The following is a 72,089-nucleotide window of genomic DNA, read 5'->3' on the forward strand; positions in this document are numbered from 1 at the left end:
GACCACTAGCCAGATTGATTAAAAAGAAAAGAGAGAACAACCAAATAGATGCAATAAAAAATGATAAAGGGGAAATCACCACAGATTCCACAGAAATTCAAACCATCATCAGAGAATATTACAAACAACTCTATGCACATAAACTAGTAAACCTGGAAGAAATGGATAAATTCCTGGACTCCTGTGTCCTCCCAAGCCTAAACCAGGAGGAAGCTGAAACTATGAATAGACCAATAACAAGGTCTGAAATCGAGGCAGCAATTAAGAGCCTACCTCACAAAAAAAGCCCAGGTCCAGATGGGTTCACAGCCGAATTCTACCAGACACACAAGGAGGAGCTGGTACCATTCCTTCTAAAACTATTTCAAACAATCCAAAAAGAGGGAATCCTTCCCAAATCATTTTATGAGACCAACATCATCCTGATACCAAAACCCGGCAGAGACCCAACGAGAAAAGAAAACTTCAGGCCAATATCCATGATGAACATAGATGCAAAAATCTTCAATAAAATATTGGCAAGCCGATTGCAACAGCAAATCAAAAAACTTATTCATCATGATCAAGTAGGATTCATCCCGGGGATGCAAGGCTGGTTCAACATACGCAAGTCTATCAACGTAATTCACCACATAAACAGAACCAAAAACAAAAACCACATGATTATCTCAATTGACGCAGAGAAGGCATTTGACAAAATTCAACAGCCCTTTATGCTAAAAACCCTCAATAAACTCGGTATCGATGGAACGTATCTCAAAGTAATAAAAGCTATTTATGACAAACCAACAGCCAATATCATACTGAATGGGCAAAAACTGGAAGCATTCCCTTTAAAATCTGGTACTAGACAAGGATGCCCTCTCTCACCACTCCTATTCAATATAGTACTCGAAGTTCTAGCCAGAGCAATCAGGCAAGAAAAAGAAATAAAGGGTATTCAAATAGGAAAGGTGGAAGCCAAATTGTCTCTATTTGCAGACGACATGATAGTATACCTAGAAGACCCCATTGCCTCAGCCCAAAAACTCCTGAAACTGATAAACAACTTCAGCAAAGTCTCAGGATATAAAATCAATGTGCAAAAATCACAAGCATTCGTCTACACCAATAACAGACTTAAAGAAAGCCAAATCAAGAGCAAACTGCCATTCGCAATTGCTACAAAAAGAATAAAATACCTTGGATTACAACTCACAAGGAACGTAAGGGACCTCTTCAAGGAGAACTACAAACCACTGCTCAACGAAATCAGAGAGGACACAAACAGATGGAGAAACATTCCATGTTCATGGTTAGGAAGAATTAATATCGTGAAAATGGCTATACTGCCCAAAGTAATTTACAGAATCAACGCTATCCCCATCAAGCTACCATTGACTTTCTTCACAGAACTGGAAAAAACCACCATGAACTTCATATGGAACCAAAAGAGAGCCCGCATAGCCAAGTCAATTCTAAGCAAAAAGAACACAGCGGGGGGCATCACACTACCGGATTTCAAACTATACTACAAGGCTACAGTAATCAAAACAGCATGGTACTGGTACCAAAACAGAGATATAGACCAATGGAACAAAACAGAGGCACCGGAGGCAACACAACATACATACAACTATACAATCTTTGATAAACCTGACAAAAACAAGCAATGGGGCAAGGATTCCATGTTTAACAAATGGTGTTGGGAAAACTGGCTAGCCATGTGCAGAAAGCAGAAACTGGACCCCTTCCTGACACCTTACACTAAAATTAACTCCAGATGGATTAAAGACTTAAACATAAGACCTGGCACCATAAAAACCCTAGAAGGAAATCTAGGCAAAACTATCCAGGACATAGGAGTAGGCAAGGACTTCATGAACAAAACACCAAGAGCATTGGCAACAAAAGCCAAAATAGACAAATGGGACCTAATGAAACTCCACAGCTTCTGCACGGCAAAAGAAACAGTCACTAGAGTGGATCGGCAACCAACAGAATGGGAAAAAATTTTCGCAGTCTACCCATCTGACAAAGGGCTGATATCCAGAATTTACAAACAACTCAAGCAGATTTACAGGAAAAAAACAAACAAGCCCATTCAAAAGTGGGCAAAGGATATGAACAGATACTTTACGAAAGAAGACATATATGAGGCCAACAATCATATGAAAAAATGCTCATCGTCACTGGTCATCAGAGAGATGCAAATCAAAACCACATTGAGATACCATCTCACGCCAGTTAGAATGGCGATCATTAAAAAATCTGGAGACAACAGATGCTGGAGAGGATGTGGAGAAAAAGGAACACTTTTACACTGTTGGTGGGAGTGTAAATTAGTTCAACCATTGTGGAAGACAGTGTGGCGATTCCTCAAGGCCTTAGAAATAGAAATTCCATTTGACCCAGCAATCCCATTACTGGGTATATATCCAAAAGACTATAAATCGTTCTACTATAAGGACACACGTACACGAATGTTCATTGCAGCACTGTTTACAATAGCAAAGACCTGGAATCAACCCAAATGCCCATTGATAATAGACTGGATTGGAAAAATGTGGCACATATACACCATGGAATATTATGCAGCAATCAGAAATGATGAGTTCGTGTCGTTTGTAGGGACATGGATGAATCTGGAAAACGTCATCCTCAGCAAACTGACACAAGAACAGAAAATGAAACACCGCATATTCTCACTCATAGGTGGGTGATGAAAAATGAGAACACATGGACACAGAAAGGGGAGTACTAAACACTGGGGTCTATTGGGGGGAAAAGGGGAGGGCCAGTGGGAGGGGGAGGTGGGGAGGGATAGCCTGGGGAGAAATGCCAAATGTGGGTGAAGGGGAGAAGAAAAGCAAAGCACACTGCCATGTGTGTACCTACGCAACTGTCTTGCATGCTCTGCTCATGTACCCCAAAACCTATAATCCAATAAAAAATTAAAAAAAAAAAAAAAAAAAAAAAAAAAAAAAAAAAAGAAAAGGAATGCTGGGTCATCGGGTCCTAGGCCCTCATTTTAGACAGCAGGAACTGAGGCCCAGAGAAGATAAGTGGTTTTCTCCAAATGTCACAGCTGGTCAGTGGCACAGTCCAGACCTGGGCTTGGGTCTTGTGATGCTTGCACTACTCACCATGGAAGCACAGGAATACCAGCAGCCCAGAAGACAGCCTGCTGATCCACAGGACCCTGGACAGGTCCCCATCATCCTAGCCATCCACTAACTTAGTTGACCCACATATATTTCCCTTTTACTTCTCGCAGTGGTGCAACATGATTACTTAATTGCATAAGCTGAATTCAGTGAGATTTAATCAAAATAGAAATTTATTTTCCTTTTACCACTGTCCTTCAACTGTGCTGGACTGGATCTCCCATGCAGTCACAGCTCAGGTAGATCACCAAGGTTTTCTGGGTGCTCTCAGGTGCTAGAACGATCAGGGCTGCCCCATAGCATATATGATGCTTTCCTTTTTTTTTTTTTTTTTTTTTTGAGACGGAGTTTTGCTCTTGTTACCCAGGCTAGAGTGCAATGGTGCGATCTCGGCTCACTGCAACGTCCGCCTCCCGGGTTCAGGCAATTCTCCTGCTTCAGCCTCCCTAGTAGCTGGGACTACAGGCGCGTGCCACCATGCCCAGCTAATTTTTTGTATTTTTAGTAGAGACAGGGTTTCACCATGTTGACCAGGATGGCCTTGATCTCTTGACCTTGTGATCCACCCGCCTCAGCCTCCCAAAGTGCTGGGACTACAGGCTTGAGCCACCGCACCCAGCCATATATGATGCTTTTCTACAAATTTCTAAGAGGTGACCTCTGGACAGATGAATTGGACAAAAGGTGTCTCTCCCTATGGACCAATCCAGCCCCCTTATTGGGGATGCAAGTCTTGGCACACGAGCTCAGAATGGGTTTTAGTATCTACTTACCCACTTGGCCAGACACACTTGTGCAGGGCACAGCCGGTGCGACTGTACTTGGGGTCCCTAAGAGCAACCTCACTGTCTTAGAGCAGGTAGTTAAAAGTCCAGCCCAATCTAAATCAAAACTTCCATTTTTCTCTCCCAGTTTGACACTTCTCCTCCCACTTGAGTTCAGTCGAGTCAACGAATTCAACAACCAGAAAATAAGTGGAAGTCTGTAATTTCTTAATGCCCACTGCCCTGGCTCCACCAGGGCTGGGCAGGGGACTGTTGCCTATGGACCAATGCAGTCCCCTTACTGGGGATGCAACTCTTGGCACACGAGCTCAGAATGGGTTTTAACATCTACTCACCCATTTGGCCACACTTGTGCAGGGCACAGCCTTACAGGATGAAGTCTTATCTGTTGGGGTTGCTGGGACATGACCACAAAGCTCTCTGCTGACTAATGCCCAACACTGGCTCTTTCTCTTGGGAGGTACTTTTTGTTTGGGGTTTTTTAACATCCCCTCCCCATGATGATGAGCCTGACTTGAGAGATGTCCTCTCTGTGGTATTACTGGGCATCGGCGGTGGTGGCAGTGATGATAGTGATGGTGATAAAATAGTGATGATGATTTTAATGATGGTGAGTATGATGGTGGTAATGGTGATGGTGGTCAAAGAAGCCGGTAACACGGCATGGACTATGCTGACCAGCATGGTTCTCTTCTACTGCACTTCCCTGGCCCCCTTGAACTTCTGCATGGCCAAATGACTCACCTTGACCCATACACTGGGGCATGTAAACAGCGATTATCTGTTCCTCACTGCCCTTCCTTTGCCGTGCACTCGTGGAAACATGAGGATAAAGAGTCAACACGAAGTTGAAACAGCCAGGAAAGGGGGTCACAGAATGCAGCCACTCTGGAGTTGCTGAGCATCTGCAAGAAGTAGCCTTTCGTGGAGCTGTTGCATCGAGGTCTGGAAAGTGCTTGTTACTGGAGCAGAACAAGACTCGGCGTGACTAATTCACAGCCACTGTCTGCTGGGACTGGCTTGCTCGTGCCAGCAGCTTTTTCGGACTGGGTATTCTAAAGACACGCTGAGCCTACCTATTTTCCAGAATAACTGCCAAGCCCATGGGAACACTGGGTGACTTCATCCCCACCCTCAAACTCTGGAAATAAAAGCCACTCCCACCACTGACCTCTCCCTTCTCTTTGCCGGCCATCCAGCCGGCCCTCACCTAGATGCTTTGGCAGGGGAGAGTCAGGCTACAGTCCCGGGCTCTGCAAAGTGAGGCCTGGATCAAAGACTCCCAAGCACTCTGTCACCACGAACTGCCAAAATACCTGACAGCTTGGGGCAGCTGGTTGCAACTCTCAAAATCGAAGAGAGATGTTTTATGGCCCATTCACACAAAGCAGCCTTCTTCCATTTCCCCGCCTTCCCCGAGACAGAGTTTCACTCTTGTTACCCAGGCTGGAGTGCAATGGCACGATCTCGGCTCACTGCAACCTCCGCCTCCTGGGTTCAGGCAATTTTGCTGCCTCACCCTGCCCAGCCAATTGTTTGTATTTTTAGTAGAGACGGGGTATCACCATGTTGACCAGGATGGTCTCGATCTCTTGACCTCGTGATCCACCCTCCTCGGCCTCCCAAAGTGCTGGGATTACAGGCGTGAGCCACTGTGCCCGGACTTCTTGAAGACTCACTTGAATCAGGCAAAAAAACTTACTCTGAGGCCTCGCCCAGGGAGAGAACAGAACTAGGTGGACCCTCTTCCCTGATTAGTCTCTTTTTAGTTTCTTACCTTCTCTTATGTGTGCTGAAGGCAGGTGACAGGGTCAGAGAATCAGTCTCACACTCTCTTAGCAAGTTGTGCATGTGCCATCATCGAGCCTTCTTCTTGAACCTGCAGACATGCGTTATCTATTGATCTCAGCTCGGGGGTTTCACAGCAGCGGGGAAAGTCCCACCAACAGCAATGTCCTAATCCACATTGCACTGTTGCTTCTAGACTCTGTTTTGGAATTACTAATATGTTTAACGGGGAGAACCAAGGCTTTTCACCAATTTAATTCAGCCTGAAAGATAAGCGGTGATGCCACCTCCACTTAACTGGTAATCACCTTGATGTTTATTTATAATGTGAACATGACAGTGTCTCCAAAAGTCCAGAGCTGCTATTTGTTAAAAATAAAAGGGTGGGGGGACGTGAGACAAAGGCTGCAACTTCAATCTCAGTCAGGGTCAGTAACCTCACTGCACCTCAGCATGCTAATGTCTCTTTGCCTCTGTTTCTGACTCATTTTCCAAACGTATCATGTTTCCACCAAGACTCAGAGACACACATGTGCAATGTATCTCCTGTGTTTCCTTCTTTTTTTGATAACCTTATCCCCCTCTTATGTGCATGTGTGTATGTAGGTATGTCTGTTTCTTTCTCGACATGTGGGGAGAAAATATTTGTAAGGGCACCTGAAGCCTCTAACCTGGACCATGAAGAGATTGGACTGGATAACTGATCATGAGGATGGTGATGCTGTCGATAGTGACTGTGATGGTGATGATGATGGTGACGGTGGTGGCAGTGATGATGATGATGGTGATAACAAAAGTGATTTTGATGATGATCGTGAGTATGATGGTGGTAATGGTTATGACAGTGATGGTAGTGGTAATAATGGTGATGGTGATGGTGATGATGGCAGTGGTGGTGGTGGTGACAGTGATAATGGTTGTGATGATGGTAACGTTGATGATGATGGTGATCATGGTGACAACAGTGATGATGACGGTGGTGATGGTAGCCAGTATCTGTTCAGGAGTTTCAGGACTTTCTGTTTGTCACGTGGTGCTTCACACTTTCTGTGCATAATTTCATCCACCCCATGAGACAGACACCACGTCCAGCCACCTTTAATAGCTAAGGCACTTAGTGGTTAGACCATATCTCAAGATCATGCAGCCAAACTGAGATCCCATCTAGCTCTAAAATGTTTTCGCTCTATGGATGAGAAGAAAACCTTGAATGCCCTTCTAAGAATTCTTGGGACTTAGATAAAAACACCTGCTGCTGGCAGTATCCACAGGAAGTTCCATGAGAGGTCACAGGAAGGAAGGGAAGAGCAAGATGACAGGGGCTGGAGGGATGATGGGGACAAGTGAGGTAAAGACTCCAGTAAGCAGGTGCAAAGGGAAAGAGACAGAGACCAAACCAGATGCCAGAAGAGACAGAGGGCCTCCCCTGCCTCCCCAGGGAGGATTCGACCTTTGTCAAACATTGCTCTGGCAGCATCCAGCTGGTAGTGTGTGCTGCTAACAAGTGTGGAAGCCTCAAAGAGGGGTCCTCTGAGGAGCTGCTGTGTGAACAGGTCATTTCATTTTGTGCCATTAGCTACTGTACTTCGCTGGAATAAGTGCAAAACTAAGAACCTCACACTCTAGCTGAGAAACGTGCACAAACTTGGAGACAAAACTTAATGACATTCCACTGCTCTGAGCTGGCTTCCACAGCCCTAATCAACGGAGCCCCAGTCCCTAGCTCCCCTAAGTGGCTTTAAGCACCTGACGATAGACTGCTGGCCCTATTGCTCAAAAATAATACCCGATGCACTTGGGAGACAGACGGCAATCCAATAAACCAACAGCCCCAGAGTCAGCAAGATCATAATTTGGAAATTGTTCTCCCCCGCCCCAGTCTATTTCACAGACTTCAAATTGATCTGTCTAATCTCTTATCTGTAGCTATGAAATTGTATTTTCCTCTTAATAGGCCTACAAATGTTATAGATGAATAGTTCAATAGCAGGCAGAGGGAAGCAGCAGGCATGCTAAAAAGGGACATTAGCTCCTCGCACCCGCAGCCGGAGCTGGAGCCACCAGAACCCTCCGTGCTGGGAATCCTAATCAGCTCCAGCATCTGTCTGGCCTCCCTCTGGGGAAGGAGGTACTGGAGGAGCCCAGCACAGAGTTTCACTCCCCCTCCCCCGCCCCGGGGAAAATGTGTATATCTGGGGGAGAAGAATGATGAAGACAGGGCAAGAGGTGGGAGGGATGGGAGTGCTCCCTCTCTGATTCCCTCCTCCAGGGTACCCCTAGATGGCCAGATCCCTTTTCTCTTTCTGCTCTTACAAACTTGAGCTCTTGTCTCTCTCAGGATTAAATCTGCCATGGCTCCCCAGTGATGTGAGGACATTGCCTGGAATTCTGCAGTGTTTCCAAGGCCTCTTGTTATTTTCATCCCATGCCCAACCCCTAACCCCTCACCCCCGTGCTCTCACTCAGCCTCGTTCACTGTGACTCCTGCCTCAGCCCCTGGCTCCTGCTTTGCTCTGCTTTCCTCACCTGGATGACCCTACTGGCCTTAAAAGCCAGCGGAAGAGACAGGCCTCCCAGGAAGCCATCTCAAGCCCCAGCTCCCACTCCTCTGGAGCGGTTGAAGTATGCTCCGCAAATATACATGCCCAAGTCCTGATACCCAGGACCTATGCATACAGTTGTCTTTGCAAATGTGATGAAGCTAAGGGCCAGATGAGATCGTCTTGGATTCTAGTGGGTCCTAAACCAATGACAAGCGTTCTTCTAGGAGAAAGCCCGGAGATCTGGCACCTCACTCGGAGGAGAAGGTGTTGTGAAGACGGAGACGGAGACTGTAGCAACTCAGCCACGAGTGAGCAACACCCGGAGCCACCGGATCTGGAGGGGAGGAGGAGGGACCCCCTCTAGGCCCTTCAGCGCAAACACAGCCCAGAGACACCTTTGTTTCAAACTTCCGGCCTCCAGAGCTATGAGAGATACATTCTCAGTGTTTTTAGCCACTCCGTTTGTAGTCCTTTCTTATGGCAACCCCAGAAAACTCTCACACCCTCCCCACAGGGTTAAGTCCCCACACACACTGCATGCCCGAGAGCCCAGCCTCACCTGCATTATGTCCATGTCATTTCCTCCAGCATATTGACATCACTTCCTCCACCATATTGATGTCACTTCCTCCACCATGTTGATGTCACTTCCTCCACCACGTTGGCATCACTTCCTCCACCATGTTGATGTCACTTCCGTCCTTACTGTGCTGTGAGCTCCTGGGCAGGAGGTCTGCTTGCCATCTTCATTGGACCTGCCCCACCCAGAACCTGGGACACATCAGGGACACATCTACCCCTGTCATGTGGATCGAATAAAATGGAACAGACTGGAATTGCTGGGGCTGCTGGAAGGACCTCTCATTCTCAGGTGCCAGAAGGAAACCTCTGTCCTCCGTGGTCCCTCCTCTCATGGGTCAAGAGCCCAAGCCTCCCTCCCGAGGCCGGCAGTGTGAACCCCCACCCCTTCTGACAAGCTCTCAGCTTTCAGCCCCCGCCACTGGCAGCAACTTCACACATTTATTCCTGAACAACAAATCTGTTTCCCTGGCAGCATCTTCTGTCATCATTACCTCCTCCCACTCCCCGGGCCTCTGAGGACATTCTCAGGCTCCATTCAGGAAGCTCACAGACTCCACGGCACCAGCCACAGGTGGAAAGTATGACAGTGGTCACACAGACAGGGACAACAAATGCTCAGCAAGCATCTATCACATGCAAGAGGCGGGATGAGGGGCCAGGGAAGGGAAGTCCAGAGCATGGAAGGCCAGGCCATCCTCGCTGGCAGTCCCCAGGCTAGGAGAGAGCCCCAGTTGTTTACCGACTGCACTGCTTATTGCTGCCATCTCTGCCTCATTATGGAGGGCCCAGCTGGTACCAAAGTCACTGGAGCCCCAGAGTGCCGCCTGTCAAAGTGTCATCTCATTTGCTGGCTGGTCGCTTTTTATTATATTCTGCTCTGGTCTGATCCGCACCAAAGCCCCTGAAGCTGGGAAGACATAGTATGCAAACAAAGACCCACCATCCCCAGAAAAAGCACTTCTAGGCACACTCGCCCCCATCTCGGACCATGAAATCTGGGCCTGAAATCCTGGCTATTCCCTGAGCTACTGTCCTGAATGTCCTCCTGTCTTCTGGTATATTGCATGGGCCCTGTCTGTTTCTACCTCTATCAACCAGGGTCCAGGGGTGCTGTAGGCTGCAGGTATCACTATTGACTATTGCAGGTATCACTTTGCAGCCCCAGAGGTCCCTGAGATGCTGGCAGTGCTCTCAGGAGCTTGCACACTGGAGAACAGTAAGGAAGGGGCCAGAGCCCAACTCCCTTGTCTGTGGTTCTCAGGGGTCAGTGGAAGGGCCAGTCCTTCTAGAGACAGCTCAAGGAAAGTTTTGGGAAAAAAGTAGAAATTTGAATTCCCTATTGAAGATTGAATGAGATCTGAGCACACAGGCCAAGGGAGGAGGGCATCTCACATGGGAAAGAATGAAACCTGAAGAGCTAGAGAGGTGGGTAAGACTGGGAGCAGGGCAGAGAGGGATATGTGTGGATGGAGGAGATGCCATGGGGCTAAGAGCTAGAGATTTGGCTTTGGATGCCTGGGTCACAGCCCAGCCCTGCCACCTGTCCAGTTGTCCAGGTTGCCTAAGATTTCTGCAACTCAATTTCTCATCTGTGCAAATGCAGAGAACACAGTTGATGAAGGGCCTGGTACAAAGCCAAAGACTTATGAACATCAGATCCTGTTATTTGAAGGAGAAGATGTAAGAGGAGGGGCCGCTTAAAGGTCAGATTTGAGATTTGTGGCTTTTTCCTGTAGAAAAGAGTCTGTTTATGCCATTGTAGCCTGAGATGGTTTGGCTGTGTCCCCATCCAAGCAAGTCTCTTCTTGAATTGTAACTCACACAATTCCCATGCATTGTGGTTTGTGGGAGGAACCCCATGAGAGGTAATTGAATCATGGAGACAGGTCTTTCCTGTGCTAGTCTCATGATAGTAATTAAGTCTCATGGGATCTGATGGTTTTATAAGGGAGAATTTCCCTGCACAAGCTTTCTCTCATTGCCTGTTGCCATCCATGTAAGACATGACTTGCTCCTCCTTGCCTTCTGCCATGATTGTGAGGCCTCCCAAGCCACGTGAAAGCATAAGTCCATTAAACCTCTTTCTTTTGTGAATTGCCCAGTCTCTGGTATGTCTTTATCAGAAGCAGCAGCATGAAAACAGACTAATACACAGCCGATGCAGTTAATGTCATGAGATTAGAGCTATGATTCAAAATAATAGATCTGAGGGGTTAAAACGGAGAGAGGCTGCAGGTGGGGAGACCACTGCATGATCCAAGGAGAGGTCACAAGAGGTCATCCCATGTGCCAGGGACATAAACAGAGGACATGTTAAGAGGAGAGGGAAATTGTCAGAATCTACAGAACTCAAAATGAATGTGTTAGCTTACAGGATGGGGGATACACAGGGATGTCCAGCTTTTGTTCCTGACTGATGGGAGATGAAGATACTATCAAAAAGGAGAAAAAAATAAGGAAGAGAATAAGGAAATAAATGAGAAAGAGAAGGGTTTGCACATAGAGATGAGAAGTTCAGTTGCTAACACATTGGCACCTTGGCGGGACATGCACTGAGGATGCTCTCTGGAAGACAGGAGGACATTCAGGATAGGAGCTCAGCCAAAAGCTAGCATGTAAAACCCAGATTTGAGGTCACCCTCATCTGGCAAAGAGAGGAAGACATGTGAGCAGATGGAGGAGACATGCACTAGAATGGGCCTTGGAATCCCTTCTTCTTTAAAACACACAGAAGGGAGTCTGTTGATGAGGAATGCTTTTGGCTGCAAGTAATGAAAAAAATATCAGTGTAAAAATTAGGTGGCCAGGCAGGATGGCTCACACCTGCAATCCCAGAACTTCGGGAGGCCAAGGCAGGTGGTCACTTGAGGTCAGGAGTTTGAGACCAGCCTGGCCAACATGATAAAACTCTGTCTCTACTAAAAATACAAAAATTAGCTGGGCATGGTGGCAGAAACCTGTAATCCCAGCTATTCAGGAGACTGAGACATGAGAATTGCTCAAACCTGGGAGGCAGAGGTTGGAGTGAGCTGCCACTATACTCCAGCCTAGGTGACAGAGCAAGACTCCATCCCAATATATATATATATTGGGTACTTTTATTGAATCTGGAGTTTGAGAGTTGCTGGTCTACGTTCAACATCTCAGTGAGGTCAGGCCTGATAGTTCTGTGATGTCTTGTGATATTTCTGTAGCCCCAAGGTGATCAAACCCACACCCAAGGAAGAAATGAGGGGATGGGGTGAGTAGCATTTGCCTGTGTTATCAGGTGTGTCCCCAGAAGACTCTAATGCATGCTTACTGGTCAGCACCATGTCACCTGGCTACTGTCTGCAGCATTGAAGAAGGCTAGAAAATGAGATTCTCCTATCTATGCTGGGGTCATAAAGAAGAAGGGAGCTAATGCTGTGTTAGTTGTGTCAGTGTCTGCTATAGAGGGCAGGAAAAATGAAGACAGAGAATATAATGTTTCAGAAACCATGTTTCAAGATGGGCACAGAAGTTGGGAGTGTTAACTTCTTCGTATACTGGAAAGGTGGTAGTGGAGCAAATTCACTGTGATCAGTCCTAGGAGGGAAAAAGACTATGTATAGGAGGAATGGGTGGTGAAAAGTGGAGGAAGCAAGAATAGAGCAACACGTGAGCATGCTTGGTGCAGGGAACTGAATGCATCAGAACAGATGAAGCAATGGGACTTCTAGTAAGGGAGAGTCAAGCCCATCTGTAAATAAGGAGAAGGAACCACAAAGGCTGTGAAAATACAGAGCAAATACTGAGGAAAGAGGCAATATTTATGCAGGCAGATGTCCAGGGGCTGAGATCAGGGACACGAGCAGAGAGGTCAGTCTTGGAAAAGAGAAGCCGCAAGTTTTCCACCATGACAGGAAGGAGATGTGCAAATCCACAAGGACATTTTCAGAAAGGGGTTGAGTTCAACTGTTCAACAGAGCTGGAGCACAGTTCACTCAGAAAAGCCAGAAGACACAAGGCAGAATCACTGTGGTAAATGAGACCCACTAAGGGCTGGGGAAGGACATGTTGGGGCTGTTCCCACTGTCTGAGTTATCTGTGCCCCAATTCCTCCTTGGACTCACATAGAAAGGAGAGCTCCAATTACTCCAAATTCTTGCCAATGTTTGTGTTCTAACTTTAATCGTTCTAGTATGTGTGAAACATTGTATCATTGTGGTTTTCGTTTGTTTGTTTTTATTTTTGTTTTTTGTTTTGACAGAGTCTCGCTTTGTCACCCAGGCTGGAGCACAGTGGCACTCGGCTCACTGCAACCTCCACCTCCCAGATTCAAGTGATTCTCTTGTCTCAGCCTCCTGAGTAGCTGGGATTATCACTGTAGTTTTAATTTGAGTTTTCTGAGTTACTGATGGCATTGACTCACTTTTCATATCTATTTTCTTTGATGAAATATTTGTTCAAGTCTTCTCATTTTTAATTGAACGCTGCTTCACCCTGTTCTGATGCCTGTCACCTAAGTTGGTTAAAAGAGTTGTTTAAATCTTATGTATTTGCTAATTGTTTTTCTATTTGTTCTATTAGTTACTGAGAGACCGATTTAATATTTCTATCATCGTGAATCTGTCTACTTATACCTTTAGTTCTATCAATATTTTCATACATTTTAAAGCTTTGTTATTAGCTGCATACTCACTCAGGATCGTTCTTTGTTTTTGATAAACTCTCTAATTATCATTGCGTTTTGCACCTGTTTAGTGGTACTACGCTTAGGGACGTTTACTTTTTCTGATATTAATGCCATACCAGCTTGTTATGCTTAAGGTTTGCATAATATATCATTTTCCATTCCCTTGACTTTCAGCCTGTTTAAGTCTTAGTATTTTAAATGGGTTTCTGGTAAGCAGCATAAGGGGTGGGGGGGGGTCTGGCTTTTTTATCCAGTTTGATACTCAATATGTTTTAATAACACATTCAGTCTCTTTACTTGCAGTAATATTTTGGTAAGATTGGGTTTAACTATAAAACTTAGGCATTTTGTTTTTTCTTACCGTATCTATTATTAATTTGTCTTCCTCTTTCTTTTTGAGCGAATCACATTGTCCAATATTTGACTTTATTTACTATGTTAAGTTTTAGCTATATATTCTTTAAGTTATGTTTAATGATTAATCAGAGATTACGGCATTCCTCTTTAAGTTAGCACACTTACTTTTAAATAATGTTATACTACTTAAAATACAGTGCAAGAATCTTACAGCAGCATAATTCCAGTTATCCCATTGTTCTTTATGATATATTCCATATTTCACTTTTGCATGTGTTCCAAATTCCATAAGAAAATATTTTATTATTTCTTCACTTTGGGAGGCCGAGGTGGGTGGATCACGAGATAGAGACCATTTTGGTCAACATGGTGAAATCTCCTCTCTACTAAAAATACAAAAACTTAGCTGGGCATGGTGGTGCATGCCTGTAATCCCAGCTACTCGGGAGGCTGAGTCAGGAGAATTGCCTGAACCCAGGAGGCGGAGGTTGCAGTGAGCTGAGATCACGCCATTGCACTCCAGCCTGGGTGAAAAGAGCGAAACTCTGTCTCAAAAAATATATATTTTATTATTTCTTTAAAGAGTCAATGGTATTTTGAAATGTATATATCTACACTAAACAAAGAAAAGTATGTGTATTTATTACTTCCCAGAATTTGCCCTTTCTGATGTTCTTTCTCACTTCCTATGGTTCTGGAGTTTTATCTGGTATCATTACCCCTCAGCCTGAAGATTTTTTTAGCAGTTCTTGTCATATTCAGGTCTACTGGCAATAAATTGTCTCAGCTTTTGTCTCTCTAACAATATCTTTCATATTTGAAGACTACTATCTCTAAATATGTAATTCTAGATTGACAGGTTTTTGTTTCTGCTTTTTTCTCCTACTTCAAAGGTATCATTACGTTGTCTTATGGTAGCTAGTATTTCTGATAAGAAATGAGTTATAATTCATGTCATTCCCCTGTGTGTAACATCTTTTTATCTCTCCCTATTTTTAAATTTTGTCCTTTATGTTTGGCTTCCATCAGTTTGAATTTGATGAATGTACTTCTTTTATCTATTTTTTTGGAGGGTTTTTTTTTTCAGTTTCTTGAATCTGTGGGTTAATGACTTTCATCAGTGTTGGAAAGTTCTCAGCCATTATCTCTTTTATTTCTTCTGTTTCGTTTTCTCTCTTCCCTTCTCCTGGGCTCTAAACACATGTAATTTTTATTCTTTGTTATCATCCACAGATTGTGAATAGTCTTTTTTTCTCTTATGATTATTTGAATTTCGATTTGGATATTTTCTATTGATCTCTCATCAGGTATAATGATACATTCTTGTGTTGGGTTTAGTCTTCTCTTAAGCCCATCTGACAAATTCTTCGTTTCTGATATTGTACTTCAAATATGCTGCATTTCCTTTTGATATTTTTATAGCTTTCTCTTCACTGCTTTTGTTTTTTATAAACTTTTTATTGTGAAATGCATTTAGATTTATAAAAGAGTTGCTTCAAAGAAGTACATAGAGTTCTTGTGTACTCATCCAGGTTTCTCTAATTCATTTTGGCTAACTACAGCCCATGAGATAAATTTAGCCCACTGACTACTTCTGTAAATAATCTTTTATTCACACCACCACATTCATTCATTTATGTATTGCCTATGTCTGCTTTTGTACTATAGTGATGAAGTCGATTAGTCATAACCAAAGCCATATGACCTGTTAAAGCCTGTAGTATTTACCAGATGGTATAAACTGGATATTTTGTAGCCTCAAAATGTCTGTGTTTAAATTCTAAACCCCAATGTGATAGTATTAGGAAATTATAACTTTGGTAAGTGACTATGTCAGGAGAGCAGAGCTGTCATAAATGGGATTTGTGCCACCATAAAGTAGACAGAGAGATCATTCACCCCTTCCACCATGTGAGGACACATTGTGAGAAAGTATGAGAAAATAGCCATCTATGAACCAAAAGCGGGCTTTCACTAGATACCAAATCTGCCAGTAGTTTCTTGTACTTCCCAGCCTCCAAAACTGTGAGAAACAAATTAGTGTTGTTGATAAGCCAACTTGTCTATGGTAGTTCATCATAGCAGCCTGAACAGACCAAGATACCATTCCACTTTTTACAGAATTTCCAAGTGCTCCTCTAAGTAAGGGGTAGATAAAGAGCTTGCACCTGGGTTGAAATCTTATATAACCATTTGTTTGGTACATTTACAAAAGTAATAAATTAACATTGATACAATATAATTAACTCAACAATAGACTATTAAGACACAGATGTCCTTTGGATTTTACTCATTTTTCACATAATTTTCTTTTTCTGGTCTGGGGACTAATATACCAGAATCCATTGTATCTAAATATTTGTATTTTTAATATCCTCTAATCTATGACAGTTTTGTGGTCTTTCCTTGTCTTTCATGACCCTGATACTTTTGAAGCTATTGGTCAAGTATTTTGTAGAATGTTCCTGAATTTGGATCCACTTGACCTTTTTTCCTGTGGTCAAACTGGGTTTATGGAATTTGGAGAAATATACCACAGGCGTGAAGTGCCTTTCCTTTTTTTTTTTTTTTCTTTTTTTTGAGATGCAGTTTTGCTCCTGTTACCCAAGCTGGAGTGCAATGGTGCTATCTCGGCTCACTGCAACCTCCGCCCCCTGGGTTCAGCCAATTCTCCTGCCTTAGCCTCCCAAGTAACTGGGATTACAGGCACGTGCCACCATGCCCAGCTAATTTTTTGTATTTTTAGTAGAGACGGGGTTTCACCATGTTGACCAGGATGGTCTCAATCTCTTGACCTCGTGATCCACCCGCCTCAGCCTCCCAAAGTGCTGGGATTACAGGCTTGAGCCACCATGCCCAGCTGAAGTGCCTTTCTTATTACATCATGTCAGGGGACATATCTATTGGTCAGTTCTTATGCTGCTAGTAAATCCATACCCAAGACTGGGTAATTTATAAAGAAAAGAGGTTTAATGGACTCACATTTCCTCATGATTGAGGAGGTCTCACAATTGTATAGAAAATGAAGGAAGAACAAAGTCATTTCTTACATGGGAGCAGGAGAGACGTCATGTGTAAGGGAACTCCCCTATATAAAACCGTCAGATCTCATGAGATTTATTCACTATCATGAGAACAGCACAGGAAACACCTGACCCCATGATTCAGTTACCTTCCACCAGATCCTTCCCATGACATGGGGATTATAGGAGCTACAATTCAAGGTGATATTTGGGTGGGGACACAACCAAACTATATCAGCATGTAATAACAAAATTACTTATTACTGGTAATGTTAACCTGGATAACTTCATTAAAGAGATCTCTGCCAGTTTCTCTGACGTACAGCAACTATTTTTTTTTCCTTTTTATACTATATTCTTTGGAAATGAGTCACTAAATCAAGCACATACTCAAGAAGAGTGGAATTAAGCTCCAACTCCTGAAGGGAGAAGTAAAAATAGAGTTTGTGAACATATGTAAAGCAGCTATAGTCATCAACAAACATTTTGGAGAAGGTATTTTGAGGTTACACAAATACTCTGTTTCTCCTTAAAGTTCTACCCATTAATTTTGGCATTTATCAGTGGATCTTGCCAGTGGTAATTATTACTGTGGTTTTCTAGTTGTGATTTTCTATTTCCCTTATTCTACAGTGATTCTTTAGAAATTTCATTATTGTTTTTTATTTATTCCATTTGTAGTCCAGATTTTACCCTGGATCTTTATTATTCTTTATTATGATTATTGAAAAGTCCATGTCTGATCATTCCCACATTTGTTGCCTTTATGGGTTTGCTCCTGTTGACTGTTTCTTCTCTTTACCAGGGTCACATTCTATTGCTTCCCTTTGTGTGTTGGAATCTTCGATTGTATGTCAAGTGGTCTGTATACAACATTAGTGACTGAAGTAAACAGTATTTACCATCAGAAAAGGGCACACCCCATCTCTGCCAGCCCACTAGAGTGGCAAAATCTAATCTGTAGCTCAGGTGGGTCAGGGTTTAGCTGTAGCTTTAGTTTGATTTTGTTACTGTTGAAACAAAATATTTTGAAAGCAGGATCAGGACTTTCTGTTTTGCAGAACTTGGGTTCTAAGCACAAGAAAGATTCCAGGAGTCTCTGTAATTTTTAGCTGAGCCACCAGCTTTTCCATCTGTGGAAACTCTTTCTGCTTCCTGCCTGGTGCCAGATTTTTTGAGTTGTTGGAGAACTGTCTTTGTTCTCCAGGTCTGCTGCAGTTCTTGAGCACCTGGAAAGATTACTTTCTGCCTGGAATTCCCCAAAGGAGTTTCTCTCTGCATAATTTCCTATGCTTTATTTCAGCAGCTGAAAGCTTTCCAGATGGCTTCGGATAGATTATTCAAGTCTTCTGCCTTGCTCCACACCCTCTCCCCACAACCCTCAGAGGGAAGATTCTTTAACTCAGAGAGGGTCCCCTTGTACCTCAGGAACATATCTCAGTAAAGCACTCTATGAAGACCTGTGGGAAAGAAGGAATGGGTTAGTGCAGATTCTCTTGGGGCTTCCAGAATTCTCACCTGCCATGCCAAGCCACACTTGGCCATTGAAAGTGTGTGCAATTTTTAGCCAGCTTTAACAAGTCCCTCCAGATCAGAAACCTCCTCCTCTAGCTCCCCTATCAGGGAAGATGGCAGCCACAAGTCTCTTCTCTCATGGGCTCATCATTTTCTGGTGTTTCTTTTTCTTATTTTCTTTGCATCCTCAGCTATCTAATGGGTTCAGATAAATTGTGATTTCATCATGTGTCCTGCTTGTTTTGGTGTTGGGGTGAAAGCAAAGGTTTCCTGTCACCTTCCATATGCTAGCCAGGAGTGACCTCACGTTTGCATACAATGTAAAGAATGAGCCCAATGCCTTTAGAAATGCCTTAAAACTATAGATTTAGCCCAAATCTCAAGGTTAATAGATGAAGAAAATATAGCAGGGCACACACTGGAACTCAGTCTGGTCTGGAGTGGGGAGGAGTTCATTTTCCTGACAATGACTCTCTTGCACCTATCCACCAATGCAACCAATAGCAACACCACCAACACAAGAGCTATTCATTAGGCACAAACTTTGGAACAGGTGCTAACTACTTATGTACATCATCTTATTTTATTTTCACAACAGCACTTTGAAGTAGGTACTATTATAGTGCCCATTTTACAGATGAGGAAACCAAGCCACAGAATCTATGTAACCTATCTGATACAGTTTGGATGTTTGTGCCCTTCAGACCTCATGTTGAAATGTGATTCCCAATATTGAGCTGGGACTGGTGGGAAGTGATTGGATCAAGGCAAGGGGAACCCTCATGAATGATTTAGCACCACCTCCTTGGTGATGAATAAATTCTCGCTCAGTTAGTTCATGCGAGATTTGTTTTTTGTTTGTTTGTTTGTTTTACCCTAACACTATGGATAGATTTGGTTGTTTAAAAGTATGTGGCACCTCCCTCCTCAATTTATTTTGCTTCCTCTCTTACCACGTGATGCCCTGCAGCCCTCTTTGCCTTCTGCCATGATTGGAAGCTTCCTGAGGTCCATATGGTGCAGATGCTGGCACCATGCTTCCTGTACAGCCAGCAGAACTGTGAGACAAAATAAAACTATTTTCTGGGTGAGTGCAGTGGCTTACACTTATAATCCCAGCACTTTGGGAGGCTGAGGTGGGCAGATCACGTGAGGTCAGGAGTTCAAGACCAGCCTGGTTTGGGGGAAGCATCAGCCCAGTCAAGAAGGCCTGGGCTTGAATCCAGATTCTGCCACCTACTGATATGGTTTGGCTGCGTCCCTACCCAAAACTTCTTGAATTGTAGTTCCCATAATCCTCATATGTCATGGGACGGACGCAGTGGAAGGTAACTGAATCATAGGGGTGGTTACCCTCATGCTGTTCTCATTCTAGTAGTGAGTTTTCATGAGATCGGATGGTTTTACAGGGACTTTCCCCCTTTGCTCGTCACTTCTCCTTGCTGTCGCCATGTGAAGAAGGATGTGTTTGCCTCCCCTTCCACCATGATTATAAGTTTCCTGAGGCCTCCCCAGCCAAGCTGAACTGTGAGTCAATTAAACCGCTTTCCTTTATAAATTACCCAGTCTTGGGTATGTCTTTATTAGCAGGATGAGAATGGACTAATACACTGTGTGATCTTGAGTCAGTCCCTTGCCCTCTCTGGACTCCTTTGTCCTAAGGGGTATTATGCCTTCTGCAAAGCACATATGGGAACTCAACCAGAGAGCACCTGTGAATGGACTCTGTGTACTGTTAAGCAGCTCGGATCAAGGGAGTGTCCTTGCCAACATTAAGAGGGACGGCTCAGTGGGTTAGGTGATACAAGAACAAGGTCTTCCTGCAGAAGAATACACCCTGGATGGGATTCCAAACAAGAGGGGAGGTTTCTTGTAGGGCAGCTGCAATGACTTATTCATCTCTCCCTAGTATGGAGCAATTGCTGAGCAACTCTGCATGAAAGGTGGCACCAAAACACATGCCTGTATGGGCTGTGCCAGGTGATGAGTCCAACACCACCCTCTATTGCTTGAATTTCTCTGTCTTTGATCCAGGAAGCGTGGACCCAGTAGGGAGCTAGGGCAGGCAGCTGTCTTGTCATTTCCATAATCAAATGTTTATGTACCATTTCCTCCTGCCCTTTCTCTTCCCCTTTCCCCTCTTATTTCTATTTGAGCAAAATGTGTTCAAACATCCCCTCCTGCCCTGCTAGGGACAAAAAGTGTCTGTAATGTTGGTGTAACATTTTGGAAAATGAATGCAACATTTGTGTCTATTTGCCGATCAGAATATCGATTTCCTCTTGAAATGAAATGTCACGTCCATGAAATTCAAGATGTATTAGAGGAAGAAAGCCAACTTTGACATGTCATCTTTGGGCAGCTTTGATGGGGCCTTAGCAACCTACCTTCCTCTGTGTGTGTCCCCCAGTCTAGAATATCAGAGGCAGGGAAAGACCCACTCCAGATGTTCATTTCCTGGTCTCTTCTTCCTCCATGGTTGTCCAGGGCTACTCAGACACTCTAAAAGAACATAAAACAGTAGCACAGGTTGAGAATCCCTTATCTAAAATGTTTGGAACCAGAAGTGTTTAAGATTTCAGATTTTCCGATTTTGGAATATTTGTATTACACTTGCCAGTTGAGCACCCCTCACCTAAAAATCTGAACTCCCTGGTGCTCCAGTGAGGATTTCTTTAGCATTGTATTGATGCTCAAAAGGTTTCAATTTGGGGAGCATTTCAGACTTGGGAACATTTCAGATTTTGGATTTTTGGATGAAGAATAATGCACCTGTACTTGTGACATATCTGATAGGCTAAGCTTCAGTAGGGATTTACTATTGTGACTGGATAAACAGCATTTGTTATTTTTTAAAAGGGCACTATAGCCAAGATAATCCTAAGCAAAAGAACAAAGCTGGAGGCATCATGCTACCTGACTTCAGACTATACTAAAAGCCTACAGTAACCAAAACAGCATGTTACTGTTACCAAAACAGATATATAGACCAATGGAACAGAACAGAGGCCTCAGAAATAATGCCGCACATCTACAACCATCTGATCTTTGACAAATCTGACAAAAACAAGCAATGGGGAAAGGACTCCCTATTTAATAAATGCTGTTGGGAAAACTGGCTAGCCATATGCAGAAAACTGAAATGGGACCCCTTCCTACACAAAAATTAAATTAAGAAGGATCAAAGACTTAAACATAAGACCTAAAACCACAAAAACCCTAAAAGAAAACCTAGGCAATACCATTCAGGAAATAGGCATAGGCAAGGATGTCATGAGTAAAACACTAAAAGCAATGGCAACAAAAGCCAAAATTGACATGTGGGATCTAATAAACTAAAGAGCTTCTCCACAGCAAAACAAACTATCTTCAGAGTGAACAGGCAACCCACAGAATGGGAGAAAATTCTTGCAATCCATCCATCTGACAAACAGCTAATATCCAGAATCTACAAAGAACATAAACAAATTAAAACACACACACACACACACACACAAAACCACATTAAAAAGTGGGCAAAGGATATGAACAGATGCTTCTCAAAAGAAGAAATTAATGCAGCCAACAAACATGAAAAAAAGCTCATTATCACTTACTAAAAAGTCAGGAAACAACAGATGCTGGAGAGGATGTGGAGAAATAGGAACACTTTTACACTATTGGTGGGAGTGTAAATTAGTTCAACCACTGCAGAAGACAGTGTGGCGATTCCTCAAGGATCTAGACACAGAAATGCCATTTGACCCAGCGATCCCATTACTGGGTATATACCCAAAGGATTATAAATCATTGTATTATAAAGACACATGCACACATATGTTTATTGTGGCACTGTTCACAATAGCAAAGACTTGGAACCAACCCAAATGCCCATCAGTGATAGACTGGATAAGGAAAATGTAGCACCTATACACCATGGAATACTATCCAGCCACAAAAAAGGATGAGTTCGTTTCCTTTGCAGGGACATGGATTAAGCCAGAAACCATCATTCTCAGCAAAATAACATAAGAACAGAAAACTAAACACCACATGTTCTCACTCATAAGCAGGAGTTGAACGAGGAGAACACATGGACACAGGGAGGGGAGCATCACACACTGGTACCTCTTGTGGGGTGGGGAACTAGGGGAGGGATAGCAATAGGAGAAATACCTAATGTAGGTGACAGGTTGATGGGTATAGCAAACAACCATGGCATATGTATACCTATGTAACAAACCTGCACATTCTGCACATGTATCCCAGAACTTAAAGTATAATCAAAAATAAGTAAATAAAAGGGCACTGACAAATGAAATGCAGCAGCTCCATGCCATCCCAGAGATGAAAGCCCTGCTTTCTCCATATCAGGATAATCTGCAGGTAAAACTGTCAGGCATCAGGCGGTCCATATTGAGGTGTAGAAGACTGCTTCCGGAAGAAGTCAAGCATTGCCTGCTGAGCGCAGGTAAGCCATTGGACCAGAAGCAGCGAGAGCAAGTATCTCCCCATCCTGGGCTTCTCTGTAAGTGCTGATGAGGCCATGTGTCCAGGCAAGGAGCACGCACACAGATGCAGCCACGTACTTTGAGCGAGCGTGGCTTACCTATCTTCAGGAGCCTGTGCAAGTGTCTATGCAACAGTGACTGCTAGGAAAAGACCAATGGCTGCTCTCCTTTGGGGATACTCATCCAATTTTTCATTCATCTATAGGTATTTTTGAGCCACCTACTGTATGCCAGATGCTATGCCAGACCCAGGTGATGCCACGGTGAGCAGAACTGAATGGTTCCAGCCTTTGGGTAGGTTTCATGTCCGTGGGTCTGAGAGAAGACTCCCCAAAGCAAGTGAAAAGGCAAGGCAATGGCTGACAGCTAACATATGCGCTGTCAAAGAAATGAGACGGGAAGCAAGCAGTCACAGAAAACCAGAGTTAACAAAAGATTCACAGGCATAGGCCAAGCCCTGGGGTTTGGGGAAATATAAAAAGATGCATGCAGAAGCCAAGAGTGAAGAGCATCCAGGATCTGTCGGCCCCAGACAAGTCACCGACACAGGCATCCCACCTCCTGCAGCTCACACTCCTTGGGTCAATTGCATCTGCAAGTAGGGGGTTTGGGAATTCTTCTGTGTCACAGCAGGGACAAGCCTGTTACAAACTCTTCTTTTTTCTTGTTCCTTTCCTCTACATCTAAAAAAGTCCGCCAAGCTCTAGCTGCTCCTTGCATCTGGCAGATTCACTGCTCGTGGCTTCAGGTGGTTCTAAAGCCAGAACAGGGGTAGGGACCTTCCTGAATCTGAGCCATCAGCCTCTTTCCACCAGCCCACCCTGGAATTTGCAAAGATTAACTCCTATAAAGCAATTTCCTGTTCTAAAGATTCCCCTCCAGAGGGCTTATTTAAAATCCCAAAGGCAATGATAACATCATGTCAGCAATAATAGTTATTTGTTCTCCAATCATCTATTCAAGAACACTTTTCCATCTCCATGACAATCTCTTGAAATGCTTTCCACAAATTCCTGCTTATCTGGGGGAAGCTGGTGAAAGAACAAAACAGTCCTGGTGTGAAATAGGATTTGTAACCATGTAGAGAGCACTACAGATCTTTAGAGAGTTGGGGAAATAAAGACGCTGATTTCAAATTCAGCCCCTCCCTCCCTATGCAGTGATTGACACTAGACTTTACTTGAAAAAATATATAAGTTGCAACTGATTAAAACACTAATCTAAACAAGCTTGACCACAAACAGGAGCTCTGCGGACCCACAGAATCGGAAACTCCAAGGCATGGGGTGGCTCCAGCTTCAGCAGTGGATGGACCCAGCTTGGAAATGTTTTCTGGACAGTGTTCTTCTCTGAACCCTCCCTTGGTCCACCACAAGCTCCCTCTGCAGGGTGTCCCGACAGCCACCCACACTGCCATATACACACTTAGCCGATCACAGCTCCACCAAGGTACAAGAGCACCCCTAGGAACATCCTTGAGGGAACACCTCAAGAAGAGGGGAGGGGAGGGGAAAGAGAGGGCGGTCAGCCTGGTTTCACTTTCTGAGGATGTCTGAGCTGAAATCTCAAGGCCAGTTGTGAACTCCATCAACATACATGTCCTCAGTTTCACCAGCATCCACGCTTTGCCAAATCCAATGGTGATGCTCAGTCCTCGTCTTGATGGCATCTTGGGCACAGTGATCACTCCCCCTGCCTGCAAGCACTTCCTTCCCTCGAGGCTTCACTGGGCTGCGGATGTCACAGATTCATGTTTCCACTGGTGTGCAGTGGTTGCTCCTTGTCCCCTCCTTGGCTGGGTTCTTCCTTCATTCCCAAAGCTGCTTGCATTGGGGTTGCTCAGCGGGAGCCTCTTCCGCACTCACCCCTTGGTGAGTCTGGCCAGGCTCTTGTTTTAAGTACCACATGCGTGCCAACAACATCAATGTTTATGTCTCTGGCACAGACTTTTCTCCTGATGCCCAGACTTGTGCATCCAACCACTTACTCACCATCCACACCTGGATGTGGACCAGACATCAGCAACTGAGCTAGCACAACAAGGACTTCCCAACGCTCCCACCCAATCCTTCTCTACCCACAGCCTTCTCCAGCTTGGCTGATACTAGCACCATCCTTCTAGTCTCCAAGCCACAAATCCATGGAGTCATTGCTTTTTATCTCCTCTCATTCAATCCGTAGGAAAACCTGTTGCCTCTGCTTTCTAAATATCCCCAGCATCTCACATTTTCACCCCATCTCCAGCACATCCAGCTTCATCACAGCCACAGTCAACTGTCTCTCCTGGATTCCTGCAATGGCCACTGAGCTTTGTTACAGGAAAGGGGTCCCAATCCAGACTCCAAATGAGGGTTCTTGGATCACGAGCAAGAAAGAATTCAGGGCAAGTCTGTAAAGTGAAAGCAGGTTTATTAAGAAAGCAAAGGAATGAAAGAATGGTAGATAGAGCAGCCCCGAGGGCTGCTGGTTGCCCATTTTTATGGTGATTTCTTGATGATATGCTAAACCATTCCTCTCCTTTTTTAAACCATAGAAGGTAACTTCCTGACATTGCCATGGCATTTGTAAACTGTCATGGCGCTGGTGGGAGTGTAGCAGTGAAAGTGACCAGGGGTCACTCCCATCACCATCTTGCTTTTGGTGGGTTTTAGCCAGCTTCTTTACTGCAGCCTGTTTTATCAGCAAGATCTTTGTGACCTGGATCTTGTGCCTGTCTCCTGTCCCGTCCTGTGACTGAGAATGCCCAGCCTCCTGGGAATGCGGCCCAGTAGGTCTCAGCCTTACTGTACCCAGCTCCTATTCAAGAGGGAGTCACTCTGCTTCAAAAGCCTCTGACACTTTAGCTTTCACCCCATAGGGAGTCTCCTCAACATGGCAGTTAAAGGGGTCATTTTAAATCCGGGTGAGGTCACGTCTCTTCTCTGATCCAAATGCTGCAGGGGTTTTCCATTTCATCCAGAGAGAAAGCCTAAGTCCTCACAGCCTCAGCCCTGCATGGCCCGGCCCATTGCCACTCCAGGACTCTGCTCCCGGCCCCACGAGGTTATCCGCTGTGCCCTGCAGGCTCCCCGTGGTCTTTTCTGCTCTGGCCATCCACCCCTCCGCAGGGAACATTCTTCTATCAGAGTCCCCCAGCTCAAATGGCTTTCAGCTCCAGCTGAAACCTCCCCTTCTCAGCAAGGCCTCTGCCACCCACTCTGTGGCCACTGCAAGCTGCCCCTTCAGCCTCTCCAAGCCCTGCACATATTCTAATATCTTATATCAGTTACTGATCAGGTTTGTCATTTAATAGTTGTCTCTCTGTGCTGGTGATGGAACATGACTCCTCTAGGGCTGGGGACTGGGTCTCTTTTGCTCAGTGATGCAGCCCATCACCTAAAACACCACCTAACACATCACAGATGCTCTGTAAATATCCACCGAATAAATGCCAGGAAGCCCAAGACTCACCCAGCCCACCCTCTCACAAGCAAGGCAGAAAGGTGGGCTCCTGTGGATATGGGCGAACAGTAAACCCTTCTGTGTGTGTCAGGCCCCGAGGGGCACAAAGTTGGACAAGGCATTTTCCACTCAAAGCCCTTGGCTGTGACCACAGCAGGAACCCAGGAGTGAGAAAAAACACCTGGTGAGGCTCAGCTCTTGTTCTCACTCCCTATGGATTCTGTTTTCTTAACTCTGTGTCTTGACCCATGAAGCCAAAAACAAGACAGGAGCCTTCAGGAGAGGCTGACAAGGGGTGGAGCCAACTTAGCTTAATCTCCCGAGTGTTTCCTGCCTCTTCACCCTCAGCTGCACCTGACTTTATGCCCTGACCTGTGTGCCTTCCAAATAGGAAACCATGAGTGAATGCGTCTTCCCAAACCAGGTGGAATGTCTTAAGGACAGAGGTAAGTTTGGCAATGCAAACTTCTTTTAAGTGGCCTGGCAATCCTTTCACTGCAGGCAATGCTCACATTTAAGGATCACCTGACAGAAGAAATGATACTCACCTGGTTTTCCATCAAAGGCGGAGAGAGTGAAATAAGACCACCATGGAGCTTTGATGGATGGCAGAGCCAAGGGCTGAGGCATCCAGGGATGCGGACCAGGTGTCCTGGGACTGACCAGGAGTGCCACGCAGAAGGAAGGGTGAGGCCCTGTTTGGATTCCACCCCAGGGGCACAGGTGGGGAGCTGTACCTGTGGGTGCTTGTGTGAGTGTTGGAGACCAGAATACACCACCCCAAATAGGCCTCTTTGGCATTTTGAGCTGATTGTTTTTGAGAAACAGCAGACACTGGGGAAGCTCTGGAAACAGTAGAAGAAGGTATCCTGGCCCCAATGCTAAGCCATCTCCTTAAGGCACACATTTCCTTGGGTATCTTTATCTATATATGTAAACTTCCATTTGTCTCTCTCTTGTTAATTTGCCTTTTGTCACAGGGGCCCCAGCTGAACTCTCCAAAGGGTAAGGGGGAAACTGTTTTTCTTCCCCTACAGGAGTGTGCCAGCCACACTGGCCTCATCCAATAGAGCTGTTTGGCTACAGAAAAGCAAAGCCAGGCCTGGGGCCACCTTCTGTTTCCAACAGCAGCCAAGCTGACCTGCTTGGGCAGGAGCTTCTGGGCTGGGCTGGGCTGGGCTGGGCTGGACACTACCAGGAGCCCAAGGAGTCCTCTGGGAGAAGCCACTTGTGCACAGTCACTGCGTCTTGCAGCCTGCACAGCTACAGCAAATAACGAGACGGGCAGGTTTTGTTCTCCAGCCGTGGATTGACCCATAGGAAGATGTTCTCTTTCTCATAAAAGAATCAAGACCTGAAGAGAAAGGAGAACCTGCGAAGAGCTATCATGTTTCTTTAAGGTTTCAGGTTTCTGATGTTTACAAACACCGAGGTGCGTGAGAAGAGAGGATGAAGCGGGAGGCTGTGCCACTGATCTGAGGTCCACAGATATCATCCCTGTCCCAGTGGAACAAGCACAGCTGTGCCTCAAAGGAGGGTTTGTCTAGATCTGCAAGCGCTGATGGAGATCAGGGTTGGGATTTCAAGATGCTAGGGGAGAACTAGGGAATGTCCGCAGTTTCCCTTGTGACATCATAAAAAATACATATAAATATATAGAAAATATAAAATATAATATAAATATAATATAATAAATACTATATAAATACAATATAAAATATATATTTATATATATATATATTCAGTGGGAACAAACCACCAAATATATATATATTAAATATACATATAACATATATAAATATATATACTATATATATATATGTATATGTATATATGACAGTTTGTTCCCAGCACAGAGCTCCCAAAACCCTTGCAATTTCCTGAGTGGCAGGGGTGCTGGGAGAATCTTTGTTCTAATATTTGATCTTTAAACTCTGACACAGAGCTCCTAAATCCCTTGGGATTTCCTGGGTGACTGGAGCATCTTTTGTTCTAATGAGGCGACACTCGGAGGCTCCTGGATGGGGACTGGTCACCTGAAAGACTGAGCTGGGAATAGAAGACTGGAACTTTCAGCCCCACCCACATCCTCCAGGAAGGGGAGAGGGGCTAGAGACTGTGTTAATAATAAATTATGCCAACATGATGAAACCTCCATAAAAACCCCTGAATGACAGGACTTAGAGACTTCCTGGGTTTATGAACACGTGGGAGTGTCTGGAGGGTGGTGCTCCCGGAGAGAGCATCAAAGCTCCACGCCCCATTCCCATCCCTTGCCCTGTGGACCTCTTGACTGGGCTGTTTATCCATGTCCTTCATCATATTCTCTATAATAAACCATAAATGTACGGAGAGTGTTCCCTGAGCTCTCCTAGCAAAGACTTAGACCTGAGCAGGAGGTTGCATTACCCTGATTACAGCTGGTCCATCAGAAAAACAGGAGGGAGAGACTTGCCATCTGCAGTGAGGTCAGTCTTGTGGGACTGAGCCCTTCATCTGTGGGGTCCAGGTAATTCAGGTCATAATTGAAATTAATGTATCCCACACCCAGTTGGTGTCTGGAGAGCTGGGGAATTTGTTGGTGTGAAAAAAACTCCCACACCACATATGGTATCAGATATGAATATTACTTCAGTACAGAGAAGAAAAGAGTGTGTTTTTCCTATCGTCTCCCAAACCCTGCAACTGACTTGGAGCTCCTTGGCCTCAGAGCAGCTATGATTACAGGGAAAAAATCAAATGCATGAGACACACAGAGCTAATTCCCAAACTGAAGACTTTGGGACATAAACCAGGGGCTGCTCTGGGTCCCCGAGTGTAACCCAGCCCTACCGAAGGGCACTTAGGGCTGTCCCTTCGTGTATCAGTCCATTCTTGTATTGCTACGAGGAAATACCTGGGATTGGGTAATTTATAAAGAAAAGAGGTTTACCGGGCACAGTGACTCACACCTGTAATCCCAGCAGTTTGGGAGGCAGAAGTGCATGGATCACCTGAGGTCAGGAGTTTGAGATCAATCTGGTCAACATGATAAAACCTGGTCTCTACTAAAAATGCAAAAATTGGCCAGGTGTGGTGGTGGGTGCCTGTAGTCCTAGCTACTCAGGAGGCTGAGGCAGAAGAATGGCTTGAACCCAGGAGATGGGAGGTTACAGTGGGCCGAGACTGCACCATTGCACTCCACCCTGGGTGACAGAGCAAACTCCATCTCAAAAAAAAGAAAAAAAAAGAGATTTAATTGGCTCACAACTCTGCAGGCTGTTCTCACGGGAGCTGGGGATGAGCTTTGTTATACCTGAAGAGCTCCTTCTCTGCTCAGGGCCCCAAATGCCAACCTGAAATGCCCCTCGGGATTTTCTAGCATAGCACAGCTTCTTAGGGATGAATTTTACATCACACCCCTTAAATAGCATCATCACGTCTACAGAAGGCTGGTCTCTGAACAAGGAGACCATAGTATAAAAGTACTGAATTCCCTATCCTATTAGACCACAGCTATTTTTCCCTCCCAATGGGGCAACACTTTTATAGTGCTGGCTGGGAAAGCCCAGTTAGGTGTTTGCACTAATGCTTGGGCCAAAACTTGATATGTCAGCAGTGCGTGTCCAGGCAGCATCCACTGCCCATGAGATCCATTAAAATGTCTGAGTCTAACCAGGCACAGTGGCTCTCACCTGTAATCCCAGCACTTCGGGAGGCCACAGCGGGCAGATTGCTTGAGCCCAGGAGTTTGCAACTAGCCTGAGCAACATGGTGAATCCCCATCTCTACAAAAAATACAAAAAAAAGAAATAGCAGGGATGGTGGTTCATGTCTGTAGTCCCAGCTACATGGAATGCTGAGGTGGGAGGATTACTAGAGCGTGAAAGGGTGAGGCTGCAGTGAATCAAGATTGCACCACTAAACTCCAGGCAGGGTGACAGAGCAAGACCCCATCTCAAACAAAAATAAATAAATTCTGAGTCCAACACCACAATGAAGAGGTGAAATGGTCATATACAAATTTAATTTCAATATTTTTCTTTTGTAAGAACAGAGCAAAGCCATTCTTGAGGCGGGTCTTGGCTTTGGCTCAAATCAGAATGTCTGAGCACACTGGTCTGTGCTACTCTCTTAATGTGCTTTTCCCATCCTATCTGGGGCCTCAATCTGCCCTGGAGCCTAGAGAAGGATAGAGCAGGCGATACAGATGATTACCAGGCTGCTCTAACACCCCTGCCGACAGGCTCTCCAGCAGGGCCTCAAAGCTGCCATTTATCTTACTGGACCTTCCAGGGCTGGCGAGGCTCTTCCCCTCCAGGGGCCTTGGCCATGCTGGGGAGATTGTGCTCAGCCTTCATTTCTCTCCAGCTGCAGCCAGGGTTTCAATCTCTGGCTTTGACAGTGCTCCATGGACCAGCCAGTCAATTTCCTTGACTGAGTTTCAGCTGCTGGTGTTTTATGCTCTACTCTGTAGTTGCATTCCCAAAAGTTGGTTTGATTACTTTTGGAGACTGAACATGTAAGCAAACAATGAGAAGACCATATATAAAAAAAGAACTCTGACCCACAGTGCAGCAGCCAGCCCAAGAAACCACCCCCTACCTATACACCCAGCCCAGGAGGCCATGTTGCCGTGAGTCAGATTTGAAGAAGTCAGATCACCGTCCCTGGACCAGCTCAGGACGCCAAACAGTAACCCCTGCCACAGCCAGCCCCAAGTGGCCAGGACTTGATCAACAGCCAACAGCTTCTCTGATTTTTGTCCCCACTTCCAACTCATATTTTAACCCCAGACAGGCCCCTATGATGGTGAATATTAGGTGGATTTTTGAAGGCTGCCTAGATAGGTGGTAAAGTATTGTTTGTGGGTGTGCCTGTGAGGGCATTGCCTGAGGAGTCTGACATCTGAGTCAGTGGACTGTGAGAGGCAGACCCACCCTCAGTGTGGGTGAACACCATACAATGGGCTGCCCGCGCAGCCAGGAGGAAGCAGGTAGAAGAAGGTGGGAGAGGCTGGCTTGCCGAGGCCTCTGGGTGTCATCTTTCTCCCGTGGCTGGATGCTTCCTTCCACTCCTCCTCCCCTTGCACATCAGACTCCAGGTTCTTCAGCCTTTGGACACTTGGACTTATACCACTGGTTTGTCAGGGGCTCTCGGGCCTTTGGCCACAGAGTGAAGGTTGTACTGTCAACTTCCCTACTTTTGATGCTTGTGGACTCAAACTGACCCACTACTGGCTTCTTTCTTCCCCAGCTTGCAGATGGCCTATGGTAGGAATTTGCCTTGTGATTGTGTTAGCCAATTATTCCTAATAAACTCCCTTTCATATATACATAGATGCTATTCGTTCTGTACCTCTGATGAACCCTTACTAATGCAGCTCCCCCTCCCATCCCGCAAGAGGCCTGCTTCTGGTCAGCCACCTCCAGAACACCAGGCCAACAGCTGAGCGCCCCCCCACCGTCTCCATACTGAAGCTTCCCACTCTCCTGCCTGCCTTTGAGTCTCTGCGAACACGAACAATGGAGGCCCTTGCTACAGCAAGCTCTGAATAATCAGCTTCCACTTTCCTCATTTGGCTGACCTTCATTTATTTCCACATCTTTCAACTGGGCTTCACCATCCATCAGACAGAGGGCAAAATGCAAACAGAAGTAACTGTGAGCAGAAACAGATCCAGCATTCTCTGGCCATTCCTGACTCTCACGCTTACCGGCAACATATTACTAAGCTTCACCGAGAGATCGGCTCCAGAGATCACCAAGTATGGACTTTTTCAAAGCCAGTGATTGTCCCTTCTGCCACTAAAGGGCACTGAACAAAAACCAGGCATGAAATTAGTGAACCTCACAGCAGCAGTGAGGAGGGCAGTCCACGGGGCTCTGCGTTGGCTTCTTCCAAAGGAGGTTACGGTCATTATCCCAGTTTGAAAATTACCCTTGAGCCTCTTATCCTTTGACTTTCTAAGTAAAAGTCCTTGATCCCAGTCTGCCTCGAGAGCCCATGTTCTGGGAGAAAATATCAGGAAGCGTTGCACAGGAATGCAGAAGGGAAGCATGAGGTAATACCCAGCTTTGGCATCGGAAATAGAATGGGTAGCAAGACAAAAACAGATATTTTTTAAGAAAAGTGTATACATTTCTTTATTTTCCATATTTAGCCTATCCAAAGGCACTCCGTAATTATCCCTCTGCGAAACAACAGAGCCTTGTGGTAGGAGGAAGTCATGTTGGTAACTGATGTAAGCAAAGCGCGAGGACAGTCAGCAGTTATCCCAAGGGCAAGGGAAAGGCAAGGAGAGGTGGATTTGATCAGAGCGGTGCCTCATGCTTCTGTCCAGCTCAGAGAAGGTCAAGAGAATGGCAGAAGTAAGACTAACACCAAAGGCAGCAGGGGCTCTGGTCTCTGTTCCCCACTGAAGACCCTGGAAAGAGACTAAATCTCAGGCCTGCCCACCTGCACCGCGGAGGCATGACCCCATCCACTAGGTGGTCTCATTCTCAGGTGGAGGGCATGTGATATGGTTTGGCTGCATCTCCACCCAATTCTCATCTTGAATTATAGCTCCCACATTTCCCACCTGTCGTGGAAGGGACCTAGTGGGAGGTAATCAAATAATGGGGGCGGGTCTTTCCTGTGCTGTTCTTGTGACAGTGAATAAGTTTCATAAGACCTGATTTTTTTTTTAGACAGTCTTGCTCTGTTTCCCAGGCTGGAGTGCAGCAGTGCCATCTCAGTTCACTGCAACCTCTGCCTCTTGGGTTCAAGCAATTCTCCTGCCTCAGCCTCCCCACTAGCTGAGATCAAGCATGCACCACCACACCCAGCTAATTTTTGTATTTTTAATAGAGACTGGGTTTCTCCATGTTGGCCAGGCTGGTCTCGAACTCCTGACCACAAGTGATCCACCAGCCTCATTCTCCCAAAGTGCTGGCATTATAGGTGTGAGCCACCACACCTGGCTGATATAATGGTTTTATAAAGATGAGTTCCTCTGCACAAGCTCTCTCTTGCCTGCCACCATGTAAGACATCTCTTGTTCTTCTGCCATGATTGTGAGGCCTCCCCAGACATGCTGAACTGTGAGTCCATTAAACCTCTTTCTTTTATAAGTTACCCAGTCTCAGGTGTGTCTTTATTAGCAGTGTGAGAACAGACTAATACAGCATGGGATCCAGTCATGTCTGGGAGTATGTTCGTGTCCAGTGTGAGTCAGAGGGACCTGGCACAAGAGGCAAAATGCAGGGAGGGCGGTCCAGTAGCAGAGGACCAGACTGGAGGCCAGGGACCACAGCCCACCCTCAAACAGGTGTGCAGTGGCTCCCACAGCCCAGGAGATGCTGAGAAGCTAGAAGGGGCCAGCAGAGAGAGCCCTGAGTCCCCCAGACAGACTAGGGCCTCAGGGATCAGCTGAGAACACATTAGCCAGGCAGACACCAGCAGAGACACAGGACCCTGTCCCTATGGACCTCTCTCTGCTGGCCATCAGGGAGAGCAGCAAAATGGCAGAGTGACCATAACCTGGCAAATCTGTAATTGCCCGACAGGTTCTTCCTGCCCTGCTGCACAGACAAAACCAGTTTGCTGAGACTGTGGTGTTGCAGTGAAGAAAGCATTTAATTAACGATAGAATAGCCACACAGAAGACAGGGCAGTTACTCAGTCTCCCTAAAGACTTGGAAGTTAGACTTTTGGGCAGGAGACTAGGGAATGGGTGCTGTTGGTTTGGGGATTAGTTGGGTATGCCAGGGGCCATGGAAAATGGTCTTCCTGTGCTGAGTGGGGCCACAGCCATGCCCCACTGGGTGAATTATCAGTCATGAATCTGGGTGGGGTCAGTAGGTCATCAGAATGCAAAAGTGTAGAAAACTTCTCAAAGACCAATCAGGTTCTACAGTCATGGTATTTTCTATTGAGAAAGTCACAAATAGGAGCCATTAGGGAAGTCACAAATCTTGTGACCTCTGGCCACATGTCTCCACATGTCTCCTGAGTAGTAAGGGATTGTGGAAACTATGCCTATATGTTAGGAGAATTCAGGTTCCTCCCATAATCCTAATCTTGTAGCCTTTCATTAATCTTGCAAAGGCTGTTTCCACCCCCTAACAAGGAAGGGATCGGTTTTAGAGAGAAACTGTTGTCAACCTTGCATCAAAGTTAAACTATAAACTAAATTCCTGCCATGGTTAGCTGGGCCTATGCCCAGGACTAAGTGAGGACAGAAAGCTTGGGAGGCTAAAAGCAAGAAAGAGTCAGCCATGCCAGATTTCTCTCACTGTCACAATCTTTACAAAGGCAGTTTCCAGTCTAAGACCACGCGTGTTCCAGTTATCAGGTTACCCAGGGCTTTCAGATCAGCTGGGAAATCCCCACCATTCTCACCCAAGTAACAGGGAGCTGGAGACGAAACCTAGCCAGCTCCATAAAGGGATCACCTTGTCTCTACACATCTCAGGTTGCTGGAAGGTACCTCTGTGAGCTCATTACATCACCATTACGTTCCTCAGGACCATCTGCCCGATGCAGAGGCTGAAAGTCAGGAGAGGCGGTGTCAAGGAGATCATGCAGTGACCTTCATTGAGAGCCTGACCCTGACAGGCACTGGGAACACGGTAATGAGCACAGCATCCCTCATCCTGCTTACATGGATGCTTCATGCTAATGGAGGGAGGCAGATGACTGCATGTGAACAAACACACAAATGGCATTCCGTGTCATAGGGCGAGAGACCTCAAAACTGGGTGAAAAAACTTAGAAGAGCAATCATTGAAACAGGATCTATGAAGTCCTTAGGCATGATCAGAAATGCCAAGGGAATGGAGTATTCAGAGATGCTTGATATGCAAGTTTCTTCTCTTAAAGACCCAGTAATCAAACTGGTGAACAAATAGTATGTGTGCATGCACACACACACACATTCACAAAACCATGTGTGAACATATGCACATGCTTTCACATGCACACACCCCAACATCCACACATACACACGGGTGTATAAACATGTGTATGTTTATAAAGTGAACTTGGAATCAGAGCCTGGGCCAGTATGTGCCAACAGCAGACCTGTCTCCCTGCATTGACAGATTCTGATTGGTGATTGACACTTAGATACACAAGCATTGAATACACGATGCGCATGCATACACATGTACACACACAGACACACAAGTGCATATGTACACATGCATGCAGATACAGTCTACGTACAGCTACACATGTATACACACATACTCATACACACATACAAGTGCACATGAATATATATGCAGACATGTTCATAATCCACGTGCATGTGCACAAATATACACACATATACATAAGCATGCACCCAGGGCATGTGAACATACACACACACCTGTACCCCACACACAAATACAGATGCAAATACATGCAAATATACATGTACACGCACACACACACACATACACAAATAACTACAAATTCACATGGACACACCTACACACACAGACATGATATTTTCATTGCAAGTAAAAGGGGATCTATATTTAGCTCCCAGATCATGACATGCATGCTCCAGCATCCTCTCCCTCACTGTCATTCCACCACCCACCACCAACGAGCCCCCATCCGGAGAAATGTCCTCTGGCCTCTCCCTGGCCTGCCAGCTGACATCTGAGCATCCACATTGAGGAACCTCCAGCTGACCGACAGCTGCCTCTGACAGGAGCTGAGCGGCATGAGGGCATGGACACCGTGTTCAGCTTCTAGTCAACCACAGATCAGAATTTGTCAGTGCTGAGAGACAGGTCTGCTGCTTGGGACAGGCTGGCCCAGGCTCTGATTCCGAGTTCACTTTATAAATCCCTGCTTCATAAACTGACCTTTGACTGACAGTGTTATACTGAGTAACTGTGTGGAGATAACCTGCCAAAATGTTATCCTTGGCACTGTCCCCCAGAGAGACAAATGTGCCGTTTGCTGAACCCTGACTGCTGACTCAGCATCTGCTCCAGAGGGAAAGTTGTTTTCCATTTATTAGGCTAAAAAAATTATATGCTTGCATTAAGAGATCTGCAAGCAAGCCTAGCAGATTAGAAATTCATGTTCATTCATTTGTCAATCCATCCACCCCTTAATTTATACAGTTAGTGGTAAGATCATAAATAGACTTAAACACACTTAGATATGCACAGCAAAAAAAGCAAGTGGTATGTACACGAAATGTTGGTATTCAGTAGGTTCATCTGATGATGATCAAACTGACCTAGATAATTCTGTGATGTCTGTGATATTGAAAAACAGGACGTCAGCACTGAGGACCAAATGGTTTGGGAGGCAGGTTACATTCATAAGTGGCAGCTTATGAATCTCCACGGGATTACAGTTTGGCTCTCTGGAATAATCATCCGATTAGAACTTCACAGCAGCTTCATCAAAACTGCAGAGACACGGGAAGATCAGGCCTGACACAGTGCCTGGCATACTGAAGGTGCTTAATAAGTACTCGTTGGATAAATGAAGGGGAATGAAAGAGAAACACTCAAGCCAGAGTGAATTAGGAGAACACTAAACACTTTATCCCTGATCTCACCTTCAGGGGCTTACAGACTGTATCAGCTTTCTGTCTCTGTAAAACTAATAACCATGCATTTGGAAACTTCAAACAATACACATTTATTTTCTCACAGCTTCTGTGGATCAGAAATGCAGAGATGGCTCAGCTGAGCCCTGCACTTCGGGACTCAGAAGCTGCAAACAAGGTGTCAGATGGACTTTTCTCATATGAAGGATTGACTGGGGATGAACATACGTCCAAGCTCATTCCAGATGGGCGTGGAATTCACTTCCTTATGGTTGTTAGGACTGAGGCCCCAGCTTCTTGCTGGCTGTCCACTGAGTCCCCCCTCCAGTCCCAGAGGCTGCCCACAGTGCACTGCCATGTGGCCCCTTCACAGACTCAAAACACAGCTCCTTGTTTCTTGAAGGCTGGAAGGAGATTCTAACCTCAGAGAGGGCCTTATCCCTTTTGGAATAACTTTCATTTGATCATGTCAGGCCCACCCTGGAAAATCTTCCTTTTTACGAACTCAAAACCAACTGATTGGGAGCCTTAATTACATCTGCAAAATTCCTGCACCTTTATCACGTTTCATTGGCTAGAAGCAAGGCAGACGCTCCTTTGCACTCAAAGGGAAAAAGATTTTATAAGGGCATGACTCACTGGGGATCACCCCAGGAAGTCACAGCACATCAGAGATGAAAAGAGCTCAAATAGCAATTGAGCTCAACCTTCCACCACCTCAAACCCCTGCCCAACCACCTCAGTACAGGCAGGAAAACAGAGGCATTTGCTTAGGTGGTGACTTCTATGCTACTGAGACCTCACCCTCGACGGATGAGCAGGACCCTGCAGGGGAATTCCAACAGAATTCCTTAAGCTCCCTACTTTGTAGGGACAAATGGATTTACCTCTAGACCAATTATGCAGAAAAGATGACAATCCCAGAGCCTGGAGTTCAGGACCCACCATGGTGCCCTAGGGAGGCTAAGAGACTAGGCAGGGCACAGCCAGGCTCCAAGGGAGCCCAAGACTCATAGCTGAGGATCACACCTGTTCCTGCCCTCTAGCCAGAGGGAGCTGGGAGCATCACCTGCAGGGAGGGAGGAGTGACATCAGAGGACCTGTGACTGGCCGGCCACCCTCAGTTATCACGGTCCCTCCAGGTCCCTGTCTGCACCCTGCAGGTCTTATGAAGCCTCCCATGAAAACAAGGCAGGACAGGGAGTTTGTCAGCCGGGTGAATGGCAATGGCTTCCCCCAGACCTGCTGTGCTGACTTTTCCAAGGGTGTTCTCCAGCCACCCCGCTGCACTGGGTCCTTGGTTTTTGGGAGTACTAAGACAAGCTGCAATTGTCAAAGGGAGCTTTTCTCAAAGCAAAGCCAAACTGACCGCAGCGGCGCTCGCATCCCGTGTTGGCAGAGCTGGTGCCGTCCCAGGCGCCTGACCGCAGCGGCGCTCGCATCCCGTGTTGGCAGAGCTGGTGCCGTCCCAGGCGCCTGACCGCAGCAGTGTTCGCATCCCGTGTTGGCAGAGCTGGTGCCGTTCCAGGCGCCTGACCGCAGCAGTGTTCGCATCCCGTGTTGGCAGAGCTGGTGCCATTCCAGGCGCCTGCACTTCACTTCTCTCTTCACACCCATCGTGTTGTTCAAATCACACAACGGCCCTGGGACGAAATTTCTGTCCATTTCCACATTGTTCAGGTGAGAGAACTGAGGCTCAGAGAGGTCTGTGCCACCCACGGTGGGTCACTGTCAGCAAGGGCTCAAGACCATTTGGGGTCTAGAGTCCATGTGTCGTCTTCACCGCTACTTTGTAAGGTAGAGAAATGCATGTGGGTCCTCCCAGGCAGTGGTCTGCCAGCCCCCTACACCTGCCCTGCTACCCACCACACCCTTTTCTCTTACCCTCGCCCCAAAAGACGCCACCTCCTGCAAGTGCTGGCTGGCCTTGGCACCCATGACACCCTCATCCTTCACAGCCCTCGCTGAGCACTTCTGAGAGCTAAGCACTCACAGGGGCAGAGGCTGCCACACTCTCAACACAGTGCTCAGGGGCTGGGCCACCCGGAGAAAGAGGCTCTCTCCTGAGTGCTCTGTCCCTTCCTTCCTTCAATGTTTGTGGAGCGTCCATTCGATCCTGGAGTGGAGCAGCCCGTGGCCGTCCTGAGAACTGGGAAAGTAAATATGGACAATGTGAGTCCTGCTCTCCCGGGGCTCTGGCTGGGGGAGACAGACACCAGAAAGGACTCACACAGGCAGCGTGGAGTGGGGACATGTGAACAGATGAGGAAGGGTCTTGGGCTGGGGGCGCTTGACATCACAACCCTGAGCCTTTCCAGCTCCTGCTTCCCATTGGAAGGACAAGAATGACCCAGATGGCATCATGAACACTCTCCCTCCAATGGGCACACAGCTCCCCAAAACATGGCCTTGGCCCCCACCCTCTCACCTTGACTTCCCACTGAAGCACCTGCACACACATCACAGGGGAGCCCCTGTGTCCACTGCAGACGCCCCACACCCTCAGTGTCTATACCCCTGCTACTTCCTTTCCTCTCCAGGGCCCCTTGCTTCCTGGGTGGCATAGGATCAAAGCCCCACAGCCCCATCCTTCCATCCTCGGCCTGGGCAATGGTGGGTTGGGGGGGGCAAAATTCACCTGCTTTCCCAGCCTCCCAGGGAGTGCTGCTTGGATCTGAATTCAGGGACCCCACATGGAAGAAGGGCAGTCTTGGTCTCTCATTTTTGCACTCACACTGTGTTGCTCGGCTTCCAAACTCACTTTACTCACCAGCCTCAGCTCCCGAAAGACTTTAGCTTTTGGAAAGAACAAAGAACAAAGGTCGCCACCTTTAAATTATTCAAAAATCTTCATTTGATCAATATCCGTTCATTCCACAAATATTTACTGAGCAAATTACAGCAGCTTCTAGGGACGCTTCCCTAAGAGCAGTTACGAAGCAAGTTGAGGCCATGGCGAGGCTTCTAATCACAAATATTCCATCAATAGGTCAAATCGCTCAAAAATCCCTCTGTTCACTCTCATAGCTACTGAAAATGCTGAGTAAAATTCAACATTCATTTTTGATAAAACTCAGTAAGCTAAAAATGGAAGGATATTTCTGCCTCCTGATAACAAAAAGATACCTTAAGCCAGTGAGTGTTGTCTTTAATGCCCACGTTTTTTTTTAAGTTAAATATTTAACTAAATATGCAGAATTCTCCAATTTTGAACAAATTGATTTTACAAATAAAAGCATATTAAAAATCAACGGAGAAAACAACATTCAATTTTTCATTCCTGCGTTTGGGGGTGATAGGTGATTTTTGTACTTTTTTTCTTTTTCATTTCTTTTTTTCTTTTTTTGAGATGGAGTCTCGCTCTGTCACCAAGTGGAATGTAGTGGTACAATCTGTGTTCACTGCAACCTCCACTTCTCAGGTTCAAGGGATTCTCCTGCTTCAGCCTCCAGAGTAGCAGGGATTACAGGCACGCGCCACCACGCCCTGCTAATTTTTGAATTTTTAGTAGAGACGGGGTTTCACCATGTTGGACATGCTGATCTTGAACTCCTGACCTAGTGATCCACCCACCTCAGCCTCCAAAAGTGCTGGGATTACAGGCGTGAGCCACCACACCCAGCCAATTTCTGTACTTTTTCTAAATTGTCTTCAGTTATTTTAAAGTCGGCTCTAGATCAGCAGCATGCAAGAGGTCCCTTTAGAAATGGGGCAGTCCAGTCTCTTCATTGCATGGATGTGAGGGAAGAGGGTGACTGGCTGCAGCAAGGACAGGCATGGCCAGCGGGGAGGGGCAGAGAGGACACACATGTTGTCTGATGGTTTGGTCCATCTGGACTCCTGAGTGGCCATGAGATGGCACTGCTCCCTGGCCTGGTCCACTCTACAAGACCCCTTCCAAAGGTCGGATAGAGAGTCAATGACCTAAGTGGGCCTTTCCTGGGGGAGCAAATATTTCACTCCCTGTTGCTGTGTCCCAGTGACATGCTTCGTGTGTGCAGGGATTGAGCATGCGTCAGCCCTGGAGGCAATCCAGTTAATGTCACTGGGTTGCTGTTTCCACGGGATTTATTCCAGGCCTCCTGACAGGTGCTCACTCTGACTGTTTCTCACCAGAGTCCTCGTCACACTTCTCGTTATAATTGTGTCACCTGGATGACACCATGGTAACCCTGCCTTGCGCTGACATGGTTTCCTAGGCCATCGTGTTGCACATCAGGTCAAATCAGCTGAGCACTGCCCATGTGGGGTCCGTACCTGTGTCCAAACTGAAGGCCCCCAGACTGAAACCTCCATCCCACTCCTGTCCACAACAATGCCATCGAGGGAACCAGCAGGGAGTAAAGGTCCAGAGATGGGCAGTTAGGAAGCACCTGGAGCTGGGCAGCAGCTCCTGTGAGCACATGGAGTATCTGAGCTGTGCTCACCTTTGGGACCAGGATACCACTGGCTGATTCGTCAAAATGACCAGCTCATGGTCAGCCCCTCCCCACCTTGCCAGGAAGGCTAAATGGAAAAATGAGAGTCCAGCAAATGCCAATTCTCCTGCCACTCCTCGCCTAGACCCCCGTGCAGCCAGCCAGGGATGCCACAGAGGCAGGTCATTGTTGTTGAGGAGTATGTGAGCTCTGGGCGAGACAAGGTCTGACCACATCAGTGAAACACATGCCAGGTCTTTGGATTGACAAAGCCGATTATGGAAGATGGCTGGAACATTGTGAGCAGAGCTGAATGCACAACTAGAGAAGGAAGCTGGCCCCGAGACTGGCTGCTGTAGGACACTGCTGCAACCCCCAGGACTGCATGAACAAAGGCCAGGGGTATCCTCACTGGAGCACAGTGAAGCAGGAGGAACGCCCTGGGCCCTCTCTTCTTCCCACCCTCCCATCTCCCACAGTGGCTCCCACGGGGCAGCTGGCAGCCAGGTGACAGGGAAGACTGGGGAGTTTCATCTGCAGAAGGTGACTCCCTCCCCCCAGCACACAGCAGACTCAGGGTGATCAGGAAGGGATCGGTGCTGAAAGGAAAATGGCTAGCACAAGTTACTTGAGAAAATGTTATTTACCACCAGATCCATTAGATTCTAAATGGTGCCGTGCTGGCTGTAGGTAAGGAGGACAGAGAAGGTTATGGGTAAGAACTTTCTGGGGCATTCTCCTCGAGAAGACACTGGAAGACCAAGTCCTACTGTCGATCAAGAAGAAAAAAGACTAGGAAGAGTTAGACTCCCCCCAGCCTTCATCAGTGTCTCCCCAAACTGACCTATCTACTGAACCCCAATCCCAGTCCAGCAACAGAAGGCCTCCTGGGTTACTTTAGTTTCAGACTAGGGGCATACAAAACTCTCCTCTTATGGACTTTCCCATGCACATTGATTTTTACCTATAAAACAGAACTACAGCACCTTCAGGAGCCACTGCATACCACCCCACGAGCTCTGCCCTTTGCAACTCCGGGGGCCTATTCCTGAGACTACCCCCAGGTCCAGCAAGGTGGGGCTGAGAGCAGACACAGCCCTACCCTCTGCAGGCACCACAGCCTGCCTTGCACCAGGACCTAGACTGAACTAGGTGTGCTTACCACCTAGAGGCGGGAGCTGAAGGAGGAGCCCCCATCTCTGGACAGTGACACCGGAATGAGAGCCCAGAAGGCTGGACATCACTCCTCCCACCCCTTCCCCGGAGCCCGACAGTCAGATGTCCTGGAAGAGGGCAATGGCAACATTCCCAACACATCAGAAAACCAATGAAACACTGCTGTTATATGCGCCCAACAGGCTGACTCAGAGAGGAAGAAACTGTGGCCCCAGGCCCCCCTGGGCAGCTCCCAATGACACAGAATGGCCATTCTTCCTCTGCACCTACCTCATAGGTAGAATGTTCTGACTCATTTTTGGCCAAGCTCACCACATTTCAGGAAGTTTCGTCCCTGGATTTCAGGCCTCCTTGGATCTAAGAGCGAGCTGCATTGCAAGGAAAGATAGCTCGTACATTTGTATCTGCATTTACAACAACTCCCAAGGGGTTAAAATCCAATTACCGCCTGAATGGAACTCTGCGTCTTCATTCTCAATTAATTACAAGCACTCCCATTTTGCATCTCTTCTTTCTCCCCTCATTTTCCCGGAATACAAAAATTGCTGTGCAAATCATTTTAGTTGAGAAAAAGCAGTGGGTAAACATTTATCTTGGGATAGGGAGGTCAGCTCCACACCCCATTGGAGTAGGAGGGATGTTCGACGACCCACAGGCGTGGACGTGGGGAGGACAGGAAGCAAGGAGCCTTCAGTGCAGGGACAGCCCCAGTCAGGGACCCCATGGAGATGAGTTTCTAGCCTGTGCATCAGGGGACTCAGAAAGGCAAGGATACATGCTCTTGTTCCAGAAGCAGTGAAACGACGGAAGACGGTGACGCGCCAGGCTCTGCGGCATCTCTGTGCTTGGCTTTGGAATGCCTTGCCAGGCTGTCCTCACAGACTTCACCTCCTAATTACTCTTTGTTCAAGCTAATGCAAGTGCGAGTTCTGCTCCCTGAGCACACACTGGCTGACTCGTCGAAGCAGGCCACCTGGCAGGGGAATCTTCCGGGATGAAATGCGTGCCAGGAAGAGCCCATCAAGGGCAAGCATCACACAGGATCAATAATCCATTGGCCTTAGGTCCCGCTCCTCCTGGTGTCTGCACAGCAGCAGGGAAGGGTGGTCAATGAGGTCACAAAAGACAAAGAAAGGATGGGGCATCTGGGGCAGGTGCGGACGACGCTCCTAAGGCAGGAACATAGAGCTGGTGAAAACTCAGGGGGTTCTGTAGGGAGAACTGATGACCACATTGCCAGGCACTCAGCACAAGGGCAATCAGCACCAGCTCTCTGGAATGTCTCAGTGGAGGAGCTGCAAGACAGGCATGCCTGGGTAGTACCAGCGGTTTGTCTTCTATGCCAGGCCCAGGGCACAGCCCAGCCAGACTAGCCACAGACACATAGGAGCTCTCTCCTCCAGGGATGGAAGCAGATGGGAAGTAGATTCCTGGCCTTCCGTTTCTGTATCTGTGGTTAAAGAACATGAGAGTCTCACTTTCCCAGAATTCCTGGCTGGACAACTGGTCTTTCTAAGAGTCTGGATGAGCCAAGGGAAGGGAATGAAATGGAAGAGAACTAACCTCCAAGGACCAATCAGGTCTAGGATTCTCAGGGGCAACGAGCAGGACTAGATCAGAAGAGGAGGAAGGGAATCGGAGAGTATTTCCCAGGAACTGGGCTAAACAGCCCTCCACAGATGGCTCCTTCAATGCTCATGAAGATGATGACACCACAGGAGGGAGGTTTTTAACCCCAACAAATGAGGAATCAGAGAGGGAGTGCATGGGAGACTTATGCAGGCCACAGTTATGCAGTAGTGGAAGGTTGGAAAGCAAGACTGTGATCTCTGAGCACTTTCTCCACCCTATTCTGCCTCCCAAAGATGTACACCCAAGGAGGTGAGGGCATCAGAGTCTGTGTGTGTGGAGAGACTGTGGAGACACATGGTTGGGCATTCTTCTTCTGGACATCTGCTGGTCCCCACTGGGAATGGCCTTGGAGCAGCCCAGGGGGCCTCCACATCATCACCCCTGCAGTCACCTGTCTGTCTTCGGGCCTCCAGAATGCAGAGGAACCTCAGGGGCAGTCAGCACCAAACATCAGACTCCCAGGACTCCAGACCCCGGGGAGGCTGCAGCCTCCCTGAGAAGGGAGAGTGCCCACCAGGCTGGCGCTCAGCCCGTCGAGCGGCTCCAGACAGAGACACTGTCCAGAGGGCTTGCAGGCTGTTTTCGGTTTTCAGAGTCACTTCCCCAGCTCTTCTGAAAACGCAGAACAAATTTAGAGCTGCTATTTATTGCTTACAATGCACCCAGGCATTTGCAATTATTTAATTCAGTCCTCATGGCAATGTTGTGAGGTAGGCATATTCTTCCTATTTTATTTTATTATTATTATTCTTTTGAGATGGAGTTTTGCTCTTGTTACCCAGGCTGGAGTGCAATGGTGTGATCTCGGCTCACCGCAACCTCCACCTCTTGGGTTCAGGGAATTCTCCTGCCTCAGCCTCCTGAGTAGCTGGGATTACAGGTACGTGCCACCATACCCAGCTAATTTTTGTATTTTTAATAGAGACAGGGTTTCACCATGTTGACCAGGATGGTCTCGATCTCTTGACCTCATGATCCACCTGCCTCGTCCTCCCAAAGTGCTGGGATTACAGGCGTAAGCCACTGCGCCCGGCCCTATTTTATTTTATGTTTAAGGAAACTGAGGTTCAGAGATCAAAAAGTAGTGAGTGAGAGGGTGGGCAATAGAGTCCAGGTCTGTCTTATTCCAAATACATGCTTATGGCCACTTGGTCACAGTTCAGCACTGTGTAGAGCTCTCAGAAATAACATGACACAGGCCAGGCGCAGTGGCTCATGCCTGTAATCTTAGCACTTTGGGAGGCTGTGACAGGGGGATCACCTGAGGTCAGGATTTCGAGACCAAGCTGGCCAACATGGTGATACTGCATCTCTACTAAAAATACAAAAAATTAGCCAGATGTGGTGGTACACACCTGTAATCCCAGCTACTTGTGAGGCCGAGGCAGGAGAATGGCTTGAACCTGGGGGGCGGAGTTTGCTGTGAGCCAAGACTGTGCCACTGCACTCCAGCTTGGGTAACAGAAACTCCATTTCAAAAAAGAAAAAAGATACACAGTACATGTCATGTGTGCACACATACATATCCATCACATTTACACAACATATAAATATGAGTGTGTATATATTTTAATATACATGCATACTATATATTCATAAGTATGTATACACATTATACATATCATGCAAAATAAATTATATACTTTTTCATTTATTTACACACGTTAAGTTTAGACAGCAGAATGATCTTATGTTGTTTAGATAGCTGGAGCATTTTCATTCAAATTATTTTTATTATGATGTTACTTTAATAAGCATAATGATAAAGCTAGGTATAAACTAATTATGACTTTAGCTCTTACACAACTATAGAAACAAAATAAATTTACAATTCAAATACAAGCAAAACCATAAAAATGATAAAATTTAAATTAACATCACAAAGGTGACAGATGGTTCCGTTGGCTGAAACCAGATACCCTGTGCTGGGTGAGAAAGACGTCTTTGTGTGGCCCAAGTCTGATAAGTCAGCTTGGCTCTTTCGCTTTTGAGAATGATGGACCGCCAATCAATTCGTCGTTAACATTGTTTTTGCTTTCTTTTTTAACAATGAATACTTTTTAACCATTGATCTGTTATTCTTATGGACTCATCAATTTAAACACAGCAACACAACATTTATTATTGAAAGAAGACATCTTTCAATGTGGTTTATCTTGGAATTCTTGCTTAGCGGAGCCAAGCGGATGTAGGTTGGACTTGTGTTGGCTTCAGAGATGTGCCTAACAGACAGCGCGGTGATTTTCCATCCATGGGTCATGGTGGGGCCCTCGACCTCCTGTCTTTCCTTTTCTCTATGCATTCTCCAGGCCCACAGCAAGTAGGGTGCCCTCCACTGAGCCCCAACAACATAGAAACCACATGAAATGCAGGAACGGAGACCTCCGTTTAGTGTGAAACTGCCATCGTCAAGGATGCAGACGGCCCTCCTTGTTCTAGGTTGCAATTAATTGAAAACACATTATGCAGCCAAACGAAAGGATGAGTTCATATCCTTTTCAGGGACATGGATGAAGCTGGAAACCACCATTCTCAGCAAACTGACACAAGAACAGAAAACCAAACACCGCATGTTCTCACTCATAAGTGGGTGTTGAACAATGAGAACACATGGATACAGGGAGGGGAACATCACACGCTGGGACCTGGGGAGTTGGGGGTAGAGGAGGAATACGGGGGGGGGTGGGGATTGGGAAGGGCTAACATTAAGAGAAATACCGAATGTAGATGACTGGGGGATGGATGCAGCAAACCACCATGGCTCATGTATACCTATGGAACAAGCCTGCACGTTCTGCACATGTACCCCAGAACTTAGCATATAATTTTTAAAAGAAACAAAAAAAAAGAAAGCACATTGTTTATAAAGGGTTCTGTGAACTTCCAAGGCTCCTAGGATACCTCTGCAACCCCTTCTCCGACACACCCCTGGGTCTGAAAAACTGTTTTGTGCTGGGAGGCGTAACAAGCCACAAAGTGTCTAAAAGCTTGCTCCAGAACTTCCGGCAGGTATCCGGGGACAGAAAGAGAACATTTGGAATTCAGCTCCAGAGGCATCTTGCTGGAGTGTTTGTTACAGGTGCCTTCCTTCAGTAACAACGTGGCTCCAGTTGGAAATAAAAGGCAAGTCTCCACGGTAGGTATCCCGGCGTGGCTGTGACTCTGCTGTCTGCTACTTGCTGTCACGTCGGGACACAGGGTAGGAAGCACAGGCTGGTGAATGGACTGTGGGCTCCATTATCCAATCAAGGAACTGGCCAACTGACACCTCCCCTATCAATTGGGCTCCCTGGGCTGCTGCAAATACCCTAGACTGTGGGCTTACACGAGACATGTATGGTCTCACAGTTTGGAGGCTGGCAGCCCGAGGTCAGGTGCTGCATGGCTGGTCCCTTCTCTCCTTGGCTTGCAGACGGCCATCTTCTTCACATGGTTGTCCCTTCCTGTGTCTGTGTCCTAATCTCCTTTTGTTTTTCTTTTTAGAGACAGAGTCTCACTCTGTGTCTCAGGCTGGAGTGCAGTGACATAATCTCAGCTCACCGCAACCTCTGCCTCCCAGGTTCTAGCATTTCTCCTGCCTCGGCCTCCTGAGTAGCTGGGACTACAGGCACATGCCTCCACGCCCAGCTGATTCTTTTATTTTAATAGAGACGGGGTTTCGCAGTGTTGCCCAGGCTGGTCTTGAACTCCTGAGCTCAAGCAGTCTACCCTCCTCGACCTCCCAAAGTGCTAAGATCACAGACCTGAGCCACCGAACTGGCCACCTCCTCTTCTTAGAAGGACAACAGTCCTATTGGGTTAGGCCCCACCCCAGTGACCTCAATTTGATGTAATGACCTCTTTAAAGACCCTGTCTCCATACACAGTCGCATCCTTAGGCACAGGGGCTAGAATTTTAGTACACAGATTTGGAGGGCATACAATTTGGTCCATAACAGTGGGTGACAGACCCCTGACACCTGCTTGTCAGATAGATCCCAACAGCCGACCACACGGTCTCCTTTTGGAGGCGGTGGCTACACTATCATCTACTACTTGAGACACCATCCATTGGAAGGAGACACTGGGTTACACCTGAGAGGCTCACAACCATCCGAGTGAATCAGAACCTCGTCTGCACACAGTGGCCATTAGTCGTCTAAGCATTTCTCTAATTACTGCAGGTTAAGTCGTTCTCCTCACCATTTTAGGGTAGAAGAACCACTGGAGAACAGCGTCACTCACTGAAATCCACTCTCTACCTGGCCCAGCTGGTGGGAGGAGGGCTCCCCGAGAGTGCGGATGCCAGCGGCCCCTGCTCCCCTGCTGTCCCCTGAATCAAAAGGGGAGGGGCAGCACTGACAATGCTGAACAGGTGGAGGAAGACCGGGGGGAGTAGCCATTACCCCAAGGTGGGGGCAAGGGATTTAAACACATTTTCCAAAGCAGATTCTCAATGGCTGGGTCAGAATTGCTAGGAACAGGGGAGAAGTTCATTGCTCTTGCCTACGATGCCTTCCCCACTCTAATCCCAGAGCAGGGAAACAGAGCCAGCTTGCCCGTAGACCATCTCCACATCCCCACTCATCAGGAGGCCCGGGTCAACCTGCTGAACCACGATCTGGCAGTACCCCTGTTCTCAACCAGCTTCCCCTGTCATCAGCGGTTCCATGAGGCCAAGGGAGCGTCAGGGTTTATATAATGCTCTCCAAGGAACACAGACTGAAGCATAGCAGGACACAGACAGTGGGGGTTCTGACTTACGAGCCATAAGCTCACGAAGGTTGAGCGGACTTTCTTGCATGAATCCTTCTTCATTTGCTGTGTGCTCTTAGGACAATTTTCCAGAGCATGTGTGTGCTTGTGTGTGTCTGTGTGTGGGGTTTGTGCGTGTATGTCTATAGTGTGTGTGTGTGTCTGTGTGGGGTTTGCATGTGTGTGTGTCTATAGTGTGTGTGTGTCTCTGTGGGGTTTGTGAGTGTGTGTGTGTATGTCTATGGTGTGTGTGTGTGTCTGTGTGGGGCTTGTATGTGTGCGTCTGTGTGGGGTTTGTGTGTGTATGTGTATGTCTATGGTGTGTGTGTGTTTATGTGGGGTTTGTGTGTGTGTGTGTGTGTGTGTGTGTGTATGTCTATGGTGTGTGTGTGTGTGTCTGGGTGGGGTTTGTGTGTGTGTGTATTACTAACCTGCTTTGCTTGTTTTGCAGAGGAGCAAGCCCATGCAGCTCCTGGGCTGCTGCTCTCTTGGACGTGGAGCTCCTGCAGCCACCTTCAGACTGAGGCCTCAACCTTCTTTAACAACCTCACGTTGAGCTGAAAGGTACAAAATAGATGTGTCTGAGTTAAGAGGGTCTCACGGGCTGCAGAGACCGCCTGTGATGAGACCCTAATGCGGAACGGAATTGGAACGGGGAATGGCAGAAAGCAGGCAGAGGCTTCCCGTTAAACGTGACGGATGGACCACACATACTTATCACGGCTCCCTCCCAAACATGCCAGAATTACAACACAGGGATAAAAGAAGCATAAACACACAAGGACAAAGAAATCCAGCGAGGATATCTCGGAGGACCGAGCTGACACTGCTTGAGAGAGAAAAAGCAGACGATCAAATGGCGACAGGCTTAGCTGAGCAGGAAAGCTGTGATGTGAGCCTGCAGGGGAAAAAGGAATCAGGAGGAGGTGGACCCATTTGTCGCAAAGACTCCTAGAAAAGCCGAGATCCTGGGTACCAGGTGATGCTCAGGTGGGGATGAAAATAGAAAAGAAAGCTCAAAATTCAGGGCTAGGTTTGCACAGGAGCAGTTCGACCCCAAGACTGCCCCTACCCACATACGATCAAGGGAATGTCCATCTCCTTTCCTGGCTAAAATGAAGGGTCCTGGTCTGGAGGGAGTGACATATCTGAGACCAAGGATAAAACACTGAGCTAAAAATAGTGCAAGTCTGCATGCTGTGCAGGGAAGGCCCACACTGTCCCTTTGTCTGCTCCCCGAGTGTTGAAGATCAACCCATAACCCAGACATCAGGCACTTTCCCGGGAAGGCTGACGGGCTCACCCAGGTGGCCAGCCAGGTCAGCCATGGGGACCACAGCTGGAAGCAGCTCCCAGATCCTCCAGGGGCTGTGAGGGTCTTTTATCTTGTGTTTTTAATGCTGTTTTGGCACCTCACTCTTAAATATAACCACACAAATATTTTAGGAAAGGCTGCAACATGAAAGTAAGAGAGCAAAACCAGCAAACGCAGGGGAGAAACTCAGAGCAGACGGAGCTCAGGCAGGAGAAAGCTCCATGTGTGTAAAATTAATGACATCTGAGATATAGGGGAATATACTGTATGCCTGGAAGAAGAACAGGATGTTCTTTTCTAAAGAGGAGCACGTTCCGGAAATAAGGAAAAGCTTTCAGAAATGAAAACCATGCTGGTAGAATTGACATTTGACTAGAAGGATAGGGCTTTAAATAAAGTGGAAGAGATTTCTTAGGAGTAGAACAGAAATATAAAGAGGTAGAAAATGGTCCAGAGAAGAAAATTTAGAGGCTCAATCTGGACAACCTAATGTCATATCAACAGGTGTTTCAGAAAGAGAACGCGAAAACATCAAGGGGAAGAAAATTTTCCAGAAAGAAAGGAGTTGAGTTTCTAAGCTGAAGGGACCTATTGAGAACCCAGAAAAAGTGAAAAGAGCCCCCCCCACACACACCAGGGCACAAGGCGAGAGATTTTCAGAGTGCTAGATATTAGCGCTGACATTAGAGATGACATTAGGCCAGGCGCCAATGGCTCACACCTGTAATCCCAGCACTTTGGGAGGCCAAGGTGGGTGGATCACGAGGTCATGAGTTCAAGACCATCCTGGTCAACATGGTGAAATCCCGTCTCTACTAAAAATACAAAAATTAGCCGAGCATGGTGGCAGCCGCCTTTAATCCCAGCTACTCGGGAGGCTAAGGCAGAGAATTACTTGAACCCTGGAGGCGGAGGTTGCAGTGAGCCAAGATCACGCCACTGCACTCCAGCCTGGGTGACAGATGGAAATTCCGTCTTAAAAAAAAAAAAAAGAGATGTCATTAAAAGTTACCAGAAGGCAAGAGCAGGTTGCATCAAAACGGTGTTACATTTCTCCTAAGATCTTGGAAGAATACCTTGAAAGTTCAGAAGGAAAGTCTCTAGACTAGATTATACCCAACTAAGCTATGAATCAAACCTGAGGGTGCAATGTGTTTCAGACTGGAGCTATCTCAAACTATCCAGCTCCCATAAGATCCTTCAAAACTGGTGCAAATCATGAAAGAAGACAGTTTTCCTGGGACATGAGGCCGCTCCCGGGGTGCCGGTGTCTGTGGCAGCTCTGGAGAACGACAGGTCCATTGTGGAGGAGGAGGAAGGAGAAGACAGGAGAATGTGGCTCAGAAAGATAAACGTGGGCCGGCTGGGCCAGCGGAGGCTTTGCTCCAGAAAGCCAGGACCATCGCAACTCTGGCTACAGTCTGGGAGGCCGTCGCGGAAGCTGCCTGCAAACCTAGCAAAGGAAAGTCCTGTAGTTATTCATCCCAGGGTAATGCAAAGTTGATCAGGAAAGGAAATGTAATCATAGCACTGCTTAGTGGCTCAGCTGTGAATAATAATTACATAATTATGTAAATGTTGAATATTGATCTAACCACAAATTATGCCACTAGGAGGGGCGGGGCAGAGAGCTGTGCCTGTGTGCGTCTGTGCGTGTGTCTCTGTGTCTTTGTGTGTGTCTGTGTGCATTTCTCTATGTCTGTGTGTCTGTGTGTGTCTGTGTGTGTTTCTCTATGTCTGTGTGTATATGTGTGTGTCTCTGTCTATGTGTGTGTCTGTGTGAGTTTCTCTATATCTGTGTGTGTCTGTGGGTCTCTACATGTGTATCTATGTGTGTGTCTGTGTGTGTATGTCTCTGTCTTGTCTGTGTCTTGTCTGTGTCTGCATGTGTATGTGTGTGTCTCAGTGTCTGTGTGTGTGCCTCTGTGTCTTGTCTCTACATGTGTCTGTGCCTACCTCTATGTATGTGTCTGTGTGTGTGTGTGTATGTCTCTGTCTTGTCTGCATGTGTGTCTGTGTGTGTTTCAATGTGTGTGTCTGTGTGTCTCTGCATGTGTATGTCTGTGTCTCTGTGTCTGTGTGTGTGTCTCCATGTCTTGTCTCTGTGTCTGTGTGTCTGTCTCTACATGTGTGTGTCTGTGTGTCTCTGCATGTGTGTGTGTCTCTGCATGTGTATGTGTGTGTCTCAGTCTCTGTGTGTGTGCCTCTGTGTCTTGTCTCTGTATGTGTCTGTGTCTGCCTCTATGTGTGTGTCTCTGTGTGTGTGTGTATGTCTCTGTCTTGTCGCGTGTGTGTCTCTGTCTTGTCTGCGTGTGTGTCTGTGTGTGTTTCAATGTGTGTGTCTGTGTGTCTCTGCATGTGTATGTTTGTGTCTCTGTGTCTGTGTGTGTGTCTCCGTGTCTTGTCTCTGTACGTGTCTGCATGTCTGTCTCTACGTGTGTGTGTCTGTGTGTGTCTCTGCATGTGTATGTCTGTGTCTCTGTGTCTTCTCTCTGTGCGTGTCTCTGTGTCATCTTAACTTGATCACATCTGCAATTTCCCAAATAAGATCCCATGCACCAGTACTGGCAGTTAGGACTTCAACACACCCATAAGAGCTGCAGAGTTCTAACCCATTCTGCTCCTGGAAACTCGCAAAGCTCACAGGGCTCTGGGAAGTCCTCAGTCCTGCTCTATTTTGTTTTCTCCAGAGATCTCCCAAACATGTCAGTAGTTTGGCCCTTCTTCCTGTGACACCCCTGGATCTCAGGAAGAAGTCAAGGCACCGTTGACTCTAAGGATGTGCTGGTGGAGGAGGAGCGCGGCTTCGGAGGCCGGGGGTGGGGGGGTTGGGGGGGGGCGGTTCTTGGGACAGGGAGCAGAGAGGAATGGGGATATGTAGGCACAGAGAAGTTCTGAAGCCAAAAGCTTTGGTCAACAACCTAGCCATGGCCACTTAGGGATTTTTGCTGATAAATGCAGCACTTCTAGGAAACCAGCAAACTCTAGGAAAACGCAGATGCCCAGAGCCAGCTGCCCAGCCTAGCTAAATGGCTCTCCCAGAATGAAGTCTTCGGTAATCACGCACCATCCCATGGGGCTCAGGAGAGACTTTCTGATGCCACTTTCTCACAAGTTGGGCAATCCGTCGTTTTTTGCTGTGACCTCATCTTCGCATGCTCCCTGGAGCCTGTATCTGCAGACCCATAGATCAAGAGATGGGCCAGCACCTCCAGGGCAGAACTGGCTCCTTGGAAGATTTACTGGAGTGCAGGGAGGAGAGCCATCAAGCCAAAGAATTACCCATTGAGTTAATAAGATGGCTTCTTAAAGAGAGGTGTCTGTTTAATGCATCTTCCCCCAGATCATTCCATTCCGTCCTTGCAGAACGGAATAGTGTTTCTCGGAGATTCTACAGGTTCCCCTGGGACAGGCTTCACGTGAATGGAGGAAGGATTGCAGCCTTCTCCTGGTCATCAATCTGCACCCTCAGCTGAGGAGGCTGGCATCCTCCTGCAGCCATGGGGAGGACAGGTGAGGAGGGGAGGTGACGATTAGAGGATGTGGCTGCTCATTCCTTTGACTCATGCTTCGAGCCTTCTAAAGCAATTTTTTAAAGTTTTGTGTAAAATTTTGATGGAAAAATACCCTCTCTTCTGTACTTTCCTTCTCATCTCTCTCTCTAGAACTTTCTAGTTATTTCCCTTGCAAATGCCTTTCAGACATAGAGAAGATAGTCTCTCGGTAGAAGCTATTTTTTTTATTACCTGCTATTTCAGATATTTTTACATTCTCTCTTGCTTTGCCTCAAAGACAGGAAATGTGTTTTGCTGTTGGGTGGGGTTTTTGTTTGTTTTTTTTAAAAAAAAAACTCATCTTTTTACAATGTAGCTTTCATCTGCGACTCATATCTTGTGGCCGAAAAGGTGGCTAAATGAATGAAGAGTATTTCTTTTCAAAGAAAAGGAAATTAAAATGAGCTACAGACTGGAAGAACAGTGTGTACGGTCTAGAATCCCCAGCACAGCAGGACAAGGACGTGCTGGCATTGCCAACCGGCACACGCATGAAGTCCTCGCTGTCCCCAGGCCCACAGGAGGTGGGGCCCCGAATAAAATGCTGGTGGAAAGGGACCCCCCCATCTTCCTCAGCATGCAGATGTGTTCACAAAGAGTCTGCTCCTCACCATCACCCACCAGGCACAGATCGCTTGTAACAGCTCCTGAACTTACTGTCAATTGAATAAAAGACCACTATTCTAGGAAATGTCTGTAATTCTCCAAAAAATAAATAAAAGCCCCTTATTGTGAGCAGCTCTGATTTCAGGTAATCTGACTGGCAAACTGGAGCTTCAGGACACACACAGCTTGTTCCTGTAATGGCCCAGTCACGTGCACCGGGAATTCTGAGTTGGCTGAATGGGATGAGACAGTCCTGGGCACCGCCTGGAAGTTGGGTCTGCAGAGCTGGATGCTCATTGGCTCACAAGTTCGCTGCATGGATGCCTTGGTTGGGACGAGCTTGGAGACTTACGGCTTTGAACTGAGAAGGACGCTGGGCTTCTGTCTGCTGCAACCCTAGCATGGATAGTGATCAGAACACAGCACGCGTGGAGCAGTGGTGGTGCTCACACCTGCCAGTGTAGGGATGGCCTTGAGCTCACCATCCAGGGCTGCAGTTCCCCCACTTCCACTGAGTCCAACCAGTCCACCCTGAAGACCCAACTGGAGCCCAACACTTTGCCCTGAAGTCGGGACATGCTGAGAATCCTGGTGGCCTATCCATGGGATGGGATAAGAGCCATCTCCCGCACCCCCAGGGGTTAGAGGATCCCCCACAACCACAGCCCTGCCTCCCCACAGTGTTCCTGCTACCATGTCCCAGCGAATGCCATGCTCATCTCAAGAAATCCCCAGGGCATGACCAAGGCTCCTGGCCACAGAGGCTTTGCCAGAAGCGGTGTCACCCTGTGGGTGCAGTGGGGGCAGCCAGACATTACTAGGAACCTAGGAAAAGGGAATCATCCAAAATCAGGAAAGAACCCCTCTTCTCAGAGGTCACAGTTTTTGCAAACCAAGACTGTATTTCCCAAAACACAGTTCATTGAATGTTTTGATGCCAACTCTTGCATATGTCAGCAACTCTGGAAAATAAGTCTTGGAGCCTCAGTTGCCCATCTCTGAGTGTGTGCTAATTCTGGTGGGGGTCCATAACATGATAGAGTCTGAAGGTAACATTACTCCAGATCACTTGGGGTCTGGAGCCAGGGAGCTGTGTCTCCCACTCCCATCTCTCAGCGAAGCTTTTGCATGGGGTGCGTCTGCTCACGTCTTAAATGTGCAAGAAACAGACACATAGGAGTGACTCAGCTCAGCCCAGACCCCAAGCACCTGAGGCCGGGCAGCTGCCCTGGAGAAGTGATTCTGTGACTAGCAGAAGAAAGCTGATCTGCTGCTTCTGGCTGTGGGTGACTGTGCTGGACTCAGGCAGTTGTAGACAGCTGGAAGAAAATATGTTTCCCTACCCTGGGCAGAAAAGATCTGGAAGCCTCCTTGCAGGGACTCTGCAGCCATGTGTTGGTTCTGGCTGGTCCTGGGGTGGGAGGGAGTTAGCTGGATCAGGGGTTTCAAGCCATTCTTCTCCTTCAAGGCAGACAGACAGATCATCACTGCAGAGGCACTCTCTGGACTGGGCAGCCTCCAACTTAGGGCTGGGAGGGCCTGTTTGGAGAAGCAGGACCCAGCAGAGGCACGGAGGAGGGGTATGTGATGGGTTGGGGTGGGTTCCCTGCAGGGATGCCGGGGGCGCGTCTTCGCAGCGCACCTGTGTGGGGCTCAGGGGAGCAGTACTGATTGGATCTGGCCATGGTGCTGCCTTTTTGGTAGGAAATACATTACTCTGAGCTTTATTTAGCCGCGGACCATTGTGCAGAGATAAAGAACATGCCAGACACATCAGTGCAATCATGTCTCCTTCACTGGCCACAGGGAGCAAGCCCCTGATAAGCCGATCAGTCTTCTGATGGTGACTCCCTGTATCCACAGCAAGGGGGTGAGACACCGAGGTTTTCATGTTTCTTCCCCTTGAGGCAGCAGGAAGGGGACATCCTCAGCCTCCATCCTGAGGAGGCAATGGGGCCAGGCACGAGTAACCAGCTTCTCTTGGTCTCCAGGGTTTAGAGGGAGAGTCTGGCGCCGCTGTGAACCCATCATTGGCACCACCACCCTGGGCCCCTTTACCATCCTTGAGGGTTGTGGCCAAAGACCTGGAGCACATGGGTTCCGAGCCCAGAGAGGACATGGTTAAGGGGGTCTGCACCTTTCTTACTGTATGGCCAGGTTCATTTCCCTCACACATACAGTCTGCACACAGTGTGTGCAAACATATGCACACCCACACCCACACGTGAGTGCACAGACACACCTGCATACTCATGTGTACACATAGCCTGTACACACATCAGTGCAAATACACACATAAGTGCATACACCCACATGTGTGAACAGAGACCCATTCATGTGCACACACCTATGTGCATACACACATGAACACACCTGCACACACCCTCCTGTGTGTGCACACAGACACACCTCTGCATCACAGCACACACGCACACACACACATGGCTCATGAGGTCTAAGAGGTTGGGCTCCAGAGTCCAGCTCCTGAGTTTGCCCCCTGGTTCTGTCCTGGTGCATCTTTCTGGCAGGTTACTTCAAGTCTGTACATCTGTGTTTTATTCTTTACAATAGCAACAATCATCCTATGTACCTGAAAGGATTGCTGTAAGGATAAGATGCTTCAGAGTACCCAGAGCCTTAAAACACCCCCTGGCACACAGTAGGTACTCTAGCAGTGCCAGCAATGCCAGTTCTCACACAGAGGGAGCCACATCCTCAGAAGTTGTCTCTCAATCCCCCACACTGTTGTGTGAAGCCACACCAGATGTTCCCACCTTCTCGAAGAGGTCAGATGTGTCCACCTTTCTGAAGATGCTGGCTTCCTATCTGGCACCTCCCTACAGGGATGCCAACATGAGAATGAATTGGAAGCCTATGGGGGTGGATGGATGCTCCTTTGACAAGCTGCAAACCCCAGGCCTGAGGGTTCTCCAGAGCTCAGCTTCACCAATTACCCAAGGGGAAGGAGCCCTCTGCCACAGACCAACACTCCTTAAAATATTTTTGAAAACATTAATCCCTAAATAAATGAAATACAAGTTGTCATAGAAGCAGGTATACAAAAGATAACCTCCAGTTTTGATTATTGGATTCAATTTCTATAAATTGGATTCAATCATTGCCAAATAAATGGCTGTCAGAGTTTCTAGATGCTTCTTGGGTTTCTGTGCTCATCTCCTCAGAGGCCAGTCACATACGGCGCCAGGAGGGCTCAGGGCTCTGAACTCATCCTGGAGTGAGAGCACCATTCATGCTCTTCATTCTCCAAGCAAACACTGAGCACTTGTGGGGACCCACCCAGGGCCTCGCAACAGGACCCGTCGTAGGGATTGAGTGGAGAGGGAAGGTCCCAGTGCTGCTTGTCATCGTGCGGGGCAGGAAGGGGAACACAGCCAGGTGGAGGTCGGGGTGGATCCCACGCTGGAGTTCAGGCTGTTGAAGAGAAAACACATCGGGTCCCAGTTAGGAGAGACTTGATTGGAGGGAATTCTTGCAAGCAGGGCGGGACGATCGTAGTAAGGAGAGCGCTGTGATCCTGAGGTCTGCAGCTTCTCGGGAGCTAAGCAAGAAGGGTTTTTCTTCCACAGGGAAGAGTAAGCAAGGCTAGGAAGAACCGGTGTGGGAGGTGAGGTCGTGGGTCAAGAATGTTGGCCCCTGAGCCCAGCCCGTCCTCGATGCAGTGGGGTGGGGTGGCTGTCTGCTGGCTCAGGCCACGGGTAGGCCTGGGGTAAGGAGGGGAACAGAACCTCAGTTTAGTTAATAAGCATTTGCTCCTATGGATCTGTGGGGACAAGCTGCTCAGCTCAACAGTGATGAGGCAAAAAAAAAAAAAGGAATTTGGAGGAGCTGTATCTGGTTCATGTCCCAGATACAGAAGGAGTTAACTGTGAGTCTCATCTAAGTCAAATGGGGCTGGATGATCTTTGCAGAGACATGTTTCCAGGAACACAAAGGGCTGGATTTCTTAACTGTCACTGTTTTCGGGATCACGGGATGCACATAGCATTCCACATCACCAGCTCCACCTTTCCCTCATCCCGGTTCAAATCCCAGTGCTGCTTGCTACGGGTTATATGCCCTGGAGCAGGCACGGGGCTCTCTAATTTTAGATGCCTGGTCTGTTGCTAGGCTGTCGGGAGAGTTGGATGAGATGGTGTGTGTAAAGCACAGGCCACCTGACCTGGGAGTCCTCAGTCAATACCGGCTCTGTTGTTCTACCTCCAGCTGACTGATCAGGAAGTCTGCTGGGAAACCTGCGGGAGGAAATGAAAGGTCATCCACGAAAGGGATATTTGCCTCTGCATGTATTTCTCTTTTGCAGAGGTGTTCCAGCATCCCCCAAAAATACCTTCGCACAAGGGAGACAGGTTGGCCCAGAGCCCTGCAGCTACAGCACAGAGAAAATGTGATCAGAGCTATGGCAGGAAGAGGGAAAGAGGGAGGGAAGAAAGGAAACAAGGGAGGAAGGAAGGAAGGGAGGGAGGGAGGGAGGGAGGGAGGGAGGGAGGGAGGGAGGGAAAGGAAGGAAAGGAGGGAGGGAGGGAGGGAAGGACAGATGCAAGGATTGAGGGAGGGAGACATTAAAAAAAGGGAGGAAGGAAGGAAGATGGGAGCCTTGGCCCCAGCTTTGCGGTGGCAACCATTCATGCCAGGTAGATGCTTCCAGAACACACAGTGACATCCTTCTCTCTCCTTAACGTACCACGTCACCATCTCACTCAGAGGCCTCCAGTGGAGAGAAAGTTTCTTGCAAATAGTGAAGCAACTTTGGTACTAAATAGACAAGCAATAAACTTTAAAACGACCTGACCACTCAAGCCCCAGATCCTATCATTACCTAGAATGGGCCTGCGAGTTCCCCATGGAAGCATTTAGACATGGCCAGCTCCTGCTCCTGACAACGCCTCCTGCAGGCCTCCACCACCCCCAAACAAACCGTCTCTGCCATCGTAATTATATAATAGTAATTGACATGGAGCCATTTCCTATTTCGTGCTAATTGAAAATTACTGAATTTCCTCCCTCAAATAGCTCTTCGTGTCAATTACCAAGTGTGCTGTGCACCATTTCTTAATGAACCACTCTCCACAGCTTCCTTTAAATCTGCTTGACTGGTTCATCTTGTCACAATTACGGTAAATCATGACCAAGATCTCTAAAAAGGATATTTCATTGTTAATTGCAAGGATTGTAGAATGGGACTCGGGGAAGGGTTTGGTTCACACGTCTTTGCTGTCTCCAGCACGTGCTGAGTGAGTGCCCTTGCCCTTGGCTCTCCAGGACCCACTCATGCCCTGTTGGCTGAGCCTTGGCCTCGACTTTTGCCTTGTTCTCCAGTGGGGATACAACCAAATGTCTTCTCAGTTCTCTGAACTAGGTCTTCACTTTCTCCTCCTAGTCTTTCCAGGGTCTGTACTTAAAATACTATGCATACCCAGTCTTACTGTGTACCAGATTTAATAGGATATTCAATTGAATCCAGTACTAGAATGTATTCCACCTAAGACTGGAAGCTATGTGTTTCTCACTGATGCCAGGTTTGAGCTTTAAGCCTTTAGTATGCATTTAACCAATGGGTATGCATTAGTCAGCTAAGCTGTGTAACAAACCACCTCAGAACAAACTAGCTTCAAACAGGGATTTATTTAACTCACAAGTCTATAGGTTTCAGCTGGTAAATTCTTTCAGTCTGGACAGGGGTAGGTTGATCTCAGCTGGTCTTATGCATATATTTGTGGTAAAAGGATGGATCAACAAGAGGCCGATTAAGAATGGTCCCACCTGGATAGTTCTCTCCCACATGGCCTCATGTGTTTAGGCAGGATATCCCAGGCTCATTCTCGTGATGGCAAGTTTCCATTTTCTCAGCCCCCTTTGCACCTTGCACTGACCAGTTTTTGGTTTCTAGGCAATCCATTTGCCACCAGATTCACCTCATGTCCATCCCTGTGGAAAGGGACAGAGTGAGGAGCAGAAAGCACAGAGCCAATGCCACTGGTGGGGAGCCCTGCTAGACGTGCCCAGGCCTGGCTCTGTCCTACACAGAGCACATCATCCCTAGCTCTGCCGGCCAAGACCAGACCCACCTTCATGGGCTCTGGAATCTCTATGGTGTCTGCACTCCATTGAAAGCCTTGGGTCACATGCAGAGCACCCCCATGGAGAGACTGTGGCAAAGAGCAACTTTACTGTGTGTACCTGTTTGTATGGATGTGTATGTGCCCACAGAAAAAGTCCCGCAAACAGCCACTGTACACTGGACCAAAACCAGATTTTTTAAATGTATCGGTAATCCAGTTTAAGTGTGCAGATAATTCAAAGTATGAGAGGCACCTGTGGGGCTGGGCTGCAAAGGAGACTGGATTAGATGTTAAGACACTCCAAATTTGGGACTTAATGAACCATCAGAATGCACTGTGGCTTTAGTTAAGTCCTTTAACTTCTCTGCGTCTTAGTTACCATTTTTACGTGGGAATTCTCAGACCACTCTGGCAGGGTTGCCATGGTGATCAGAGAAGAGTGCAAATAGAAATTTAAGTGAAAAGAACATGGTGTTGTGTAAATATAGACCATTGTTATTATTACTGTTTGTGCTACAAACCAACTGGGAATTCTCTTGGTCCAAATTTTTCAGGAAGACTCAGAAATTAGCCATCCACCTTGCAGAGATGCATTCCATATTACTCTAGTGTCGGAGCAAAGGGGCATATTAATATTCATTCATTCAAACCATTGTTACTAAGCCCTTGCTATGTCCACAGCACTGTGATGGACACGAGAAACCAGACCATTGGAAAAAAATACACAAAATTTTATACAAATGGAATCCACATTTGAATGGGGAAGAATAAGTAATAAATAAGTAATAAACAATGATTTCAGAGACTCCTAAGTATTATGAAAAAAATCACAGAAAGGGATTCGATAGAGAAAAACTGATTGGATGTCCTTCCCTGTGTAAGTGGGATACGTAAGCCCTATCCAAGGAGATGACATTTAAGCTGGTTCCCAATGGATATGAACAGAATGGACACCAAGACTCAGGGACACAAAACCACCTGCCCTGGGTCACATAACCAGGTGTGACCATGCACACACATCCATGACTCTGATGTCTCAATTTCCATTCACTCCCTCCCCTCCTTCCCCTCTGAGACCAGATGATGCAAGTTGGGTTCACTCTGACACTGACCAGAGGAGTAAAGGCCTTTCTAATTTCCAATCCCTCCAGCTTGGTAATGAGGCTTGATTTATTTGGTTACGGTCTAGTGATTTCAGCTGTTAATCCTCTGCTCCTTGAAGGCCACCACAACAGCATTAAGGAGACCATTTACAACACCCCCACATGCTAATCCCCCTCCTCCAACCTGGCCACAGAGCCAAAGGCCTCTGGGAAAGCAGAGGCAATGCACTCCATGCCATGGAGAGTCAATGGCACCCAAAGTCCCTCTGAGTCACAGGCATAAGCCAAGGCTTTCGAGGCATTTATAAACCCCTCTGCTCTGGTCAGATTCAACCCGCTCAGCGAGCTGGTATTTGTATGCCTGAAAAAGCTGAGACTCCCTTCCTCCTCGTTCTAAGGTTCTGTTTTCTAAGGGGCTGCAGAGTGTAAATGAAGGTGGAAACCATGTCCCATTCCCAGGAGGCTGGGACAATTCAGAGGGGAGGAAAGAGGTATGGCCAAACTGGGGACAACCTAAGAGGTTCTAACATAATCCGTCTGATGAGAATATTAGGCAAAACTTTAAGGTCCATTTAGCATGATTTAAATAGTTCCCACTCATTAGCAACAATTTAGAATGAATTTCCTTTTCTCACCCCAAACTTGAAGTTTTATTTTAATAGCGCTATGATTTTGGACCAGATCATTAAAATTAATGATATTCCAAATGTTCTAGTATGCCTGGTAGAGTCTGATCAGTGTTTCTTCCCTTTATACATCATCAGTAATAGAACACTTTAATGACCCTAATAGAAGGGCTCTCTGTCTCTCTCTCTGTGTCTGTCTCTCTCTCTCTCTCTCTCTCTCTCTCTCTCTCTCTCTCTCAATAAATAATTCCCATCGCCAGATATGGAACCCCTCAAAGGAAGGGGAAAGCATATTTCATTAGGCACGTCAATGCCAGACCCTAAATAATTCAGTCCCCCAGATTAAAATACTTGATGCTCTTTCAATGTCCTAATGGGAGATAATGAAATGTCCCCAAATGCTGCCATCTTAAAATTACCATCCTTTGAAATTCTGAAATCAATCAATGGTGATGACGAGAGCTGGGTCTAATCCTTTATTGATTTGTGCAGCCAAGAAAGGGAAAATGGAGCCTTGCTTAGCCCTGTCCTTCAGGCTGGCTGGTTGCTGGCCAGCACCATTATTCATTCAATCTTTGTCCTGGAGGACGGAAAATGCCAGCTGGTTAGTCCCCTGCTTGTGAAACAGAGGCAGCACTGCTCGGCCTCAAAAGCCCAGCTCCAGGTTATCACTCGAGGAGCAGGTTGCAACTGGCCCTGTCCTGCACGCCCACCTGAAGACACTATTTGCTCTTGGCTGGCAGCATGGAGAGAGTCATCATTTGGCTCAAGCTTTAGATGGCTCTTTTATTGAAGAAAACTGCCTATTCTTCCCATCAGCACCCTTCCATCCCATTAGTCTGTTTTATTTTCCACAGAAGCTATCACCATCTAAAATTGTCTTGATTACTTTGGGGAGGCCTCATGTCCTTTGGACTCTATCCTTGCCTTGTTGTTAGCTAATCTCACCTGTCATGCCCACCAAGATGAAAGCCCCATGAGAATAGAGGCTGTTTATGTACTTCTATACTCAGGGTACCTGAAAGAATATCTAGTATGAAAGGAGTCATGGCTGGATAAATATTGGGTGGGTGAATGGGTAGATAGATAAGTAAGTAGATGGATAAATAGATGGATGGGTGGATGGAAGGATGGATGGATGGATATGCATGGATGGATGAGTGGATTGGTAGAAGGATGGATGGATGGATGGGTAGATGGGCAGGTGGATGGATGGATGGATGGATGGATGGATGGATGGATAAATGATGAATGGGTGAGTGAATGGATGGATGAATGAGTGGAAGGATGGGGATGGATGAGTGGACGGATAGATAAATTAGTGGGTAGATAGATGGATGGGCGGATGAATGGATGGATGGATGGATGGACGGATGGATAAATGGATGGATGGGTGTAGGTTTGGATAGATGGATGGTGGGTGGAGGTTTGGATAGACGGATGGTGGGTGGATGATGGATAAATGATGAGTGGGTGAGTGAATAGATGGATGAATGAGTGGAAGAATGGGGGTGGATGAGTGAATGGATGGATGGATAGATGGATGAGTGGATGGATAGATGGATGGGTGGATGAATGGATGGATGGATGAATGGATTAATAGATAGATGGATGGATGAACGGATGGAAGGATAAATGGATGGATGGGTGTAGGTTTGGATAGATGGATGGTGGGTGGATGGATGGATGAGTGGATGGATGGGTGGATGGATGGATAAATGGATGGATGGGTGTAGGTTTGGATAGATGGATGGTGGGTGGAGGTTTGGATAGATAGATGGTGGGTGGACTGATGGATAAATGATGAGTGGGTGAGTGAATGGATGGATGAATGAGTGGAAGGGTGAGGATGGGTGAGTGGATGGATAGATGGATGAGTGGATGGATAGATGGATGGGTGGATGAATGGATGAATGGATGGATGGATAAATAGATGGATGGGTGTAGGTTTGGATAGATGGATGGTGGGTGGGTGGATGGATGGATGGATGGATAAATGGATGGATGGGTGTAGGTCTGGATAGATGGATGGTGGGTGGGTGGGTGGGTGGGTGGATGGATGGATGGATGGATAAATGGATGGATGGGTGTAGGTTTGGATAGATGGATGGTGGGTGGAGGTTTGGATAGATGGATGGTGGGTGGAGGTTTGGATAGATGGATGGTGGGTGGAGGTTTGGATAGATGGATGGTGGGTGGATGTGTCTCCCTTTCTGTACCCTCAGCACAGAAAACAATGTCCAGTATGTAGTTGCTGACTAAGTGGACAAACCAATCTCAAAATCCAGTGCTGATAATTTTCCATCTCCATGTGGTTGCTACTACCCATGCTCTAACCTGAATTATCCTTCACAGAGTCCCATTGACCTATTGGTCCATGATGTTTACATAAATGATCTTAGATCCTGTAAGTGTTCTCTGGCCTCACTGACTGTGAGCTTCATCCAGGCAAAGCTGTATTTCCTTCGCTTCTCCCCTCAAGGTCATCTGTACTTGACACACAGTAGGCAATCAGTTTACCATGTAAGTCACACTTCCAGTAAGAAAACACCTGCACCAACACAAAGGGAATAATAAAGGAGGCCCTTGAATAATTCAACAAACAGCCTGTGGAATCCAGGTGCTTCACACAAAAGTTATACAACTCCTGTTGGCTGAAACTCAAAGGAAACACAGAAAATGGAAAATCACAAAAAGTCTCTGCATGAAGATTAAAATCTCCTGGTGATAAAGCAGCCTCATGTATCAGAGTCAGAGTCGAGAGGAAATAAGAAAATCCAGCAAGTAAATTGGAATTAGGTCAGAAAGACTAGGGTGGAATCACAGTGAAAATACTAGTCCACAAGGAGAAAATTGAAAGATAGCAGCAAGTCAGAAGGAAGTTGATTGCATGTTCCCTAGGAAACGGGCTTGACGCTTTCTCGGCCTTACCTTTATAATGTCATGCAGAATTAGTAGTAGAGAGGAAGCCTTTGGCAGGGCTTAAAGCAAGGAGACCCTCACTGAAGAGGACTATTAGTAAAGAAAGTCCTACAAGCCCCAGGACACACATTTGTGTTGGTGGTATTGTTTCCTTTATGCGATCTTCAGTGGGGCCATCACTCTGCTCCCAGGCACTCTCTCTTTGAAGTCCAGACATTCCCAACCATACGTGAAAGAGGATGATATAACTGTTCCCGTGTGTCTCTGGGGTCCTTGGCCCAGTGCTGTGTGGACAGCAATATCCACCTAACTTGTCCCAAGGAGGGTGCAGCAACCCTCTCTTTGCATGCATACATGATCTCAGTCAATCCCAGAATCCAGGCTGCAAGGTGGGTTGTGGGGTGGTTGGCTTAAGTGAGAAAGACCCCCAAGCCAAGGAGAAAGGTACCCTTTCCTTTTCTGGATACTGTAATAGTCTGTTCTCACGCTGCTAATAAAGACATATCCGAGACTGGGTAATTTATAAAGAAATAAGAGACTTAATGGACTCACAGTTCCACATGGCTGGGGAGGCCTCATAATCATGGCAGAAGGTGGAAGGCATGGCTTACATGGCAGCAGGCAAGAGAAGAACAGCCAGCAGGGGAAATGCCAGACAAGCTTATAAAACCATCAGATCTCTTGAGAATTCACTCACTATTACAAGAACAGTATGGGGAACCGCCCCCACGATTCAATTATCTCTACCCAGCCTTGCCCCTGGTACAGGGGGATTATTACAATTCAAGGTGAGATTTGGGTGAGGACAAAGAGCCAAGCCGTATCAGATACCTTGCCTAAATGTTGAAGTGCCCCCAAGTTCAACCCCAAAGGCCCTTCCTGTCTCAACAAAACCTTCTTTCTGTCCTATCCAATCCAGCCCTCTGATCTAAAACAGCTCTTCTAGGCCACTAACGCCCGCTGTAACCTGTGGGCTCCATGCCTCTCCTGAGCCCCAGAATTATAGTCAGCTGTCTCTTCCCACAGCCACTTGGGTACCTGCTATGAAGTGTACAATTCTATTTTACTTATTTCTTTGTTTTAATTTGAACTTTTATCTTAGATACAGGAGCTGCCTGTACAGATTTGTTACCTGGGAATATTGCATGAAGCTGGGGTTTGGAGTAGGGAAGTCTGACTAGGCCGAAGTATAGGCCTCCAGTTCCCAGCTGCCCCATGGGCTCCTTCCCCATCTCCCTCTCCATGTCCCCAGTGGCTCAAGCAAGAACCCCAGGGACCATTGTGGAGGAATCTCTTCCCTCTCACCATCCTCCCTATTGGTAAGGCTTTCAAAGTCCACCTAAATCTCTCTCCTCTCTCCAAGTACAAATCCCCTTCCAGGAACCCTCTTTGGAACTCCAGCAATGACTCCCATCCCATGGCTGCTTATCAAGCCACAGCTGGGCTGGGAGGCAGCAGTGGGTAAAAGAGAAGCCTCTACCCTTGAGGCCCCCATTTCCCAGCAGAAAGGCCAGCCATGAACAGCAATTAAACCCACGTGCTGCAGTAAAACAAAGATTCTCTACTTGGCCAAATTCCAGCCAGATCCCTAAACCCTCTCCTAGGCCCCTGTGCACTTCATTATAAAATCCAATTCCTTGTGAAAGAAATAAGGTACTTTGTTAAAAGAACCTCCCTCATCCTCACCCCATTCTTCCCACTCCCCTCTCTCCGCATCCTCACCCCATCCTTCCCCCACTTCCCCATCTCTTCATCCTCACCCCATCCTTCCCACTCCCCTATCTCCCCATCCTCACCCCATCCTTCCCCCACTTCCCCATCTCTTCATCCTCACCCCATCCTTCCCACTCCCCCATCTCCCCATCTTCACCCCATTCTCAACCCATCCTCACCCCATTCCCATCCCATCTTCACCCCATCCTTTCCCCACTCCTCCATCTCCCCATCCTCACCCCATCCCCATCCCATCTTTACCCCATCCTTCCCCCACTCCCCCATCTCCCCATCCTCACCACATTCACAACCCATCCTCACCCATCCCAATCCCATCTTCGTCCCATCCCCTGGGTTTATTATTTCTCAATATTCAGGTCTTGGCTGGAGTCTCCCTTCCTCAGAGAACTTCCTTGACCTCTACCACTTCCACTTCCACCATCATGAAGCTCCATTTTATTTTTTTCACTATGGGACATTTTTCTCACTGGCTTCTCTGTTTAGATGTCCATTTTCTGCACCCACTCTCCCCCAGCGATGAAAACAGAGCTACCAGGACACAGCTGTTCCCTCTCAGGTTTGCCTACTTGTCTAGCATCTGGGATAGGGCCTAGGCACCTGACGGGCACTTGTAAATCCTTGTTAAGTAAGAATGCTCGAACACGAGTAAGTAGCCATCTCTCCAGAGAACACCACTGGCTCTAAGGGACTGCTTATGCCGATTGCAGCTTCCAATTGCCAGCGTGAGATTTTCTGAACAGCAAGAGAGTCCAGATGGCAGCTGAAGTCAAAACCAATACCTTCCTGCAGGTCAGAAATGAAGGCGCTCCACTGCTCAGTGGGTCACACATAGGGCGTCGACAGAGATGCCAAAAACAGAGATGCCCAGGAAATTCAAGCTTGGCTGCCCGCGGCCAGAGGGGAACTTGGGGACCCACGGGAGTCTCCTCACCTGGCACTTGTCCCCCAGTCTGCTGCTGGATCACAAGGCTGCAGCCGTTCCTTGGGACAGCTCTGCAAAGCTGTCAGAGAAAAACGGTATTGGCAGCAGAAGAGCAGCTTCATTCACCCTGACCTGCTCTGGGAGATTTGATCATGTGTCTCTGCTCAGGGGCTGCCTTGAACAACTTCCGAGACAAAGGGTCCCAAGGAAGGAGCACCAGGCTTGAACCCTGTTGTAGCTACAAAAAAAAAGTCTCAACCGAGCTGAATCAGACAGGGGCCATGGTGGCTGCAGGAACAGAGATGGTGAAAGCTCTGGACCGACCTCCATGCACTCCTCCCACTGGGGTAGGGTGTAATCGCTTGGGGGCCATAGCAAAATGCCAGACTGAGGGGCTAAACCCAGCCCAGAGACCAGAAGTCCAGGTCAAGAGGACACTAGGAACTGGCGTCTGGGGAGGCATCTCCCTTTGGTTTGCGGGCAGCCGCTTTGTCTGTGACCTCGCATGGCACACCAAGAGGATTTCTGGTGTCTCTTCTTCTTCTGAGGACTCCAGTCCCATCAGATCAAGCCCCTACCCCATGACCTCTTCTTACCTTAATTTTCTAAAGGCTCCACCTCCAAAAACAATCACACTGGGAGTTAGGGCTTCTATGGGAATTTACAGGAGACACAATTCAGCAGGTTCACAGCAGATAGCTGCCTGCACCACCGAGAATAAATAAATTCTCATTTATTTATTTTCTAGTGAGCAGATCCCTCTCCCCAGTGTCCAAAGAAGAGCCCCAACTCGCATGAAGAAGCAGAGGAAGAACCTGGGAAGAAACTTCTCAGAACCTGAGAAGAAGAAGCCAAATAAATTGAGGGATCAAGTGATGTTGAAGGGGTGGAGATGGGATGGGAATGAGTGAGGATGAGGACATGGGGGAGTGAGAGAAGGATGGAGTGGAGATGGGATGGGGATGGGGACATGGGGATGGGTGAGGATGAAGACATGGGGATGGGTGAGGATGGGGACATGGGGATGGGTGAGGATGGGGACATGGGGATGGGTGAGGATGGGGACATGGGGATGGGTAAGGATGGGGTGGAGATGGGATGGGGATGGGGTGAGGATGAGGACATGGGGATGGGTGAGGATGGGGACATGGGGATGGGTGAGGATGGGGACATGGGGATGGGTGAGGATGGGGACATGGGGATGGGTGGGGATGGGGACATGGGGATGGGTGAGGATGGGGACATGGGGATGGGTGAGGATGGGGACATGGGGATGGGTGAGGATGGGGACATGGGGATGGGTGAGGATGAGGACATGGGGATGGGTGAGGATGGGGACATGGGGATGGGTGAGGATGGAGACATGGGGATGGGTGAGGATGGGGACATGGGGGAGTGAGAGAAGGATGGGTTGGAGATGGGATGGGGATGGGGTGAGGATGGGAGATGGGGAAGTGGGGGAAGGATGGGGTGAAGATGGGATGGGGATGGGGTGAGGGTAGGTGGAGAATCAAGTGAAGGACAAAGATGGTAATGTCACTCATGGATTGGGGACACTCTGTGCCGGGAGCTGTGCAAGATCCCAGGGCTGCAAATGGGACCAGGATGCTCCCACTGCCCGAGAGGGAGGCCAATCACAGGGGCCCGTCCAGACATCTCCCAGCCCAGTGTTGCCCAGACACAGGGGTATACCCCAAGGTCAGGTCCAAGGCCACGAGACCCCTTAGGAGTAAGTGGGTTGGTTGTACATTGGTTCATTCAGGATGAAAAGCCAGGAGTCCTTGTGTGAATCCCTGAACATGATGCTGGGAGGCCAGCATCCTCCCACGGGAAATGAGAGACAGAACACAGAGTAAGCAGGGGAGGCTATGGTCCTATGCGCCTTGAAGAAAACTCACAGGAGCAGCCGCAGAGCAGCGGCTCAGGCACATCGGGCTCCCAGCACCAGTAGCAGCAGCCCTGTGTCCCAGGCTGTCCCCTCTCACCCCTCTGGACACCTCACATGCTGCCCGAAGCACAGCCCTGCTCCCCAGTGCACAGACCAGTCTGCCCAGGTGAGCTGGAAGTCAAGGTCAGGGAGGAAGGGTGGGGCAAGGCCTCCTGAGCCAGCCTTGAGGGCAGACATCCTCAACCAGATGCCACTTCCCAGCATTGGCACGGAGCAGCTGCAGCCCACAGTTGGCCAAGATGAGGTTGAGAGGGTCCTCCGGGGCCACACAGATCAGGCTCAGCTGGAGGACACACACCTGCTTCCTCTCCACTGGGGAGTGGGCTGTCAGCTGTCCTGCACCTATCCCCTCTCCAGGCATCAGGGTGGAGCCCCTGTGGTGACAGTTACAGACCTTGGGTTTGTTCTGACGAGCTCTATCCACGGTGCCTCCACAGCTGCAATAAATGCTGGCTGGGATCTCCCCAAATTTCGGCTCCTCCAAATGAAGACCACCCCCAACCTGCCTCAGGCTTTCAAGCCCCCAAACCTACTTTTGTTCCACCTCCTGAGACTCCCAAGAAGCTGAAGGGACATCACACACTGTCCTACTCCATCACCACCCAGGACACATTCCACCCTGGTCACCCCCCAGGACCACATTCCACCCCCCCATCACCCCCCAGGACCACATTCCATCTCAGTCACCCCCAAGGACCTCATTCTGCCCCAGTCACCCCACACACGGGAAACACATTCCAACTCAGTCACCTCCCAGGGACCACATTCTACCCCGGTCACCCCCCAGGACCACATTTCACCCCAGTCACCCCCCAGGGACCTCATTCCACCCTGGTCACCCCCCAGGGACCTCATTCCACCCGGCCACCCCCCAGGACCACATCCCACCCCAGTCACCCTCCAGAGACCTCATTCCACCCCGATCACCCCCAGGGACCTCATTCCACCCCAGTCACCCCACACACGGGAAACACATTCCAACTCAGTCACCTCCCAGGGACCACATTCCACCCAGGTCACCCTTCCAAGGACCACATCCCACCCCATCAGCCCTCCAGGAACCGCATCTCATCCCATCACCCCAGGGACCATATTCCCCTTCATCATCCCCACCAAGGAACACATCCCAACCTGGTCACCCCCCTCAGGGACCACATCCCACCCCAACATCCTGCAGGTACCACATTCCACTTTGTCACCCAGTTCCCCAGGGACCACATCTCAACCTGGTCACCTGCCAAAGGACCATGTCCCCACCTTGTAACCCCCTGTCCCCGGGGACCACATTCCAACCTGGTCACCCTCCAAGACCACATCCCTCCTCAGTCAACCCCCACAGGAGCCAACCTCACATTAGTCATCACCATGAAAGCCCCCATCCCACCACAGTCACCCCCTCCTTAGTCCCCACCTAGATTCTGAGTTGTGTGATCTCTCTGTCTGATCTCTGGCCACACCCCTTTCTTTCCTATCCCTCTAAAACTCATTATTCCTCAACCTCGCTGAGACTTCTGGGCCTGGACCCCCATTGCCTCAATCGCCCCCTGTCTTCAGTCTCCACTCAGCCCAGCCTAAACTCCATGGAACTTCCCTTTAACCTCTTTCTCACTCAAACCGAACTCCCATGTGCACCTGTGATGGTTTATTTACATGCCATCTTGCCTGGATTACAGGACACCAGGGTAGCTGGTGAAGCATCATATCTGGGTGTGTCTGCGAGGGTGTTTCCAGAAGAGATTAGCATTTGCAACAGTGTCCTGAGTTAGGAAAACCCACCTCTACCCGTATAAGTGGGCAGCAGTCAATCAATGAAGCACCCAGAGAAAACAAAGAGGCAGAGGAAGGGAGAATTTCTTTTCTTTCTTCTGGAGCTGGGACACCCTTTTCTCCCTGCCTTTGGACATCAAAACACCAGGCCCTCCAGCCTTTGGACTCTGAGACTTGCATCAGATCCCCTCAGTCCCACTGGGTTCTCAGGTGTTCGGTTTTGGACAGTTACAGCCTCAGCTTCTTGGCTCTGAGGCTTGCAGACTCAGACTGAGCCACACTGCAGGCTTTCCTGGCTCTCCAGCCTGCAGTCGACCTGTGCTGCAACTTCTCAGTTTCCATGATCACATATGCCAGTTCCCTTAATAAATCCCCTCTCATCTATCTATAGACAGAGTTGGCCTTCTGTATCTGTGGGTTCTGCATCCATGGATTCAATCAATGGCAGACTGAAAATATTTTTTAAATTGTGTATGTGCTAAAGATGTACAGATTTTTTATCTTGTTGTTATGTTCCAAACAATATAGAATACCAACTATTTACATAATATTTACATTGCATTAGTATTAGAAGTAACCTAGAGATGATTTAAAGTATACAGGAGGATATGTGTAGGTCATACCCAAATACTATGTCATTTTATATCAGGGACTTGAGCATCTAGGAGTTTTTGTATCTGCATGAAGTCCTAGAATCAAT

The sequence above is a fragment of the Callithrix jacchus genome, chromosome 7 (assembly GCF_049354715.1).
Source record: "Callithrix jacchus isolate 240 chromosome 7, calJac240_pri, whole genome shotgun sequence".
Taxonomy (NCBI): Eukaryota; Metazoa; Chordata; class Mammalia; order Primates; family Cebidae; genus Callithrix; species Callithrix jacchus.